At 35.2% G+C, this 72089-nt stretch overlaps 1 protein-coding gene across 2 annotated transcripts; it reads left to right on the plus strand.

The window, feature by feature from the left end:
• Positions 1–399: 399 nt before the first annotated feature.
• On the plus strand, positions 400–39737 carry LOC121329847 (B-cell lymphoma/leukemia 11B-like). Of its 2 annotated transcripts, XM_041275759.1 has the most exons (4): positions 400–1306; positions 10422–10796; positions 34742–36595; positions 38945–39737. In XM_041275759.1, exons 1-4 carry the CDS (start codon positions 1249–1251, stop codon positions 38965–38967), a joined length of 2310 nt encoding a protein of 769 aa, XP_041131693.1. In that variant the 5' UTR covers positions 400–1248; the 3' UTR covers positions 38968–39737. The 2 variants fall into 2 exon arrangements, with proteins under 2 accessions (XP_041131693.1, XP_041131692.1); XM_041275758.1 differs by lacking the exon at positions 38945–39737 and having other exon boundaries at positions 34742–36875.
• The last annotated feature ends 32352 nt before the right edge of the window (positions 39738–72089 follow it).

Genomic DNA, 72089 nt, shown 5'->3' on the forward strand with positions numbered 1-72089 from the left:
TCGCTAGTTAAGTAGCCTACTATCAAATGCTGAATAATTGGAATTCCACACTGCTGTAGTCATCGTAGTTGAGAATGGCCATGTGTTTTTAATTTGCAACAAATAACATTCACCGAATTTTAAAAAACGTTTATTGATCTGAAGGATTTGGTGCATCGATTTCATATCACGTTTATTACAACATTAATCGTTGTACATAGACACGTTTTCTTGTGTTCTCATAGTGCAACTGGCACACGGGCGCACGATGTCCGCTGGGTTTGGTTTTTTTTCCAACTCAAGTGATCCAATGTGAAAAGCCACCGCTAGTCGCCCCCAGTGCTCTTGCAGTCTCGCAGACTACACATTTTCTTTCTCACTGTAGACTTAACGTCACGTCCGCACTTGAACTTGAATTTTATCCCATTGTACAGAGGCAGCCCCAGCCACAGAGAGACAGAGAGCTCCGAGACGCAGGACTCCGCCATCTTCACAGTGAAAGAAAAAGATTTAAAAAAAAAAAAAAAAAGCCAGCAGGTCTTGTTTTATTTGGAAGGAGGTGGCAGTCAGTGTTCTTCCAGTGTCAGACAAGGGGAGCCAGTGCAAAGAGTTACACAGGCTAAAAGTCATTGGCATTCCACGCACTAGTAGTGCCAGTAGTAAGAGAAGAATAAAAAAAAGGTGTCCATCGCATTGCAAACTCAAGTGCGAGTGGACATTGGATTTTGTGATCAGAAACAAAAGTGCATTTTGCCTGCCAAACACCAAGTCCACAATTTGGGTGAAGAAAGGTACCCTGCGTACCTCAGCTCTCAAGCTCCAGGCATTTGCCTTTTTTTTTTTTTTTTGAGAAAGGTATAGTGCTGTAGTCCACAAGATACTGACAGTCACCGGCAATTGCGAAAAGGGATATTTTTGCGCTTTTGTACCTGGCTAGATTTACTGGTAAACCCTATTGCCAGTGACATTGAACGTTTTGGAGGGAAAAAAGACAATTTTCTTCACAATTTCTAGTTCTGTTCAACAAGGAAAGACTACTGTACTTATAAGTCACTGCCTGACACAAAGACAGTGCTCAGCTTTGATCCAGGGACCTCTACACAATCTGATTGCTCTGGTTTGCAACCCAAATAGTGGAGCAGTGCCAGTGTTGGGGAAGTCGCAGGAAAAGTTACTGAAGGAAAAAAAAAAAAAGAAGAAACGGGGGGAAAACCATCCGATCCTTCAGAGTACGAGTCTCCGGGCGATGCCAGTGTAAATGCCAGGGCAATGTCCCGTCGCAAGCAGGGAAATCCACAGCACTTGTCACAACGAGAAATAATTACATGTAAGTAGAATTGTCATTTTAATTTGAACACACTGAGCGTAGTTTTATGCATTTTACATAGCTTATATATATATATATATATATATATATATATATATATATATATATATATTATATACATACACACACACACACACACACACACACACACACACACACACACACACACACATATGGTTGCCTGTGAGTAACATTGCATTTTAACAGGTGATGGGACTGTTCTGTCGTCTATGTAGACACTATCCAGAAATAAAGCTATTAGACCACAAAGTTACTGATAGAGGCTACTGTAGCCTGCGCTACTGTAGTTGAGATTTAGTGAGTGATGAAGAATCTTACATTCTTTAAAAAGACGTGGCATGCATAACAGAAAACGATTAACATTCCATTTAGTTTGATGTTTTGATGAAGTAGACGTAGAAGATTTTTTTTTTAAGTAAACCGTTCTTAAAATGTATCTAAACTATAATATAGACTGCAGCCAAATACATTAAATCACGATGTAACATAAAACATAAGGAAAATACATAAATAAATGAGTACATAATAATAATAATAATAATAATAATAATAATAATAATAATAATAATAATAAATATTTTAAAAGAGTGCGTGTAAACCATTTTGATAAATGAAAACTAAACGGTATAGTAGTGCATGAGTGTTGTTAGGCCATTTCGTAGGTAAGATGAAAATAAAGGGAAGTGTATACTATTGTGTTACAATATAACCACAATATAACTATTTGAATAACAATTCAAATTCTCTTACAGTAAAGACAACAAGCTGAATAAAACTGTATTACTATACAGACAAAGAAGGAACTTTATTCAGTGATAAAACTACAATTATCTTCGGGTAAATACACCCCACAAGCCCCTAGGTTATGTGTGCTATTGCTAGCCTGTGAGCAAACTGTCTGCTTTATAATTTCTGATACAATTGTTTTTGTAAAAGGTTATGTATCTACCAATATTTCTGAAAATATTAACTACTTTGATAAAACAAGCCGTCTTCCACCAATGTGTTAGGTGTTGATAACTGGTAAGGATTGAAAAAAAACAAACAAAAAAAAAAACTTGCAAGTCTTAGGCGTGTCGAACAGGGCAGAGTCCTTGCGCGAGACGTTTGAAATCCGAATATTTATGTTTTATTTTGAAAGATCATTTAAATAAATAAATAAATATTATAGAGATTTCCCCTTCCATGACAAATCTACTGTTGCGAAACCCTTTCACCAACAACACAAGCAGCAGCTTCGTATTTTTTAGCGACCGTATGTATCTCTGTGACGTTATTTTTTCTGTGACTATTCGTCTATTCGTTTGTTTTTATTTGAAAACGTGAGCATATCTGCCAACAGTTATTGTTTTTGATCATAAAAAAACATATTATTTTGTTTGCATGAGAAATGGTAATTCTCTCTCTCTCTCTATCCCTCTCTCCATATTAATTATTGTATTTATGATCTATTATAAATGTATTATTAGTATTATTTTCACATGTTTATGTGATGTTACTGATTAAGTCATTTAAATGTGTTTTTGACAATTATACTCAGGAAAGGAAATGTGCTCACTTGTATATCATTGTAATATTTGTGCACTACTATACTCAGTCTTTTAAATACAGTTCCTGGGTTACAACAATTGTCAAGGAGATACATTTTAGTACGTCAAAAGGGCCAGTTCTTTTTGGGATACTACTAGGTACTGGGTACAATATAATTAACTATTATTTGAACACATATCGTGTATTATAATTATAATGCAACGTCTAAAGGTGTGTAGTTATAGAAATGTGACAACGCATAACCATCATTTGTAGAATTATCTCGCAAATGGTTTGTGATAGTGCATGCAGGGTAATGTATAAGGGGTGCAGCCAGGGTTGCACAATGAAAGTCAAAGGTAGCAAAGAGGAATGTGCAGGAAATGCAGTCATTTTAAGAGAAAACCTTTTATAGATAAATCATATATGGATAATTCTATATATCTATATATTATATATATATATAATATATATATACACACACACACACACACACACACACCACACAGACACACACACACACACACACATTTTATATTAAATTAATGACAAATCTCGACTTGAGCTTCCCTTATCGAATGTTTTTATATCTAAAAGGAACACAGCACCTGTTGTTTTAGTTGCATGCATTTGTTTATATTGTTACACTGATCATATTTTTGCAGCCTACTAGTGTTCCATACATTTGTGTTGAAACAGAAGCAAATAATTTAGTTTTAATATTATAGTCAATGACAATGAAAGTCAATTGGATATGACAAAACCTACAAAGCTATCTACAAAGCCATATCTAACAAGTTTGTTTAAAACAAAACAAAAACAAACAAACAAAAAAAAAAGTAATGTCTTATTTAGATAATTCAGGATGCAATTATTCAAATCTGTTTTATTTTGTTAGGACTGTATTTTGTTTTGTATCTGTTTATTACAAACTGAGTTTACATTTAATCTACTAAATGTAATTACTAGAAAGCTTGTAATTTTCCAAAACAGGCTTTTACATGCATATTAGTGTTATTAGTGTTTAATCAAACTGGGCATTTAGCATTCATCCAACTTTTATAAGGTGTTTATAGTTGAGCCTGTAAGGTATTTCATTGACCAATTACTTAATTCCTATTGTTACAGTAAAACAAATCGTTGATTTGCTTAAAAGGTTTACAGCAAATCACAATGTAACCAAGAGACATGTGTTTATAAAATATATTATTAATGTGCAACTGGTCAGCTTGTTTTTTCATACAAACCCCTTTGTTAAATATACTATTCAATAACCATTACATCTCTATGTAGAAAATCTAGTCTTTATCATCTTTTGTGAAAATAACAATGGAACTTACAGTTAAACATTTCTGGTTGAGAGTAGTATGTAATGATGATGATGATGATGATGATGATGATGATGTTGATGAGGATTACACCACCTTTTTCGAAATATTGAACATGCATGCAGTGTTATGAACTCTGTGTGTGTGTGTGTATGTGTGTGTGTGTGAGGGTGTGAGGGTGTGTTTGTGTGTGTGTGTGTGTGTGTGTGTGTGTGTTTTCGAACTAGGTATGATTTGATAGCCCACAATCTAAGGGTCAGACTGAAAAGGTGGCCAAATTCCACATCATAAATATCATCATTGCAGGTATTTTAAGCTGTATCTAGACATTTGTGAAGGAAAAAAGAAAGATCTAGATTCATGGAGAAGGAGAAATAGTCTATGGTTTTATATGTCAAAAGGGAAGCGATATGGGTAATCCAGTATAGTCATCTCAGGAAACATTTTGGCGGCATAGAGAAAAAGAAGAGTGAATCTTGAATAGATTATACTAGTTTAATAAATCTTGAATAGATTGTATTAGACTGGGGAGAAATTTCTAGGCAAAGGATGAAAAAATTTAGCTGCCATATTTCATTAAAACATTAGTCTAGATGTAGCCAGAAATTAATATTTTTTTTGTCTATTTCACTGCTTGTAGTTCAAACACACTTTGAAATGTTATAAAGTCCGATATAAAGTCCACAGGTAGTTTTCTATTTTGAAAACCGAGTTAGCTTAAAAAAACACAGTTATGTAGTTTATTCCTCCATCTGTTCGAACACTTGACTGTTTAAAACTATTCTTAAGATTAATTTTGTGCACCAATCATACAGCAGCCTACAACTTATTTTTGCGAATGGATCAGTTTATCATAAGAACTTAAGTACTGATCTGTATATATTACATGCATGTTTTTTTCATCATTCTAATTGATCATTTAGTGAATAAATAACACAAATTAATAAAAAAATTACTATGCAACACTAATTATTATACAAAAGCAAACAATATTTGTCAATGTTAAATATTGTGTAATAAAATTGCATTAAAAAAAGTTACAAAATATTATATATCCACTTAGGATTCAGACAATGACCCAGCTAGAACAATAAAGATCATATTAATATTTTGAATTACTATTCTTTTTTTTTTTTTTTTTGGGAGGGGGGGTTAATTAATTTCTTTTTTAGAGGTAAGCCTTTTAAGATGCAATGTAGGGTTTGCTTGATCGCTAATCCATGTTGAGTGTAATCTCCTATCTGCGTACATTATGCGACACATGTACAAATATTGTTACTGAACATAGGATGACTATTTTACTAATTCGAGAGCGGCAAATGAAAAACTGTTTTTATTTATATATTTATTTATTTTACTATTTTGCTCTTGGCATATAGTGTAATATTATTGGTAGAAGTTGTTTGATTGGTACAGGTTTTGTAATATAGAACAAAACTGCTGATAATGTATATGTGTACATTTTGGCTGACCAAATATATTTCCTTAAATGTAGACTACAGTACTATATGTACATCATTCTAATGGTGGTGTAAATTATATTTTTTATTTGTATCAAATATAACAGTAATGTAATTTCAATAGCCACATTTGAATACTTAAGCCCCTACCTACAGAACCATTATTTTAGCTATTTAATTTGACTCCCTGCGTAATTAAAATATTTTGGTTTGAAATAGAAAGTAACACAGTAATTACTGTTACTGTTCAAAGGTTAATGTCTTTCTGTATCTGGCTGATTGGTACAATCACTTGACAGAAGATTAATGTATTAAACAAAAGCTTTCTCTTGAAAAGGAAGAGATCTTATGCGTGCAAACAAATGGATTAACAGATGCAGTGCAGACTGATTTACACCTTGTGGAAATGAAGACATCATAGTTTCACATTTACAAACTTTTATTTTACAATTAGTTTTATTTTTCAGTTTAGCAATAGGTTACTGGAACAAGTCGTCCCTGATCTTTTGACCTAGGAAGTCAATGGTGTGCTTGTGTGTGTGTGTGTGTGGGGGGGGGGGGGGGGGGGGTGGGGGTGTCTTATATCAATTATGTCTTAATTTATATAAATACACTATTGGGGATGTGCGATAACCCTTACCTATGTTCTATACTTATCATACATGTTTTTAGTAAGGTTGATGTCATTTTTGTTTGTGTCCCTGTCTTCTCTATGAAGTTTATTTTTCTAGATCAACTTCTTTGTTGTAACTTCCTTTCCACACTTCACCTCGGTTGTTATTGCTATATCAGACCTGCTAGGGGGAGCTCTTAGTCTATGTGTAAGGTTGTAAGTGGAAGGAGGCGCATAAACATATTTCCTGAATCTTTGTTTTCATGGGGGTTGGGTACAGTAGTTTATTCAGATCTCTCATGCATGTCTTAGATCACATGATAAATAAAGATTAGAGTTGTTGCAGTTATTATATAGTCACTACTCAATACACACTATTGGCATACTGTATTTGAAACATCAGTATTATTACTAATTAAACATTTGATCATTATCACATAGATAACTATTTTTTAGTTAAAGAATTTACTTTTTGTGTCCAAAGTTGTATCGACCAACTTGTAACCACACCTCAGGAACTACGGTATTTCTAGAACCTCATGGGTACAAGTTTTTATGTTGTTTGACTTAGTTATTGATAACTTGTTAATTTCATATAGCTTGCTTGATTACTGTAGCAATACAAGTCAGATATACATTTGTGTATTATTTAAAAATATGCAGAGTATCAGATATGAAGAGAAAATGTGTTCAGCAGTGTGATATCGTACAGTAACGCATTGTACCAAATTTACAGAATGACCTACTCAGGATGGGGGTTATTGTAGCTTTTTGTGTTACGCTTTGTTTGCTGGTATTCAAATTTAAAAGGGAAAATTGCTGCATTTTGCCATTGCTAAACATTTTTCTCAAAACCTTACGACGATTTTTTTTTTTTTTCCATAAAATTTCTCTGGTATTTGTCTGTTGTAAAAATATAATTTTTAAAAAATCAAAAAATGTTCTAATACAATGCCATTTTTTGTAGCTGATATTGCTACATTTTAATAAAACAAAAACAATGTGTATTCAGCAAAAATACAGATAAAAGATTGAGGACATTATAAACCTTGTAATAGCCTAGTTTTCAAGATATGTTTTTGATTGAATTGCGTATCTCATTCGTATAAAAATGACATACATAATTTGTACATACTTTGTGTTATTGTGTATGCAATAAAAGCACCCTTATTTGTTTTATACACTGAGATTAAGAGGTTTGTATATTTTGGATCCTAGTGGACTTCTTAATCTTAATTTTAGGATGCCTGTTACAATAAGGAGACTATGAGCATGTACTATTGCACTGCGGCATATATATTGCATGTTATAATTGAATGCACCATTTAAGGAACCCAGGTACATTTGACTTATAGTCAGTACAATAAGGTTGTTGTGTAATAATCTTGCTGATTATTATCTTTTGGAGTTGACCACCTCCGTGAAATTCCATTGTTTGCGAGATTTATTTTACCGAGACGTGAATATTCTTTTTGCCTATTTATGTAATAAAGTAAAAAAAAAAATAAAAATAAAGGTTCAAGTGTTTGTGTATGTGCAAGTTACTGTAATCAATATTCATTGTCACCTCTGAATAGAATACACTGGATTGCTGTATCATTACAGCTTTTCGTTTGTTTGTTGACCACCTGAATCAGAAGGTTGTTGAAACAGTCTGTCAGGCTGGATTCCAAATTCAGCTCAGAGATGCAGTGAGTTTCCAGATCCTGATTTTACAGGGCAGGGGGTACTTTCATCAGTGACAGGATTGTATTTGCCCTCAGGTGACAGTGGGGAACTGGGAAATAAATGAAGATCCTTTGCTGCAAACTGTGGGTCTGGCTGCCAATCTTGAGCAGGCATTGGCATGCATTGGTTACTGGGTAGCTTGCAGCTATTGCAGCTACACCCTTCCCAGCAGTGAGCCACTATGGAGCAAAGAGAAGATCTAGTAAATTGATAGGGGACTTTTGAGGATTAAAAAAAATAAAATAAAGAAAAGTAAACGATAAGCATTGAGCTGATAGCTTCCGATTAGATTTTGCACTTGTTTTCAGCAACAGAGTGGATTCCTTCAACTCAGTTCACATGACTGTACATATTTTGGCTTGCAGTGTAATTCTGGATAGTACTGTAAATCCCATTAAAATGAAAATAAATCTGTGGTTGTGCTTTAGAGAGCCATGGGTTAGTTAGTCCTGTTTAAACGGTAGTTGCATTGCACTGGTTTGGCTGCAAGGTTTGTTGCCCAAGCATGTTTCTAGCAGCTTGAATGTTTCTATGCACCATTTGAATGTGTGGCCAGTTTGGCAGTGTTCGTAAGGTTGCATTTACAAAAAAAAAGGTTTTTAATATTATAGATTATAATCTTTGTATTATTTGTACTTTTTTTTTTATATTGTACATGTATAGTAATTACCCTATGTTCGTTTGATAGCCAGCTAAGAATAAAACTAATTGAAATAAAAAGCTCCTTGAGCTTCAAGTTGACCACTTTAGAGTTTGAATAATAATGTTTTGCTAGGGCAATGTCTGCAAAGCTGATTACCCCATAGGTACACAACCTCTGTATTTCTGTGTTAGAAATTACAAACAGGAAAATGCCATGGTGGCAAGTTTATTCACCTGCTTTCTGTATCTTTGCAGTACGGCAGTGTAGTTACTATGTATTCTAACTAAAATTCAATAAAATGTATAAAAATATTAATAATGCTAAAATAGTCTAAAACACAATGAAAGATATAACCAGACATTAATATATTTTACAGAGTCATCAGATCTACATAATTATTGTTGATTATTCATTCATTTCTGCATCTCTTTTACATAAAAGTCTGCTCATGGGGTGAGACCAATGCTGCCATTAACAGATTGTAAACAGCAATGATTTTCTTCATTGTTAGGCCAGGAGTACTAGTATAGTATTTCACTTGGATTACCTGATCCTATTCATGACATGTTCATAGAAAACATTCTAGAACAGGTTCACAAACATCTGTCTGTTATTTATTCATAAAAAAACAGACTTTAAATGAATGTTTTGTCAATAGGTTCCACCATAACCAATTCAATGCAGTTAACCCACTGAAATTCAGTATAGGAAATTACCTAAAATTAATTCAGCTCTTCTGAGGAACCTGTTTAACAAAGTGCTAAATTACATTTTGAGAACAACATATGGGATAAACACTGGTGCACCATTAAAATTAAAATCGAAAGCCTTCATGGCCAATGAGTTTGGGGGCTTGGGGCAAAGAGGCTCATGTTGATTTTCATTTCTGGTCATCAAGGTTCAACAATTCTGCATGTACAGAGTCCATTCTTTTTTGTAAACTTCAAGATAAAGATTTAAAAAAAAAACATTAAAACTCCTTGGAATTGAAATATATTATTTTAAATACTTGCTGAAGGTTCAAGAAAATTATGAGCCTTAATGTTACCTAGGTGACAGCATTGTATCAGGTAAAGTTATCCATTATACAGTCTGAGTAGGTGATTTGGGTTAGTTATAATTATATAGTGCGAGGAACATGCAAGGATTTTACAATGCCAGTTCTTTGCAGTGCATGATGGAAAAGACATAACCACATAGATATGCTTTTTACAGCATTGTTGGCATCCTTGGAGAGAACTAGGAAACTGACTTACCAAACTGTCTATTTAACCTTACTTGTGTTACGTGTAGAAACAAAAGGCCAGTGAAAACTCTGTAAAGGGTCCCTGGGCTTGTAATATATAAAAAATAAAGGCATCTTTGAAGTGTATTAGACAAGACAGGGTTCACTGTACTGGCTTGATGGCTTCCTGAACTGTATCTAGTAAGAGGAAATGTTAGCATGTGAAGACAGTTTCAAAGACAGAGCTACATCTTTGAAAACAAAACAAAACAACTGATGTTTTTTTTATTTTTTTAAATTTTTTTTACAAGTGTCTGAAACTACTTTTTGTGTCGAATAAAAGCTAAATAATAATAAAAAAAAAATTCTGACAAAAAAGTCACCTACAGAAATCAGGTGCTACATATGAATGCCAGCTCAAAATTAGTCTGGATTTTGTGGTTTCAGCTGTGTTGTTAGGGATTGCAATCTGTGTGACATGATAAACCACCTCACAGTTATGCACAGTATTCAAACCAATTTCTTTTTACTTGATTCTAAACTTGTATCCTTTTTTCCACCCTGAAGCTGAAGCTGACCATGTGGAAGCAAGGATCAACGATGCCGAAGCTCATACCGCAATGGACCCAAGTCCCGTTGGTACCGGTGGTGGGGTGGGAGACCATGACCTCCTGACCTGCGGACAGTGCCAGATGAATTTCCCTCTGGGGCACATCTTGGTTTTTATTGAGCACAAAAAAAAGCAGTGTAATGGCCTCATTAGTGGGCCAGGCTTTTATGAGAAGAGCCTGGACAGGGGCAGCCCCTCACCCCAACGCACTGAGCTCAGGAAAGTGGTGGAACCAGTAGAAATCGGCATCCAGGTCACACCTGAGGAGGAGGACGAAAGACTGTTGACTCCCACAAAAGGAATTTGCCCCAAGCAAGAAAACATCACAGCAGGTATGTCTTCCTTTGCTCCTCTTGACAGGAGTACTTAAAACATGGGAGAAAAAAAAATACTGAGAAACACAAGTAAAGTAACTGATCATCAGTTGACAAATCATGCATGGGACAAATGATCACATGGCTGTTCTGCCCTAGCAGTACATTTTGTACTGCTGTAGACATTTCAAAATGGAACCTGAATGTTTGTGACTTTATACTTAGCATACATTAGATTTCCTTGACAGTCTGTAAGGATTTGTTTATTTGATATTTTCCACCTGATGGCATGATGGATGTCATTGTAATTTGAATAAACTGCCTGATAGGGTTTAGTACTGGAATTTAAAAAAAACAAACAAAAAAAAAAACATTGTAGGCAAGCATGACTAGGTAAACTCACCCTACTTTCTAGGAGAAATCCAGCCTGAGCCATGTGCTTAAAAGGTGAAAAGCTCATTTAAATCCTAATACTTAAAAAAAAAAAAGGGGGGGGGGGGGGGGGGGGGGGGGGGGATTAAAAAGCCAGTTTTCATATTGAGGAGTGTAAAGGCATTTATAATAGGCCTGCAGCAGGGTAAACTTTAATAGTTATTATGAAAAGCAGTATAGTCAAAACCTTGATAAAGAACCTGCAGGGATCTTAAAAACGGTTCTTATAAAATACAATTTGGCACTGCACAAAACATACGTGAAAATGTGAAGGGACTGCTAATGGACCAGTTGATTTTCTTAAGGGCACATTCAGTCTTCAAAATCCTTGATTAAAGGGGTCATCTGTGGCTACATGTTTGTCTGATATCCTTAATAGTATGTAGCCTTTAAAAAGATCCTATTAACTATACTCAGTCCCTATGAAATGAATAGATACTGAATTCCTCTGAAATGAGTAAAGCATACACATTCAATATTTGGAAGACTGTCTAGTTTCCATTATGCAGTGCAAGACATATATTGAATATCTGATGATCTTTCTGTAACTTTAATGGTATCCAAATGTACTGTTTATATTAGTGTCACACATGCGGACGGTAGCGTATTGTGCATTCTGGAATGTGTTTTATTACTGTAGATTTAGCATATTATGATACAAGAATAGTGTACACTCTCAAGATACTTTTAGTGAAGCAAATTATTGTCTGCCACAACATGCTGTATGAAGAAGCCTGTTTAAATTAAAAATATGCGTTATAAACATCCGTTTTAATTAACCACACCCTAATAGCTGTGTTCTAGCATTATTGTTTTGCAATTACAATATGCTTCTTGGTAAGAGACTTCACATCATAAAGGTGTGTTTTATTGCATTGAAGTGATACTGTACAAAATTTGATTGTTACTGAGTGTGTTATGAACTATGAAAAAAGATTCTTTATTTTGCATGTGGTTTAAAATCAGAAAATATGGGCGCAATTTTAATATCCAGAGAGCTGTGGTCATTTATGCCACGATAAATGATCTTTCATGATCATTTATATTTTTAGGCTGCAGCGACAAAGTCAGCATGCTGTGAAAAGTTAGGTTCACAGCTATAACTCAGAAAGGTTAATACTCGAAACAAGAAAGAATAAAATACTTATGGGTCTTTTGAAATGCACACAGGTCTTCAGTTTGAGTAGCAGATTGTTTATATATAACATTTTCTTAGGCAAGGAAGTTTTGAAAAACAAGATGTAGAACTCAGACTTTTAATATATCTGCATTCTAAGCTGATTTCTTTGGGAACAGAGACTGTTAACCATGACGACCCACACGCAAAGTTGCAAAATAAGCCTGCGCTTAGGATGTGTTTATTTCAGAACAGTCAGAATGGGGCAGAATGTAATTTTTATGCCACAAAAGTTGGAGCAATAATAGCACTGGAAAGTTCACTAAGGGAGATGATGAAGTGATTTTTAATTTTTTTTTTAAGATTGTCAGATATATATTTATATATTTTATAAAGTTTGAATTAACTGGCCCAAAGTTCACCAGTATGTTTATCCTAACAGATACATTTTTGGTCCAGGAAAGCAGTACTTTATGCTTAATCAATATGAAAATCATGTGAGGCAGCTTATACCAAATTGAACCACCTAGAAGTTGCATCACTGCAGCCCTACTAGTGTCACACAACTGCAGAGTGTTACCAATTCTGTGGATCTTGAGTTGAGCATTCATTTTTAACAAACAGAACTTATGTAACAACATAATAATAAATATGGTATTCCAGGGCATTCATATAGGCAGTAGAGTCATATAATAGTGGCGATTCAGTGTTAATGTCCAGTATTTATGGACTTAAATGTATTCAACCTCCAAATACCATGATATATTAAAAAAAGGCAAGTTTGCTCTGGTTTATCAAACTGTGAAATTTGAAAAAATGTAAAGAATGTCTTTGTAAATCAGATTATGGCTATCAAAAGTTAATTTTATACCTGAGCAAATCTGTTCTGTTACTAAGGTAGTGTACAGCCAGAGATAATGATGGCAGAACATAAAACCAAAAGATTTAATCTATACAGGGAATGATGATCTAGCTGAATGTCAAACTGTGTATGCACTGAACTAAACATTCATTGTACGATACATATTCATAATTGCCTCACAGCAGGCTAAAATATTTTTTTATGTTAAATCTTTAACAACTCCATTTGCTCTCAACATGTATCTTAAAAACTCAGGATCCATTATAAAGATCGGCAAACATCCCTATTCTAAATGTATGGATACACTTCACTGATTTTTTTTTTTTTTTTTAAATGGAATAATCTGCCAATATGTCATATCAAAATGACTCACCAGCCCTGTATAGAAAATGCTTTGGAATAACAGTAACAACCTGTGGGTGTTGCTTTGTATTCACTTGATGGGTTTAAAGCTATTTTTTATAATCTGAGATTTAAACTTCCCAGAAATATGCCCGCTGTTGTGACAGGTTTCAAACTTGATAATTTCATTGACCTATTTTTCTTGCTCGGACAAGTCAATCACTGCTTGAAGGTCCACCACCTGCAGCTGATTGACAACCTATAAACCTATCCTACAGATATGGAGGGACTGGTCACAGGACCCTTCTGAATAGTGTTCCATGAAAACTGGTACAGTAGCTAGCTGTTTAGAATGTGATTTATACTCTGTACTCCAAATTTACAATAGAATAATAGGAATGTACACAGTCAAAGGAAAAGTACATATTTAGGATTTGATTCTACAGTGATTTTAAACTTTCTGGACACTTGTTTTTTTCCTGACGGGTGGGGGTTTGCACTGAAGGTGGTAGTCCCCTCTTTTAAAGAAATCTGTTGGTGGCCCCTGCTGTGTTACTTTCAAAGAGGTGGGTGTGACAATGGGGATTTAGTGTCTGGGTGAAAAGGAGGCCTAGTGGGAAATGCTGGGGATATCATGAAAACACAACATCAATAAAGGGACTTTCAACTCTTGCAGTGGTGTGTTGGTAGAGCAAACTCTTTTAATGAGGCAATGTTTCTGTTGTTGGGTAATAAAGGACTGAGATATAACCTTCCAAGCCAAGGTTCCATACAAAGAACCATGTTTCTACAACCTCATAGCAATGAACATTTCACAGGTGAATTGAGGGTTCAATTATTTAAGAGCAAAAGTGACAGCATGATAGTGTGCTGGAGTTGGGGAGTGACTAATATTAGTCCAGTCGTGTGAAACACAGAGTTAAAATTAATTCCAATTAAAACTTTTGTTAACTTATTGATCGGTTTATCATACTTTGGTGTATAATTAGTTTGATGGAAATAGTTTATAATATGGACACATTGTGCAATTTGTTCCTTTAACAGTGTATCTGTCCCTTGTGTTAGCCAGTTCAGATTGAAACAGACACCCATTCTTATTTGTTCACAATAGCATTTGTAAAAGTTAACAACCTTCAGTTGGTAGTGACTTGGTTAACAGAAAGGAACCTGTAAGGTTTCATTGCTCTCAAAATGTCTGGGGGCGGACTTTTGTTGTCACATAAAGATTGAAAGGGAAGTATCTGAGGCTGGATTTTGTTTACAACGCTGGCTAGACCTGGCACAGTTCCAGCATATCTTTTCCTAAGACGAGAGCCATCGTGACCCTTAGTGGCTTAGAGCAGAGGGAAGAATAGGCAGCTCTTTGTTATGGAATTGGTTCGTTTATTCACTTCTCCCTCATTCCAGCCCCTGTGTTACCGGCCAGTACTAATCAGCGCTACAAGTCTTGACTGAATAAAACTGCAATAATAATAATAATAATAATAATAATAATAATAATAATAATAATACTATATTTTTTAAAATAGAACATCCCTAGACATGTCTAGCAAATGAAATGTTCAACAACTATATATGTTACATTTGTTTTGGTTTATCTTTTAGTCAATTTAGATAAAAACAAGTACACTTTTACATTAAACATGTTGCGCATTTGAAAGTTGGAAAGTCATGTTCACGTTGAAGTATATCTTTACTTAATTAGTTAATTTTCACCATATAAAATATTATATTTGTTTTACAAGATTCTGTAAATCCTATTTCTGATGTTAGTCAGCACTGGAGTTTACTTTAACTTCAGCCTGCTGAGCTCTCATTTAAAAAGTCTTACTCTTTACAAGCCAGTTGAAGTTCTGGAGGAGATGTGGCACTTTGTTTTGACCACAACTTTCCGAATGATGCAGGTCATTCTACCCTTTATGTAACCATGGTTATAAAATGGTTACAATTTAAATTTACAGGAAAAACACACATTTTACATTAAACATGTGAACTCCTTTGTACCTTTAATTGTGTTACGTGTTTTATCTCTGCTACCATATTATTAAGTCATCAGTAACCTAAATGGAAAGTTAAGGCAGCCATTGTGTTTTAAAACTAATGTAGTGTAACAGGAGAAATAATGTATTCCTTATGTAAAGAGAAAATAATGTTTTTGTTTTTTTTTTGGTATATGCTTTTTCAATAAGCAACATTTTTAAATGCTTAAATTCCATTAACATTTAAAACATAAAAACAATGGTTAAATGTGGGCATATATTAAAGCATCTTTAAAAAACCAGAAATACTTGTAAATGTAAGCAGACAATAGACGCCAGTTTGCCAGAATATGTCACCCTCATTAAACTTCACAGTGAATTGCATGTTTTTGTTTTTAAATTACCATTTTTTGCCTGATTCTTAATCTCAGACCCCTTGAACTTTAAAAATAGATCCTGATGAAGTCATAATGATAAAGTTATTTATCATGTACCTTGAACTGGTTGTGATGAATACCCGCTATAAAACGTGTTTTGGATTCATAATTAACAATTATTCTGTACAAAATAAACAACTCGTTCTGATTTGTGTATGGGCTTCACAATTAACAATTATCCTGTGCAAAACAAATTACTGGTTATAATGTTAGGAAGATCTTGTGCTTGTTGCATTTTGGCTAGACAATTCAGAGCAAAACAGTTTATTCTCATTAGGTTTTTACTGAACTAAATATAAAACACATATACCCCCCCTCCCCTTCCATTTCGGTTCTGGATCACGTACCATCAACAATTTCCTGTTTTTATACTCTTTACAGTCCAAATAACAATTGGTTTTGGTTACAATTTGTAGTGTCAGTGTCAGCCGACTAGGGGGCGCTGTGCACGATTATGTTCGATGTTCCTGTTGACAGCCCCCCACTTACACAACTACCAGTAGTCGATAACAATTTTTATATTCTGGGACTTCCCATTTTGAAATGATGCCCTGATGAAATAAACACTTTCAAAATAATACAAACACAAAAGTAATAATGTAAATACATACATCTTTGAAGAAAGACTTGAGTGTAACTGAGATTGATACAGGATCAGTGACAGTTTTAAAAAGTGTGAGTCATATGGAATACACCCTTCTTAAGCTGTTGATTTGTATTGTAGTACATGTCAATGCCTGTGTATGTGAATCATTTTTCACTTTTCATATATTGCAACATTGCCCTAGGTTACACAATGTTGTTGTTTTATTGTTCTGTAAGAACTGAGTTAACTGAAAATGTGTTTGAAATCGAGTACAAAAATACTGCTGAAGAAGAATTGGACATGTGGTAGATTCATGTAAACACACTACATCAAAGACCATCCAAATATACACTTGGTTAATTCCCTGATTACTGCATGTAGGGTCTCAAATTTAGCAAACAATTCAGTATAAATATCTGTCCAAGTACTCTGTGATGTTCATATTGTGCTAATTTGTGTTGAAGATAAATATAGAAAAATAAATTGGCTTCAGGATATTTTGTTTAACTGCAAGATAGCCCAAATTTACACTTGGCTCCAAACATAGAAAAAACTGCCTGGCCAATTCTACTTCCTGTTTCTAAGGACCCTCTTCCTTACCTGTTTTTGAGTGCCTGCCCAGAAAGATTTGTTTTGTCAGGAAACTGTCTCCCATGCCAGCTTTCAGTTCCCATGCCAGCTTCATATTTGGAATGTAAACCTGAATGATGCTTTTGTGTTGAATGGGGGTTTCCTTTATGTGTGGATGCCTATCTAACACAACGTTGGAGTTCTTTTTTTATTATTATTATTTCACTGCTGAAAATATTAACTGGACGCTTATGACACCCTCCTTAATTTTGCTTTAAAATGTAAAAACCAAACTAGCAATCTTGTATTTCATTCAGTACTAAACAATGAGCTATTAAGTGAAATATATTTATCCACCAATATAGAAACCATAAAACTGATACCTTATGTTCAGTTTGAAATGATTTCAAAGTCCTAGATGTCTGATAGAGGTCCAGATGCAGAAAACCTGTTAGACTCATTAATAGGCCATAAAAAGGAACACTGCATCTATCTAGCTCTTAGCATCTTCAAATCCTTTTCATATTTTTGCTTTTTTTTTTTTTTTTGCTAATCACTTTGCAAGCACTCATTTAAATATTAAAATTTTCTTTAATCATCAAAGGCAATGCACCTCATGAATATTCATATCTTCTCCCCACCATCCCTTCCACTGTATTACAGGTTCATTACCTCGCTCTGAAGCCAAACAGTCATTACCGAGAGCCAGCTTTTTAATTACTGATGCCCAGCCATCATCACCTTACTAAGATTTTAAGTTTCATACAAAGATAAAATTCATTTCTCAAGTTTAAAATAACTCTGCATACGTGTTATACATTCATTCCGCTTTAGAAAGAAATAGAAAACCTATTCTCTGGATCGAGCTCTGAATGTTTGTCAGGAGGCTTGACGAAAGTTTCATTTGCATAATGACTTTGTAGTTCTGCATTAATAGAATTTGCATATGAAGCCGTGTTAATTACTCCTGATCAGGCTTTTTTGCATTCATGCATGGTAATTTTGTGCGACTTGCGAGAATTGATGTCTTGGCATTGGTGTTGTGCTGGGGAGGGGGAGGGAGAGGATAGCACATTTGTGTGTTTGTGCTGGCTTTTTTTCCATCCTCTGTTACTGCAACAATTATGTGTAATTACGAAAAGAAGGACATTTATTATATTGGTACATACGATGTGTATAATTGATCTAATGGTTCAGAATAGTACATAGAAAGACAAGCAAAAGTTACATAGAAATGCATTAGTTAATCATTTAGGTCACAGCAACTCATTACAATGCAGGTTGGCTCTAAATATAAAAATGATAATTCCTCCTGGAAATTTGTTGACACTCTCCAGAGTGTACATTCAAATATTGAATTGTTTCTAGTAAATCAAAAAAAAAACTTCCTACTAGGTATACATAAAATATTTAAATCTTAGAAATAAAAAAATAAAAATGGATACCTTAAGACTGTCTGTTAATTTTTTTTTTTTAAATACATTTTTTAACTGACTTTTGCTTTCACAAATGTTGTCTGGGGGACTGAAAGCCAACCACACACCTTGCACAACATTCACAATTAGATTAACCTCAGAGATCGAAAAAATTATGTTATATTTTGTAATCTTGACTTGTGGTACTATAACTCAAGGAGAATTTATAAGCTTAAATAACCTCCAATATGTTTAATTTTACATAACCCAGATATTAATGATGTCTTTGTTTGCAGGTTTAGAAACATGTTTCACGTTTATGCAATACTATAAATACATATTTAGTCATTGTTCTTTATTCAATTAACATTGGGTAAAATACTGTTCTATACCAGTTTATTTTTAAGCATTTCCCAGAAGATTAACTGCATTTAAATATCCCATGGGGACTATCTTATTTGTTTACAGTTTAATGTATACCCCATTTACAAAAGGCAGCAGTTCAGTATACTGTGTTGCTCAGGGCCCTTGGAGTTCAAGTATTTATTTACGGAATGTTGGCCCTCATTTGTGGTTTTGGCAGGAGCTTCACACAAGTATGAGTGTGTGTCTGTGTCTATGTGTGTCTGTGTGTGTGTGTGTGTGTGTGTGTGTGTGTGTGTGTGTGTGTGTGTGTGTGTGTGTGTGTGTTTATTTATTTTTTTATTTATTTTTAAACTGGTGGTCTCCCAGCCGTTTAACATAACTTTAACACAGTCCTTTTATCAACGTGGAGAGGCTGGATCCATTGCCAAAATAAAGATATCCACAGCAGGCAGACTTAAAGCTGCAGCGTGCTGCGGAAAAGCAGTTGCTACGATTTGGCAGAAGCACTTCTGGCAATTGGAAAGGCTTGCTGTATGTCAACTGTTGTGATAATTGCACTGCAAAAAGCATTTACAAGAAATGAAACAAAACATGAAATGTCTGTAACTCAACATATAAGGTTTTATGTTTTTATCTGTATCTCACTACACATGCTTTTAGCCTCAAATGCTTTGTTATTGGTCACCTTGTTCAATCTGAATGAATATTCTGCACAACTTTCAAAACAGTTTTAAGAAAGTGTCTTAACTGCATATTGCCGTTCTGACCAGTTTTACCCAAATCTTACTAACTACATTGTTTGTGGTCATCTCATTCAGAAAATGCTTGTGAATGATGTGCAGATTGATCACACATATATTTGGGTTGTGTGGATAGGGTATGAAGTTTGTAAAAAGAAAAACCCAAAACATATTGTTGGTTTACATAGTGAAAGTGTAACTGTGCCAGGTATTTCCAGTCATGCTTTTAATGTCCAGTTTGGAAATCACTATGATGTTAAGAGAGTTTCCAGAAACAGTGTAGAATGAGTTAAAATATCCCACAGAACAACGTCAAACAATCCACATGTGGGTTTATGATGGTCACATGGTGGTATTTTTTATATTTTCCTACCACAGCAGGGAATACAACTTGCCACTAATTTGGTAGCAAATGCTCCTACATTTTTGGCATGTGCTAATAATTTATTATTTAATAAATAAAGTGATAGCAATGCATTTTCCTACCTTTTTCTCACAGTGATCCTGGATTTATCTAGTTATGGGGAGACTTTAAATTGGGTGATCACTTTCTTGTCCTCTGAATTTGCTGCATTCATTATATTGTTGGTGTTAGTGGTGATGAATTTGCATAATTTGTATTTTTATAAAATTCTAACATGCACAGACCTTTTGGAAGTCTAGAGATAGCTTTTGTTTGTTTTTTGCACAATTTTTTCCGGGGGTCTGAAGTATTAAGTGGCATACAATTTAAGGAGCAAGGCATTGAATTTGCCTCTATAGTATTAATTATAATGCATTGCTAAAATATGTCATTAACTACACTTACAATACATATTTTTTATAGACACTGAAACCTATGTGAGGAACAGGTTTGTACTTGTTTAACATGAGTTGCTATGCCTTCTTGGAAACTAAAGGAATTAGTCAATATTGCTGTTTACTTTTTAATTCCAACTGTTTAATGAAGCCTTTCAGCAAAAAATATTTTGACAAAGGATGTTGCCATTTAGCAAGACAAATCACCACTTAACAAAATCACATTTTTCAGTCTGTTAACTGGGAGGGTTAAGGTTTGTACTGGAATAATTTAAAATACAATAGATTTAAAATGCAATTACAAAAGGGGTAAAGTTTTTTTTTTTTTTGTCTGATTAGATTTTAGTGGCCCATCAGACCAATAAGGACCCCAATTTCTTTTAATGTCGTCCCACTGTTAAAGTTGCAGGCTTGCTTTAAGAATGTGCTTTAAATAGTGACTAAGTACAAGGTTATTTGGGTAATGTTGTACTTTTTTTTTTTTTTTTTTTTTTTAACAAAAACAACCCTGTATTTGAAATGCATGCTTTCAATTTTTCTGGATGTTCAGCCTCGAAAAAGTGAATGCCAGCTCTCTGTGGATATGCAGACCTGTAATCATGGTCTCTTACAATAATTATTCTCGTCTGCTGGGTTCAGAAGATGTGTTCTATCAAAGCACAGGCTGCGTTTTCATGGAACATGTTGGCATGGCTATGATCTCCTTAGAGACAACATTATAAGTAGAGTTAACCCTCTAAGGCGAGTGCCATCGATATTTGTAAAAAAATGTTATGCAGCATACGATTCCCTTTTATTATCCCTTTTGTGGGAGGAGTTGAGTGTATGCAATATATATGCATAGTAGGTTACTGTACTGTGTTCAGTTTAAATTTCATTATTGATAGAATAATGTATCCTTTACATAACATATATCTTGAGTTGGTTTTCGACAGTAATGCATGAGTAGTGCATAAGGTTATTGGTCTGAACGTCATGGTTTCTGTCATTGTTTGGTTGAATGTCCATTCATTTTGAATTTATTATTTCTTCTCCGTTGTTCTGTGATTGTTTTAGCTAGAGTGACTATGGCAGCAGTTTGTTTTTAATTGAAGCTGTCGACCAGGCAGCATCATGACGAAGGAATGTGTCTATTTAGGCTGTTACTGGCTTAGTGGGTGAACCAATACATTGATACTCTTTTATTTGGGTGTGGTTAACTCCATTCTGAAAAAAAAAAAAATGGACTAAGGCATTTTTCTGTGGTAGCCTTGAATTGCCTAGAAATAGAAAATCATGCACAATAATGTTTTCAGGCAGTAATACCAGTAAGATGTATGAAAGTCATATTGGGTGTTTTTTCAACTTTTAAAATTCCATTTATCTTGTTTTTTTATGTAAAGGCATTGAAGCCAACTACTAGGCAGCCTTTCACTTTGAAACTCAATTCTGTAGACAACAATGGATCAGAGTCAAAGAAAACTCACAATGAATCAATGAATCTGATTACTGGACAAAAAAAAAAAAAAAAAAAACAACAACAACAACAACAAAAAACATACAGAAGATCAGAACCACAAGTAAAATACAGGGCTTAATAAGCCTGATTTGCTGATCATAGGAATGGGATTTGCCCGGTAGTTTTAGTTAAGCACCTCTGTTGTATGAACGAGGAGGTATTTAATACACCTAGCATAAGTTTAAGGTAATGATGAGATAAAAGGCATACCTTTAAGGAAACTGTAGGTTTTAAAGTTTTTAACAGTTACATTTTTCCACCCTTAATTATATAAAAGATGCAATTTTGTTCCAATTTTTAAACTGGTTATTTGACTGGTACAGCAAGACCACCCATGTTGCACCTTCACACTTTTAGTTAGTTGGACTGACAAGATAGTTTCTCCATTACATTCACTTGGTAGCAGTTTTAAATGAAGGCCATTATGTGGAACTGTTCTGTTGGCAGAACTGTGGCCATCTGCCTTATTTGAAACAGTATGAAATTAAAGGGACTAGTGCATTATTTTATTGTTGTCTAAACATTCTCGTTTGTTCTTGTATATAATCCGGTCTAACTCTATTTTACCGGTGTTATCATGTGAGTGATTTGAGCAATGTGCTTCAATGTTTATTTTTTTGTAGGTTTTAAGTTTAGTTTTAGATAAATGTATTGTAGCTATATTTTTCAGTATCACTAAATAATAAAGTAAACTGGCCATGTGTCAGCTTTACATGTTGCAGCATCAGTCAATTTAGCTTATGTTGTTCCTTGTGTATCACAAGGGAATTCATGATGCTACCAGTGCATGCATATATAAATAGGGCACGACATACAGAGCAACCATCTGCAGTCGTATGCAGAAAATCCATGAACAGGTGTGATTTAGAACATCGCAATTTAAAAAAAAAGCAACATGCATGTAGTATAAATGAAATGCATAAAGGATGTAACATGCTACAATTGGCAAATGCAGGCAGCAGTGGTTTTCACTGCACAAACAGTCTCTTTGTAATACTGTACATACAGTAAATCTTTAGATTATATTATAGTTTTACTTTTCGAGAAAAGGCATGTATAGTGCCCCGGCCTTCTATAGCTGATTTTAAAGGGGGTTGGATGTTTGGCACAGCTGGTGCTCATTATGATATATGCTATCAAAAAATGCACGTGCAATTAATTCAAATACAGCTCTCTATTCAGGGCCTTTGATGGTTTCCATTGATTTTGGAAGTATAGGATGTGGTAATTGGAGAACTGCTTACATGACAACAGTTAGACACATAATGATCAGTAAGTTGCCTTAAGTCTTTAAATGTATTACTTAAGCATTTATAGTTTTTTGTATTAAGGGTGGAGAATGACCTGCACACATTTTCGTAACATTTACAGATACTGATAATTGCGTTTATAATTGAGGGCATCATTCTATAGAATTTAATCTTTGCAGACAACAAAAAATATAAAACTACCTCTGTATCTTCTTTTAAACGTTTCAGTTGCATTTAAGGTTCCATCAACCAAACTCATTTTCCTGTAAAAAGGTTAACCTGCTATATGTAACCTGTCAGGCAAAACATATATTAAACAAGAGACAGAGAATATACAAACTAGCGTGCATAGAGTTTCTGCAGAAGCAATGATTTAAATTTGCTGAAATGAAATGAAAAGCTTAGCTAATGCAATCTTTGCAGTGCAGCTTTTCATCCTGCTGAAGCAATGCCAAGCATCATAGGTCTCACTGACAGAGCTGGTTCCAGTCATTTTTCATTTTCTTCATCCCCCTATAAGAATGTTCCAAGCCTTTACATATTTTGTGAGATGAAAAATTTCCTTTGTGATTTTTTTAGTTACAGCTTGAAAAACACCATATCAATGACAAAACAATCCCCAATTTACATATAGTAATGGGGAATGTAGTATTTTTGACAGTAAAACAAGATAACATTTTATAATGTACAGTAAGTATATAATATAATACCCTACTCCGGGCAGTAAATAAATATACTATTCTTCTAATGTATTTGGTTAAAATGCTCTCTGTTTGAGCGATTGAAAGATATACACTGTCTCTTTAAAGACTGAGTAGGTCTGTTATATTTTTAAAGTCCCTCTTCTGCTTTTAAAAAATGTACTGTTTCTTGCAAATCAAAACAGATTGGACTGGTTATACGAGAGTGCCTGGTTTCAGTTACACTGGAGCCAGACTTACTGTGTGCATGCCATACCCCCCACTACTACCACCCTTTGTTGGGTTTGCAGTCTGTGACATGCATTTGCCAGAATTACTTTCTGGAGTGGACTTAAAAAAAAAAAAAAAAAAAATATATATATATATATATATATATATATATATATATATATATATATATATATATATATACACACACACACACACACACACACACACACACACACACACACACACACACACACATATATATATATATATATATATATTCAGTACACAGTATATATACTGCATTTTTTTAGAGCAACTATTGTATTTCTCCTGTATTTATTTATTTTAAATGTACTCTGTATGTATCAGTCAGCTGAATGTACGTCTGCCCCAGATAAGTGCAGAGCCTGCTAATGTGTGCTTCTTGCAAGCCTCTTTCTTGGTGTTGCAAGTTGCTTATCTGCAACTGTGTTGTGAGTGTTAGGAGCATCTGATAAGACTTTTTACATTTTTTTTTTTTTTATAAAACTAAGACTTAAGGTGACGTGAAACCAAAAAGAAATACAAATGGCATTGTAAATGGGAAACTGAATTTGACCGCGTATTATCTTTAAGTGGCACAAAGGCACCCCTGTAGTATGTTAAACTTGCTTTAGGCTAGTTGCGAATGTTGTAGTTGTTTTTCCTCAATAGGTTTATACCTGTTGTGCAATTTCACTGTCAAAGCCTAACAAAAATGTAAGTCTTTAAAATGTGTGCATACGTAGTGGTCTTTCAGTTTTGTGCCAAGGTAATTGATGGGAGGTCAACAGGTGACTTTATTCCACACCGTTAGCCTCCGAAATCACACCTGCTGCTGGATTAAGTGGACATTGGAAGTGATTGGCCTCCAGCTACTTCTACACCACCTCCCAAAGTTTAGAGCCTACCCAGACAAAACAAATATGACTGCAGCTCCTTTGATAATCTGACCCATTTGTAATTGTGACAGGATGATTTCAAATTGAACATGGTTGATTTACAGCGTTCTGAAATATCTAGCATGGTTATATTTTGAAAAAGTGGATACATTTAGTGTCTGGTCATTTTATGCACATTTGAATACATTAATGTGCCAGACAGAACTAGTAAGATTAGTTTAGTCAATTTATCTCCAAAACTAAAAGTATTACCTTAAGCCAGTTTAACAATTACATAGTGTACAAGCTTACTTCCGTCACTGCACACAGGCTACACCAACCTCAGCAGGAAGCTGTGGTTCTCATAAAATGAGCCTTTAAAGACCATTGCACACTGGATCTGTTCCACCATATAGCATCCGTCATCCGAAGTCATGCATCGATCCATTGCACACTAGATGCGTTAATATCATACTTCAGAGCGCTGGGGTTCAGTGGAGGCTTTGTAGTAAATATACCTAGTTTCAGTATTTTAATAAAAAATAAGTAGAATTATGTTGTAATGCTCTAATTATTAAGTTTCTACTTGATGTATAGTAATGTTGTTATGCAATACATAATACAAATTTTAAAAAAAAATTAAAAACTTATATTAGACAACACAATTGTCATAGCATCAGCAACCGTATAACCAATATTTAATTTTTCAAACACTCGCTCCTGTAATAAATATATCTAAAAGTTGGGAAGCTAGCAATGAGCTACTGAAAATACTTAACAACAATGACCTTCTACTACTCTCTGTGTATGGAGCCAGAAATTCCATCACTTTCATGTACTGCCCCTCTTTTCTGACTGTTAAGCCCTAACCGCTCTTGCCCTGTCACGGTTCTTTCTCTGATATGTGTCTCCAGGTTAGGTCATTGTTTCTTTACTTCCTCGACTACAAGACTATAAGTAAAAAGTATATGCTTTTAATAACCTATACTGCACAACATCCACGTGTTTATGTATGCTATCAGTTCATAATTTGATGTTTTATAATACACATTGAGAATCTAGCCCATTGGGTGTTATTTACAATGTGGACACAAGCACTCTGCTTTCATTTTGTTTTCGACAAACATTGTTGTGAGTTCAGTTTCTAGTGAACTTGTTTTCATGCATTGTATAAAAGAGCAGGTAAAGTGAAAATCCATACTAAATATATATAAAGAAAGAGTTCTTCAATGTGAAATATGCAAACTAATATAATGTAGAAACAAATGGGATCCGTGCCGTCCCACCTGGTTCTAGAAGTATTGTTCCTGGTTTTATAATACCATTAAGTGATTTGCATGTAATTGTTGCCTTCGATCTAGTGTGAGTGAGAACATAGACATGTAAGGTTTGGAATTAGAGACTGCAGGGAGCTTTAGATTGTATGCTATAGATGGTAATGAACATCAAGCTAGAAATAGCAGGAAACATTAAGAAGTACAGAAAATGCACAGAAACGTTCAAGTACCACCTCACTTGTTCTAAATGAAAATCAGATGTATTGGAATTGTAAAACAGTACAATTATTTAAATTTTGCCAACAATAACAAACATTATTGGTCCAAATAACAGATTGTTGCAATCTTTAAAATACTCATGTTTTCTTTTTTTTTCTTCTTTTTTTTACTATAGAGGGTAATACTTATTTTTAACAGTACCATAAACTGGCACAGTACAGTCATTTGTGGTTTATCACAATTCATTTTCACCTTGAGCTTTCCTACAGTTTTTAGGTTTACCACAAGACTTTCCTCAGTCTTGAGGAAGTAGAAATTCACACTCTGAGTGTGCACAAGTAAAGAAGTATAAAAATGAAGAAATTGGTGTGTGGCTCTATGCACTGTACTGTACAGTAGACAATCAATTGATCACATTTCTCTAGCGGCAGAGTTTGGATAATTAACTTTTATCAGGTTTTAGATGTTCATGGAGATGGCTGTATGTTTTATCCATCTAGTTTACTGAACTTTTACTTGCATACAGGTTCAACGCCCAATCAAAACCATGTGTCTTAATACAACACAGGGTGGATAATCTGATTTAATAATATAAATGCCTCACTGAGAAACAGTTTGAGTTTGAGATTAAATAGTTATGAGAATGTGTGTATTGTAGGTTATATAAATGGATTGTGGACTGTTCAGGATCTGTTTTTACCATGACGTATTCTCCATATCAGCATGGTTGACATTACCTGCTTTAAAAAAATCATACCTGAGGCAGCTTTTAAAATTTCACTCAACTACAGTCAATTCAAAATGGTGACAATTGTCCAGTATTCTCTTCATCAGCCTTATTTTCCCTCTCACCAATTAAACAACTTCTACTCGTGCCAACATTCTCCACATATACAGATGCTTGCCATCCTTTAACCCTGACAAAATATCATAGACAATATCAAATTATATTTCATTTAAGAATTTTTCTAAGAATTTGTGGTTCAGTACATTATGAAACTAGAATGAAATTGGCTGTCATGGCAAAAAATGTCACAAAACCAGTAGAACACCAGTTAGCATCCATGTAATCTTACATTTAAAGCTTTTTCAGATTTGATGGGATGTATCTAAAGAGTTAAATGTGGAATTAGTTGTAGTTATTTTGCAGGAAGAAAATGACATGCAACAAAAAACATTGAAAAATCACCTTAGGCTACTACTCTATTTTCTAGAGACACACAGAAATGATCAGAGGCAAGGCATTGTCTATTTGGTTTGACATACATAGTTCAGAAAGTGGTGCATTTTACCTCAGTGTGAGATAAATGATTCAGAATCACTTAGCAGTTACAGAGATGCATCCCAAAGCTAGGTTGTGATTGCTTCTTATAATTATTTTTTCCTCTGTTCTTTTTCACTAACTATTATGCATAACAGATTCACTCTAGTAGTTCAGTAATAAAAAATAAAAAAAAGCTACAGAAGACATTTGTCTTGTTTTGAGCAGTGAAAAAAAAGTGTTATAATATGATCGTTCTGCTCTTCTGACATTAATCGCAAACTGTCTGGCTATTGGCACTTCCTCTCTAATTGAACATTGAGAGGTAAACCTGTTTCTGAAGCAATGCAGTGCAGCCTACCATAATAGCGATGATTTAATTTAGCTATTTAACCTGTAATTCCAGCAATATTTATTGAAGAGCGAGGGGAGAAAATTGGGCCATTAGGAGCTGACGATGAATACATTGAGATGAAAATGAACACTCCTAACTGGTAGTTGACCTTCGCATTTTGTAGCAGTTTTTATTACGCAGGCCACAGTAATTACTGCAAATTGAATCATAGTGAAAACTGAAATCAGTCCATAATGAGCAGTTTTATTCGTTATTGCACTGCTAGCTCTGAAGTATGGCGTTGGTGATCTCTGCAAAAGGGCTTTTGTATATTGCTAGAAGCTGGTTAGTACTGTACTAGAAATGAATGGCATGTTATCCCAGTGCATTTTGCACTGGTGAAACAATACCCCCTATCCTATACTGCACCTCCAAAATGTACATGTGCTTTTGAAGAAGGCTACTGGCTGTCCTCTTCACTCTCAGTCAACAACCAGCAAATTTATTTGTAACCGTTGTCATTTAACAGCATATGGCACATCCGGTAAGGAAAGATGCAAATTGAGGGAGTCTGACTTTAATTTAGGGAGAGACTGAGACATGAGTCTTTTGAAGATAATACATCAGTGTTCTGGAGAGTAACAGCAGGGTGCTCCACTGTACAGAATGTGTGAAACCGCCCACAAGATGAGCTATACTAAAGCTTATATTACTAGGATTTAAGATTATAGCCAAGGCACAGATATCCTACATCAGATATTTGATTTGAATCCAGTGATGGTGGAACTGAATAAGGTAAAACACTTCGATTTGTCAGAAATTATAGCATATTAAAAAGATCCTCTGAACTAAGGTTTGGATTCCAATATTAATGTTCAATTAAGGAGCAGGGTACTTTAAGCAATGTGACTGTTTTGTGCACACTGGAGTCAATGTGCAAGCAGTATACAGTTTTTGGTTTCACCTTTGAGATACTGGCTTTGTATTCAGTAAACTGCTGTTTTATGATGTTCTACTGCAGGTCAAGTTTTCTTACGGGTAACACTCAGAATGAACCCTTTTGTGGCTAGTGACCAGTGACCTTCAACTTGACCTAATATAGCTGTCATATTTGCTGTTATGTGATTTTTTTTCCTTTTCATAACACCGCACATGTTGAAATATTTCTTCAAAATTGAGTGCACGCCTGAGTCCTTTGATTTTCTCTGTTTCCGTAATTTGGTATACAGTTATATTCTATGATTCCCTCAGTCATCTGTGATTATTAGTTAGTATAAATTAACCATTCTGTGCCATGTTTCAGAAACTATTAATTATACATATTTCATATACTTCTTTACACCCACTACTCATTTTCCACATATTTATAAGATATGATAAAGACTTGATTTTGAAACATTTGTTAAAGAATTATGCTAGTTTTTTTTTTTTTTTCCCCCCAGTATTGTTACAAACATTCGATACTGTTAAAGGCGCTGTTGCAGTTTAGGACCCCAGAGAGGGTCTGTTTTTGTGAACAAAAACACTCATGTCTAGTTTAGTACTGCAATGACCGAATCTATGGGGATCCATTTCATTTAGACAGGGCTGAGAATCCCACAATCTAGTTAAGAAGAGCTGTTAGAAAACGACTTACTTGTTTAAATTAGGATGTCGCGTTTATGGCTATTGAGCAGTGAGGGTTTCGTTTCAGCAGAAGTTTTTGTAGCCAGTAACTAAGTTTGCACATGAGATTTTACAGGAAAGGATAACTGATTAAAAAAATAAATAAATTAAAAGAAACCTTTATTGTTAGACAATCATATTTAAAAATTTTACATTTTGAGGATATCTGTTTGTGCTCGGTGGGAAGCATTGACTTTAATAGTAGATATTGCAATGAGTGTGTGACAGACTCCCATTAGAACGCGAGTGCTACCGTGCTATTTTTTTTTTCTTTTCTCTGTAAGCCGTCCAAGAGATTTCCTGCCAAGGCAGTGTATGAACGAAAGCCAAACAAAACACAGGCGCCCTTCCAGCCCAACGAGGCACGCTTCCACTAATAGAGAGAGAAAGGCTTCCAGACCTAACACGGTACTTACAGGAAAGAAAAATTCTTTACGCTAGATAAGTCTAAATGAAGTCTCTATAGTAAAACGAATGTCAGCAAATGAGCACCTCATTAAAAGATCCAATATCCATTTTCTGAGATTTTAAATGACACTTTATTGTAAGGAAAAAGGGTTTTCCCAAAATATATTATATATGGTATATACAGTATATATATATATATATATATATATATATATATATATATTTTTGGGGGGGGGGGGGGCGGCTTTGTCAAAAAATGGATGTGCGTGAACCTTTTGTTCACACAAAATTGAGTTCTCTTATCGCAGACCTCCTACTTTTCTCTATGTCAAAGTACCCTTCATTTTTCTGAGGAACAAAAACAAAATCCCCATGATATGTCCATTGTATGATGCATTTACATTGCCTACATTTTTTACATGAAAAAGAATTAACAATTATTAAAATTCTAACATCGAGCCCTAAATATCACTACTAACCTGCTGCTACAGTTCTACTCTAAAAGGTATTGGAACTGATGTTAATTAATAAATACTGGTAATGAAACATAACAATAAATCAATAAAAAAAAATGTATGGGGTAATAATGTATATTCAGACTGTACAGTAAACACTGGGCAGGTACAGTATTTTGTTAAGCTTTATAAATCATAAGATGGTTATTATGAATAATATCTTGTTAATTGAATCAAACCTTCCATGTTGTGAAAGCACACCATGGATGACACAGCCACTGTTGAGTTTGCAATTTCCTTAATCCTGGCAGTTGTGCACATGTTGTCTTTGAATTTTTCTTTGCTAAAATATCAGGTAATTTGAGTGAAACTTGGATTACTGTTTTTTTTTTTTTTTACAGCATGTGAACCACTTTACTGAGAAATTAAGACCTGATGATTAAAAAAAAAAAACAGAACAATTGTCCATAAAGGAACTGCCTTTATGGAATATCAGACTGGAACACTAATGTTTTATGATGTTTGAGTAGCCTTTAGAAAAAAAACACCGCTTTTTATTTTTTTGCATGTTTACACATACATCCGTTGCCCGTTCCTGTAATGTGTGTCTGTGGGTGCGTGTGTGTTATGCGCAGAGAGCTTCACACTGTCACGCTGAGCAGAAAAGCATCCGCTGCAGCAAAAGAAGTGCCACGGGTTTTTCTCTTTTTTTTCATATGGAAATGTGAAATAATGGGGTGATTAAATAGAGCTGTATATTAAAGTACAGCTGACATTAGAATTAGCATAATGTGCTCTCGCCTAAGGCTGGATACTTTATTTACCATCTGCGTTGGACTGAATTCCCCCCGGGAGGGCAGACGCTGAACACTTCTCAATAAACTCACGCCCGAGTCCCTTTATCATGAGGAGAAATACCATTTTAAGCAGTACGCATTGATTTGTCTTAATTGCGGGGCAGAAATGAACATTCAGACCCCAATGACTTGTGAGCTGTGTGAGAAGTTTAGTTTGCAGAATAACTTCACACCCAATCAGTAGAACCTTGAGAAAAAAATGGAAAGTTGGAAAATTGTTGTAGTGTTTAGTAGTCTTTGGGATTAAAGCATTGAGGGATGCTGTCACCCTCAATTTGAATTGTATAGTGATACGCTCTGTACAGTGCACCAAAAGTAGTAAGGCATAGTGAATGGATACACCGGAAAAATCCTTTTGTTTCCTATACATTACTCTACTTTTTGTGTTATTTAGCCTTGATAGTATTTTACAGATTTTTAAATCATAGAAAATCAGATGTGAAAACAGTGCACAGTGACAATGGTGTACTCTGCTTTTTTTTTTTTTTTTTACAGTTTATACTTTAAAGCTTTCATAATTTTTAATAAGGATTTTGAATTCTGCAAAAATAATTGTGAAATTGCTATCCCTGTGAATGTGGTGAGTAACCTTGACTTAAGCCACCTTGCTGGCTCTGATGATATGCAGACAGTGTTCATTCCAAGTGTAACAAATGTTGGCTTGGTTGGTTTGCTTTCTTTTAAGATGTGATTTTTAGTTTTTAATGTGCAATGACTAAATGAGCCTCTTGCTTTCGATCATTTTTTATTCGAAGGGGTTTCTATTGTTACGAGATCCGACCAAGTTTTTGTCCTGCTTTTCAACAGTGCAGAGCAGGTGCTCTTCTCATAGGAAGGTCCTGGAGATGAAACATCTTTTAAGGAAACTGACTTCCATTTGTAACTGAACAAATAAAAACTTTAGAAAATGTGAGTCGGCATTAAAACTTTAATTCCACATGCCACACTTGTTATGAGACTGCCTTTGGGAAGCAAACCATACTGTACTCTGCATGTTATAATGAGGTATGTGATATAATGACCGTGATTCTAATAGGATGTAATGTTGCTGGAAGCCAAGTTAGGTAGTTGCTTTATGGCAGAAAGGGTGTTCTATTAGTGGTTTATAATTAGAGTAGACTGTATTTCTTCTTTTAGATCATTTACACTTTTATTTCATACTAAATTAATGACATTAAAGATGCAGAAATATTGAATGTACTTTGTTCCTTAAATATGCCCTCGTGATTCAGTGTTTTGTGCTTGTGAAAAAGCTGATTAATTTTAAATATGGTAGCTTGAATCAATATTGCAATTAAAGACCATTTAATTACTTGTGTTTAGGGTAGGGCAGTTCTGCAAGCTGTCAGATAAAAATATTCCTGCAAGGATGGTGTTATTTTGATTTTATGCACATGGCACTATGAGAAGCAAATACAGTATGACTGTATGGGATGCAATAGAAGTAAGATACGAAGATAAGTAGTTTATTGAATAGTAATAGCAAGGGATTTGTAAGGTAATTATCATCCACGCTCCTCCTTTCTTCTTTTTCTCTGTCTACTCAAAGGGCATCCGCTTTTAATGCTTAGTGTGGTAATAAAGCTTGCTTCACAATTTAAACACCTCTCTGAGGATTAAAAGCAGTGTGTACTGCTACACTTGGTTTTTGTTTGGAATGGAAAGGGGAGAGTTATACTATCCTGATACCTGATTTCTCGTGGCCAGGAGTAGGCCAGCGCAGTACGCTTTCATTTTATAGATACACGAGACAAACGAGTGCACAGTTATCATTTTGATTGTGTTTTTATAACTCCCCAAAGATCACTGGACAACATTCCTTCCTACTGTATACATTGTATATCACTGCCTGTTTGTAGTGCTGCTTAATGAGTCCCTTTTGCATTATAGAACCTGGATAACACAGAACAGCAGCATCAATCAGTCATGTGTAGTTAAAGCTACACAATACTACATTACAATTTATATAATTAATCATTGATATAATACTCTGTTCCAGGTGGTAGGTATTATGGAAGACGTTTCATATTTCATAAGTTATTAAAGATATTTATATGGACTACATGGACAAAACAGTAGACAATGTAGTAATATATTATGAAATAAATGTATAATTATGACTATGATTTGTATTATTAAAATCAGTTCTGCTACATTTCCACTTTGTGTGTGTGTGTGTGTGTGTGTGTGTGTGTGTGTGTGTGTGTGTGTATATATATATATATATATATATATATATATATATATATATATGTATGTAGATGCACTGTACTTTGGGATATTAATGAAATTCATAAAATACTGTATTCAAGGTGGTCAGCAACCTCCTATTTACAAAATTTAATTCCAAAAAAGTCAATCATTTAATGACCCATAATTGTTATCCAAAAATTAGAAAACATTATTCTTTAGGCTAAGGTCTTCTTCACAACTGAATGAACCAGAAGTAACACTAAACTGAGTGTCAGAAGATAACTTGTATTTCAGTGCTGTGTGATGCCATACAAAGTTGCAGCAATCGTATGTTTGGATACTTACCAAGATTCACTGCAAACACAGCAAAACAACATGTATGTTGTGGTGAAGAACGGAGAAAAGGCATATGAAATAAAATAGTTGGTACCACCTGATCTGCTCAGTTTGATGATGAAAATATCAAAGAGAGAAATACTTTTAAAACACATTTGAAAATTACATTCTGCTACACTCCCACTCAAATTAAATACAATTAAATATAACATAGAATTGTGCTATACATTCTTTTTTATGTTGTTAGTATTTTTGTAAAGTGGGGGGCTGGATGGGGTTATGTACAGTAGGGGTGGTTTGGTTATTATAATTACTTTCATTGGGCATTGCCAATTTGGTTGTAAAGAGAACAGTTAAACACTATTCCAATCATGTATGCAATAGTGTTATTTATATAACTAGGTAACAAATTACAGTATGTATTATGTACTATCCAAAGATACACTCTGCACCTTTCATTGAGTCTTAACAGTTATGTATACACATCAGTATTATTCAGGAAGTGCCCCAACTTTGTATCCACAAAATTAACTGATAAATGAGTGATATTTATCAGTAACATTTTTAATAAGTAAATACTAAAACCACTGCTCTATGTACAGTAGCATTTTTTATTTACAAATGTGTTTTTCTCTGTAATGTGGTAAATCAATAAAAAGTGATTCACATTATTTCTAAATGAAGAAAATTAACACAGTTTTTATATGAAAGTGATTTAATACACAATAATTGACATTCTTTTCAATTTCATTACAGGTAGAGATGAACCTTCAAGCTATATTTGCACAACTTGCAAGCAGCCCTTTAACAGCGCCTGGTTCCTTCTCCAGCATGCTCAGAACACACATGGAATTCGCATCTACCTGGAGACAAATCCCTCCAGCAGTTCCTTGACTCCAAGGATCACCATTCCTCCACCAATGGGATCTGAACCTGTACCCAATTCCCCTCTAACCAGTTTCCTTGGAGACAGCAACCCCTTCCATCTTCTTCGAATGACAGGACCTGTGCTTCGAGAGCCGCCAAGCTTTCTGGAAAGCCGTCTTCCGAACACTCCCCCTTTTGTCAGCCCTCCACCCCGCCATCATTTGGACCCACACCGCCTGGAACACCTTAGTGCCGAGGAAATGGGCTTGATCTCCCAACATCCCAGTGCCTTCGAAAGAGTTATGCGCCTGACACCAATGGCAATAGAGTCCCAATCGATGGATTTTTCCAGACGACTCAGAGAACTTGCAGGAAACAGCAGTTCCACCCCACCCCTTTCGCCAAGCCGCACTACCCCTATGCACCGCCTACTCAACCCATTCCAACCTAGCCCAAAATCACCTTTCATGAGCACCCCTCCACTGCCACCAATGGCCCCTAACCATACCACATCTCCTCAGCCCCAGTTAAAAAGTAAGTCCTGTGAATTCTGTGGAAAGACTTTCAAGTTTCAGAGTAACCTTGTTGTACACCGGCGAAGTCACACAGGAGAAAAGCCCTACAAGTGCCAGCTCTGTGACCATGCCTGCTCCCAAGCCAGCAAACTCAAGAGACACATGAAGACGCACATGCATAAGTCTGGCTCAATGACAGGAAGGTCTGATGATGGACTCTCTACCACTAGTTCTCCTGAGCCCAGCACCAGCGAAATCACTGGTGAGGGGATCAAACACAGAGAGTTCAGAAATGAAAGTGAAGCTTCTGTGGGGCAGGACAATGAGGAGGAAGAGGAGGAGGAGGAAGAAGAAGAGCTGGAAAATGAGAGCAGACCTGAGTCAAGCTATAGCATGGACTCTGAGTTCTATCGCAATAGGGAAAATGGATCAAAGCCCCCACCAGATGAAAAGTCCTTTTCTCTAAGCAAGATCGTGGAAAATGTGAGTTTAAGCACTATACAACAGTACAATGACTTGTTAGAAGACAATCGTAAAAGAGGCCCCTTCTCCAAAAGGTGTTCTGACGGCCAGCGAGACACAGGGGATTCAAACTCAGTGGCAGGGGAGATACATCATGTGGAAGAAAGGACTGTGAATGGTAGAAACTTTGGATCAGGTGACTCTTTCTCAGGTCTGTTTCCTCGAAAGCCGACCCCTATCACAAGCCCCAGCTTGTCCAACTCATCAGCGAAGAGAATAAAGATAGAGAAGGACCTGGAATTGCCACCAGCGCCTCTGATCCCCTCAGAGAACGTATACTCCCAGTGGCTAGTAGGTTATGCAGCTTCAAGGCACTTCATTAAGGACCCGTTCCTCGGATTCACAGATTCCAGACAATCTCCCTTCGCCACATCATCCGAGCACTCGTCAGAGAATGGCAGTCTGCGTTTCTCTACACCACCTGGAGACATGCTAGATGGGGGTCTCTCAGGGCGCAGCGGGACAGCGAGTGGTGGCAGCACCCCTCACCTGGGAGGTGGGCCCAGGCCAGGCAGGCCCAGCTCCAAGGAGAGCCGGAGGAGCGACACCTGCGAGTACTGCGGCAAGATCTTCAAGAACTGCAGCAACCTGACAGTCCATCGACGCAGTCACACGGGAGAGCGACCCTACAAGTGTGATCTGTGTAACTACGCCTGCGCCCAGAGTAGCAAGCTCACCCGCCACATGAAGACGCACGGCCAGCTTGGTAAGGAAGTGTACCGCTGCGACATTTGCCAAATGCCCTTCAGCGTGTACAGTACCCTTGAGAAACACATGAAAAAATGGCATGGAGAACATTTGATGACAAACGAAGTAAAAATTGAACAAGCAGAGAGAAGCTAAACCCCCCTCGATATCCTCCTCTCCACTTCTTGAAGGGAATCAAGAAGCTAGCTGGATATTGTTTTTTATGTTTGTTTTTTTTTTTTGTTTTGTTTTGTTTTGTCAACTGCCAACTGAGAAAAAATTAAAGCCGGTCTAAACTGCCTCACTTGGCATTTAGTTTTTTAAACTATCTATCTGAGGGTGATTTTAAGCAGTAAAGTATACATGGAGCCTTTTAACTGTGCAATAATTTCTGTATTTATTGGATTTTTGTAATAATATTGGCATGTGCAGGTACATTTTTTTTTTTTTTTTGTTTATTTTTTTTATTGTTCATATTATTATTATTTTTATTACTTACTGGGTTGTCTTTTTATGTTTCACCCAGTGGAAATCCTGAGATTTTTTTTTTTTGAGCGAAATAGAAAATCCTTGTTACTTTTAATAACATTTTTGGGCCGCTGCTTCTAGCAAATTGTACATTTAAGCTACACATATGTAATTTCTGAATATTATCTACATATTTTTTACAAGTGAAACAGAAGCTACATTTTACAAAAAAAAGAGCAGACAACAATCCTATAAAGTTGTAGCATCCTACTATTTGTAACAATGGTATTGTATATGTAGCACTGACAGTAAAAATGGTAGGGGGAGTTTTATTTTTATTTCTATTAAATAGCAGGGTTTCCAGAAAAAAAAAAAAGCCTAAATTAATAAAAGAAAAACACTGTAAAAACTTACAGGCAGCTGCTTTTAGGTACAAAGTACCAGAGGAAAAAATGATATTAGTAGGATTTTGCTTGTTATATATTGATTAATAGTCATAGTAGATATAATTCTAACAGTTTATACATTGCATTTAAATTAAATCCCATTTAAAGTAAGTTGGATCTATTAGCCGAATCTTGGAATGTCTGTAATGTTTCACATGACCATTTGGCATTAATTAAAACACCTCAGTTGGAACAGTTAAGAAAGATAGATACGCTGATTATAAATCTGCATGAAAGCTCCATAGCTCAGTAAAAAGGTGCCAGTAAGGCCTTTTTTCTTGGCCCATGGCTGGCTATTAAATAAACATTTGATGTTTCCGTACCCTTACACTTTAAACTTGGCTAGGCTTTAACATTTATTTCAAGCCTGCCATTTTTGCTACAGAAAGAAAGTTCTGTAGGAACCAAAGGTCCAGGTTGCCTCATCAAGTACAGTGCTATAGTACAGCGCAGTAGTCTAGCTATCATTATTTTCTGTGAGGGGCATATTGTTAGTTATAGTTTTCCAGACGTTTCATTTTTCATGCCAGCCATGAGCCAAAAAATAGCCATTTTTAGTGGTTCACTTATTCAAAATAATTAGGAAGAATAGTTTAGTGCAGCATGTGGATTTTCCAAGTCCACTCTTTGTAATTTTTATGAATTCTCGCTTCTCACACTGTTGAAACTGCAAGCACCTATTAAAACTCATGGCTTGACATATCATTTTATATCTGGTCATTCTGTTGAGCAGCAAAAATCTCAGAAAATATGTAAGTTATATCATACAAGGCAATTCCTGGTTTAAACTATCATCTTAATGCATATCTGATATAACTGTTTTAGTACAATGAAGACAATGTGTGTGTGTGTGTGTGTGTGTGTGTGTGTGTGTGTGTGTGTGTGTGTGTGTGTATATATATATATATATATATATATAGTATCTATATATTTGTATTTGTCCAAACTCTAACAAATGATTGTTTTCAATGGATACCACAGCTTATATTGTTCTAGTTTTGGAATAGGGGTGGGTAATTTTGTCAGAATAACTTTAATAGCTTTATTCAGTGATGTCACCTAATTAACCAGATAAACCACACACCTAATTTATGGCATTTGTTTAATCAAGCATAATCTGTAATAGTAGGTTAAGATGATCTTCAGTTACAAATTTCGGTGAAGAGCCCCTATAAAGGAATTGATTTTTAGACACACATGTGTAACAAATGAGTGCTCTGTACAGACTCGGCCTACAGAGGCTGCGTGTATGCTTTTGAAATATATATGGTAAAATAGTGCCACTCTGAAAAAGATTATGAAGCTCACTTATCTGGTTAAGTAGGTTAGAACCCACTGAATCGAGTCAATGCCAGTTATCCAGACCAGTTAATCTCACAGTAGAAGTACCTGAAAATCTCATTGAAACACCTACTTTAAAATAAGACTATTTTTTTCTTCTTTTTTTCATATAGGACTTCCCATGATGTGTAGTTGAACATTCTAAGGAGTAGCAACTTTATCACATAACGAATGCACAGCAGAATTTGAGTTTTGAAAAAAAAAAATATTGTCAGTAAGCACCGTCTTGCCTAGTGCACCACACTGCATTATTTTAAATAATGCGTTTTCCCAATCCTGTCAACTTTTTGAATTGATGATCATTTACAAAATAATTGAAATAAATTGTTTCTCTTAAGTTGACCCGCACTTTATAATTTGTTATTACAACAACGGCTTCTGAACAAGAAATTACAGTTAATAGATCTATTGGCCTTGTAAAAGGGTCAAAGTACAAGGGAGCATCTGAGATTCAAGTGTCAGTGTTGCTAAGCATGGCATTCACAATACTGGCACTATAAAATTTAAAATTAATTATTGGAACAGTTTTTGTGCTGCCTTTCAATTTGACGTGAGTGTGCCTTGAATACTGATCTTCCTATCTGATGTCTCTTGATACTTTTGTGAAGCAAAAGGATTGAGAAAAAAAAATAAATTAAATGACATAATTCTAGTTTTCATGAATCAGAATATCAGGCAAGATATGATAAAAGAAAAAAACTTACAAATAATTACAAGTACCCAGCAGTTGATTTATATATATATATATATATATATATATATATATATATATATATATATATATATATATATATATCTTCACTTCAGGACAAGACTGCATCCCTCAGTAGAAAACGCCGGAGTGAATTGTAATACCACAGATAGTCAAGGAAGAGACTGGACAAAAATCAGGAACAACAGAAACTTTAAAAAAAAATAATTTAGTGCACTCTCTTAAAATACGTTTACAGTATTGAAACAAGTACAAGGGTAACAAAAAAAAACGACTGTATATGTGTGTTTTGAACGATCAAGTATTTTTTTTCTGAGTTTGCTTATAAAGTTTCTCTGAATGCCATTGTGGCAATGTGTATCTTGTTTTTTTGGTGACGGGATTTTAGTAAATATATGAAAATATATATTTCAATTTTTCTTGTTTACTGTAAAAGTATACCAGTATTTGTAATATTGGAGAATGCCTGGGCATTTTACAAAAACAGAAAAAAAAAAAAAAAAAAAAAAAACTAAAAACTTTTTTATTTTTTATTTTCCAGTTAAATTGAAATGGTGGGTCTATTAAAATGTTTTTTGTCACTGTAACTGTAGTCTTGAGTTTTAGTAAAACTTTTATTCTGCCTTGGGTGTAAAAAAAAATCCAGAATTGTAAACAAAATGGGGGTGGGGGTGGGGGGTGCAATGGGCAAGGTGACCAGCTACACAATGTAGAAAAATCCCTATTAGAAAATATTGCGTATTGTTATTGCTTTGCAGGAAATTAATCATATTCCTGAACTGTACTTATTTTTCTTCTTATGGAATGGATATTCTTAATGGCTGGTTTAAAATACTTGTGTAGGCACTTGCTGTCTTTTTACTGGAGCTTGTATTTTTTAAATTGTATGCTCATCCTTTGTGAAAAGGTATTCAAAGTACCTTTACTCATTTTTGGGTAGTTAATTGAAAAGAAAAAAAACAATTATAACAAGCTGCCATAATATATTTTTTTAATTTGGCAGGATAAAATATTGCAAAAGTAATAATAATAATAATAATAATAATAATAAATAATAATAATAATAATAATAATAATAATAATAATAATAATTTGTATGCTTAAATGAATCCTATTGTACAGATGGGTTAAAAAGGTTGTTTGACAGCCTTTTGGCTACAAAAAAAAATAATGCAAAAGTAAATGTTTTGTTTACTAGTATTTTGGTTGTAAATATTTTTTATGATTGCCCTGTTTTTGGTTGTGTTCTGACAGGTACTGGAAGCAACTTTTGCTTTTTGGGCCTACCCTTAACCTTTCTAGGTGTAAAAGACAGACCTGAGTTTAAAGCCACCTGCCCCAAATACAGAGCACAAAGCTGGTATGCTCTTCTCTATAGTTATTAATATCACATCATGATCAACAGTCAAAACTAGTGGGCTGTGTATGTAGATTCCAGTTAAAACAGGAAAACAAGGACCTGGGAATTTGCTATGCACTGTTGCAACAGTTATTTGTACCCATTAAACCTTAAATTTGTACCCATGGTGGCACTTAATGCTTCATAATCTGACCATAATTTAAATTTACATCAATTCTCTGCAAAAAAAAAAGAAAAAAAAAAGAAAAAGAAATCGCTAAGATTTACAATTTCTGTGCATTAATTTGCGGTGGCCCAATTTGACTGTATTTTTAAAAATCAAATTGTTGATCATTGTTACAAGCTGCTTCCTGTAGACAATGCTTTTTGCCAGACACTGAGAATTTAAGTATCAACATTAAGCAGAAGCAACCAGTTACTTCTGGTTGCTTGTGCCTGTTAAACTTTATAACTGCCCTGTAATGCTTGGGTAGGTCCTAGCATTAGAAACTCTCACCTCCTAGTCAGAACGAGACAACTTTGGTATGCAGGTCTTGCCAGTCCTTTGAATAAAAGTGCTTTGCTGCTGTTCACTCCTTATTTGACATTCCATTATTTTTCTTAATGTTTGTATTTAATAATTATACAGGGTTGGGATAAAAATCTGTACCTTTTGATATGTCCTAGTGTTCGAGGGGTGGGGGGTGGGGGGGTATGAGTAGGGATGTTATGCATACTGTGTGTGATGTCACTTTATTTAAATACATGAACTGATTCTATAGGCTTGTGTTGTCTATGATGTCATTTCAAGCCGCAGACATGTTCTGAGGCCAGTTCAGCCTATTTTCAGTCAATATAGTAAACGTCATATAAGGACTCCAACTGGTATTTGTGGAATCTCTTTCTTTATTCAATTTCAATGAAAACAGCAAAAAATAAATTCACATTACTTACACCAACTGTCCTCATTCCATTCTAACACCATTTATTGATACTAATATATTTCTGCTCTCATAATTTTTTCAACTCTGTTTTTTTTGACAGCATCTGGATTTTGTCCTTGAAAATAAGCTCTGAATATTGTCACAATATGAACTTAAAAGGTAATGCGCAAAGTGCTACCATTTTATTTTCCACCTGTGTGACCAATGACCATGTGTGAGGTTTGATTTCCTCCTGCAGTATGAGTTTCATTTAGGTCAGTGTTGGCACCCTATTTGAAATGTAGTTTCAATCCTCACAATGCTTTCCAAAATGGCCCTTTTCACATCTGGTCACACATTTGGTATCTCAAAATTCACTTCAAACCCTAAAGCTTTATTGTTTAATATTTTGTAGGCAAAATCTGGTCACAATCTTGTTGACACCCATCCTTTATTTAGAACAAATTTGCACAGATCGATAAAATAATTTGCAGAGCTTATATATATATATATATATATATATATATATATATATATATATATATACATATATATATATATATATATATATATATATATATATATATATATAGATAGATAGATAGATAGATAGATAGATAGATAGATAGATAGATAGATAGATAGATAGATAGATAGGTATATTCTGCTTGAATTATATTGTTGAATAATTATATATTTTAGGACAACATTCAGTAGCAAACCTGTAATAATTATTCTGCATTATTTTATTTGGTTATATTGACAGATTTTGCTTTGCTCTGGATGTGTATCTGTGCCTTTTAAAGCTTAAACCCTAAGTAATATGGAAACTGCAGGTGTCTCCACTTACCTCTCTCAACTGAGTAGCAGTTATTGCAGTCTCTCACTACACTACAATCATTAAACCATTAATACAAGTGTACTTCCTGTCATTTCAAAGCCAACCATGAAAGGTGCACACAGGAGTCACATCTTAGCTCTTATTAACACTTGGAAACACTTGCTAGACAACAACTGGAAACGTGTTGCATAAAGTACCAATGATTTCATTGACTGATAAAGTAGTAATCATCTTGGTGTGCACACTTTTAACACACTGGTTAATGTTACTATCATGGTTTATGCAACTCAATTTGAGAAGCGTTCAGTTAACTTGACATAATCCAACTCCTATATTAAGCGAAAGTAAAATCAAAATGAATACACGAAGAAATAGGTTTGTTAGATTGATTGGCATTTTGTAATTCCTACTTGCATGTTCCAGTCTACAGGTACTAACCACTCACTAGAATTAAACATTCTGCAGAGCTCTTTGTAACCTTTTTCTTTATCAGGAAATGAAATTCACTGTAATCGCCATCATTTTACAAGGCTGCTTGAAACCCAATCACTGATGCAAGGACAGCAATTTTAACTCCTTTGATAAAAATTAAATACAACCCTTTTTAAGTTTGTATGTATCCTGTAATGTTTTAATGTTTGGCTTTCTCCCACTAAAAGTGTTACATATATAAATACATAAGAAAGGAGTCAGATGTGCATGCATTTTAAACTGCAGAATACACTTGTGCTTTGTGGCACAACAGTTAAGAGCTTGCATTTAGAAATGTATTGCTTATGGAAAGTAACATTTTCAGGATATTTACACATATGGGTTTCAGTCGGGCACAATTTTTTTAAAACCTGGAATGACTCCTGGGTGGAAAGGTAAGCAGCAGTTATCTATAGGTGCATACCGGCCTGCTGGATTTTCAAACTAGATTGGGCTCAAGGGGCCACACATTCAGACCCATTTACAGTACTGTTTGATCAGATATGCAATCACTTCAATATTTTCACCCAAACATGATCAGACGCCATAAGGTACTTTCCCAAAAGTTGTGCTGAAGTTAGATACTTCTGGTTCAATAATTTACACTTTCTAAACCATTAGTGCTGCAAAAAGGTACTTTACTGGCATGATTCTTGTCTTCGATCATAGGAAACCTGAAAACGAAATTAGGCCAGAGCCCACAATTAGTCTTGGCTAGACCAAATTCAATCGTTCTGTTGATAAGTCTTGATTTGGCATCAGTAGAAAGGAGATTCTGTAATTAACCATATCCTCGACTACCCTTCTCTTTGAAGTGCCCTGCAGGGAGGATTATCTCAGCATGGCGAGAAAAAAAAAACTGACAGGCATCTCCTCTATGCATTCCACTGAAACTCACAGACTAGTTAAATGGCACTGGAAGCTTAGCTGTGGGGAAGTCTTGTTTCAGCTAGACTGCTATTATGAAAAAGATTCACAGGCATGAAAAGAGGGATCCATGAGAATACAAAATGCATGACATCCCTACAGTCTTGTTTTAGCCCTTCGTTTAACATGTTTCTATTGTCCCAGCACATGCAAACACACACGGAAGCTGTTACTTTGCACATGTAGGTTTACATGAAGCTGTTACTTTGCATATGTAGGTTTAGATGAAATTACAGCTATCAAAAGGTCGAAGGTCAGGCTTTCATCCTTTGTCATGCTTTGTGTGATCACAGACAATTCAATATTCTCAGTTAATGGTGCTCTCATTGTTTTTACAACTGCAAAGCAAAACCTTTGCATTTGCAAAGTGACATTTTTTTATTTTTTATAATAATTCTTGAAATCACATATTTTTTGCCTTATGCTTTGAACTATTTATTATTCTTGATATGTGTATTTGGTTTAAACAACAGAGCTGCTTTATACTTTTTTTTTGTTTGTTTTTGTTTTTAATTATTGAGATGACCGCCGGTCGTTTCATTGTGGCTTTTTGAATATGTTTTTCTCTTGTTCTCGCTTTATTTCATTTTGTACGTCACATAGTTTGGTTTATAGTTTGGTTTACCAGTGTCTGTCCTTTTTATTTTTATAATCTTTACAAAAAAACCTCCAATGTGTTTATTTCTAGTTTCCAGCGCTACAAAAATAAATTGGACATTAAACTTTCTGATCAAACTTAGCCAGCCTTGTCTATTTCTTAAAAGCTCCATCTATAGACATGCAAGCATTGACAGTTTCTCCTCCAGACATTGCTTTGTGAAGAAGTTATTCTTATTATATGTTTTTAAAGCTTCAGCATAACCCTTATCGCATTTCATCTTAGACACAAGGTCATGGATTACAAATACACATTTCCATGATCTAGGGGCACTTATTATCCCACGCAGGTTATCATTTATTTTTGTATTTACATGTCATTTAAAAAATGTAATTTAAATGTGTTTAATAATCATTTCTACAAACCAAGCAAATAAAGCTTTTGTTAAAAAAAAATACACTGTTGACTAAATTTGCAGTATACATTAAAAGTTTAATTTTGAAAAAAATCACTTAAACCTTTCTTAAACCTTAAACATATTTGAGTGATTAGAGTCAGGAAGAAAAAAAAAAATCTCATAACAACATGAGAAGCACAATAAGAAGGTGATTGAAAAATAAGAAAGGTACAGTGCTTAAATGTTATTCAAGGACTGTAGGATACAATGAAGATGCAATTTGAATACTTGAAAGTCAAAGGTCTTAGAGGAAGTACAAGTAGAAATTATCTGAGAAGGATACTTGCTTAATCATATAATCTGACACATCTCAAGTAATAATTAAGATAGTCTTGCCAATAGACAAGAAGGTGTACAAGACCATAAATGAGAGGCAGTAATATAGTTCACGAAGACCCTGCAGAACGAAAGGCTGCATCAGTGCACCTACAGCAAATAGATATGTTAAGAGGGGACTGCACTTAATTAAAGTAACAGAATGAAAGAATCAATGGGCACACTCATTGAGGGTGTCATAGCAAATCGGGATTCCCAAGACCATTATTATAATTAATATCATTATTGTTATGCAGTCATGTCCTTATCCTATCGATTTGGTATGGTTGTGCCACGTGCATTATTATAAGTGGTCAAAACCCATTCTTTCTGTAAAGGTCCCGCAATTGTCCTGATGGTTAATCTGAGGGACAGCCTAGTTCACACAACTGTGTGCATCCGTGAATGCATTGATGCATGTCAAGAGTCAGTTCCAGATTTTTTAAGAATGTGACATAACGTTCAAGTCAGATCTTCTTGCTTAACTGGGAATGATTTTTCAGTATTAACTGTCTTGCTACACTACTAACTGCTGGTTTGGAGCTGTTGTGTTACCTCTCCTTGTGGGTGAGAGGGAAATGAAAAGACACACAGACACACACACAGACACACTGCACAAAAACACACAGCATTTCATCATCCTTGTTTTATTTCATGAATACACGCAGAACCCTATTAATGAGAAGCCAATGTTTTTTGCTTTAAATAGGGCCTTAAAAAAGGCTGCTGGTACTTTTTTTTTTCTCTTGACAACTACAAACAGCTGCCATCAATCAAACCCCTTATTTATATATATTTTTTTTTAAAAAGTAACAAAAGGCTAAGTTCTTTAAAACTGCACTCTGATGATATACAACTGTTCCTGATGTGCACAGTGCCTTTTTGATATTCAGATTTGCCTGCCTATACAGAGCATTATGACACATTTGGATGATCGCATTGTGGGATTAAGAGGCTGCCTTGTCATTTTCAACAACAATACCATGATTTAGGATTGCTATTTCATGCACAGTTCCTCGCATTAATGCAGGGACTGAAGATTTACATAAATCTTTGTCTTAAGATGAAAGAAAGGTTTGAGACAATGAAGTTAAGCTTTAGAAATGGAAAAAGTGCAATAGGGAGAAAGTTTTATTCTAAATTATCCACTGCATTGTAGATACAACGATGCATTACACCTTTTTTTCATCCTGTCATAGGAAAAAAATAAGAATTAGCTAGAAGTGTTGAAAAACAATAGAAAATGCTAGCTTAGTAATTCATTTTATTACAGTACTTTGCGTTTAGCAGCCATTTTCAAAACGGATCTACATTGTTGTGCCTACTTTCCCTTGATTGGATGTATCCTATGGGATTGTGAATCTTTTTATATTAAGAGATCAAGAGATCATATCTGAATTCTGCTATTAAAGGCAACATAAGACGAGTGGTAAGAACATGATTTAATTTAATATTGCCTATTTTAAAATGAAAACTTATTCAAGCACTGAATAAGCCTAATGAAAGTTTCATAGCAATTCACACTTTACTATTATCCTTGTTTTTTTTTTTTTTATCATATATTCACCTTATACAGCACACTTAATAGGAGGTTCCTTCCAGTACCGTCAGGCTAAACAGCTTTTTTTGATAACTTATTTAAAAAGCCATTAATCTGTCTGTTGTGTTTTTTGAAGTTTTTTAAAATCTACATTCTAAAAACCTAAAAGTGTAATAAAATAATCAATTGACCTATGTAGCGAATATCCTATCTTGAACCACTGAAAAGGTTATTTACATATTTCAATATTATAATCGGTCTGTAATAGATCATTCAGGTTTGACAGGTTTGCAGCTGATAAAAAAAAAAAAAAAGAAAGCCTCTTTCCTCTGTGTTACATCGCTCTGGGATGTTTTGTTGCTTTCTGTTATGATCAGCTCCCAGGGTCTGGAGTCCTCAGGAACATGACATTGTAATCTTGGCCATGTTTTATTTATGGACCCTACTGTAGGAGATAACGGCTGTTTTAACAAACAAAGATGATTGCTTTAGGGTCTGCTCGCTCGTCCTGAGGTAATTAAGACAAAGTTGCTCCCGCGGTTGGGGGTGGGATTTATGCAACCGGGAAGCTATTATTTCCTTAAATAAAAAAATAAAAAAAGATTTTCTGGAGCCAAGTCAAAAAGGTCTGAATCAAAAGATCCTTTGTCATATTTTATCAGTGCTTGAACATACAGCTCTTTCATGTGTTAGTAATGAATCTACTAAAAGGAAAAAAGCACCATTATCCAGTGAGAAATCAAATATTAGGGTTATTAAAATAAACAAAAAAATTAGGTGTCTATGTAGATAATATTTGTGTTAATATGTTTTGTTAGGCAAAATCATTTAATTTGTCTGGCAAAATCACTAACCAATGATACATTTTATTAGCAACTTAATATTTTCACATATTATATCAGGCATATTAATTAACACATTACAGTTACTGTATTTTGGACCTGGTGCTGGTTCTGGGGAGGGGGGTGGGGGGGGCGACCCCCGGGGCCCGGGTGGCTGCCCGGGGGGGGGGCCCGGTGGGACGGGGACGCCCAGACCCGCCCGCCTGCCCTGCCACACACACACACACACACATTTTAGCTGTAGTACTGAAGCAACAATACACCATACTTCTAACAAGAGAGAGATGAGTTCAGGCACTTTGTAATCATGGCACATTTTGTACAGCAGCACTCTTCATAACTAAAGCCTCCGTCCACTTGTCTGTCATAACTTGGATGGCAGGACATCAGCAGCCTCAGGTTTCCCCACAGTCATGTTAGTGCCATCCAGCTTGGAGTGCAGGGACCTATTTTCTTCCTGTGCTGCTAAGGGGGACACTCCAGTCAGCTTCAAGCCCCCTAGTGAGAAAACAAATTGGTCTCTGTTCCTATTCACATTAATTGATGTTCTATTAGTACCAGATGGCCTTGATAGGCACAACCCTGTCTTACAGAAAATACATACAAATGCCAATCACTGTTAATTTTCCCTTTAGTCTAAGAAGATCTTCTCAGTTAGGCAATGCTGGATTAGCCGATAGCTATCTCCTTGAAATATTAGATTGAATATTTGGCCTCCAGCGAAGAGTTTGTCAAGGTACAATATTAAAAGTGGCCACACACAATAAGATTTCACATAGAACAAACCTAACTGGGTTTCAGACAGTGCAAGCTTTTTCCTTTATAATGAACAGAACCTCTTTTTCTAAGTTTCCAGATCCGGTTTTCTTTTCATTTTGACACATGTCGATGCTAATTTTCTAAACTGGTTTTAAAGATGCAATTAGACCAATCAGACAGAGTAACACAGTAGTACTTAGATATTCAACAGCACCGCATTTTCACTTCAGAACTCTACTGGAGATCTAATTAAAACATTTCTCCTGTAAGGTTAAGCATTTAGTTTGCTCACTGATGCCTTTTTCATAAACACGTGTCAACACTTGGTTTGACACACATGGTTTCATTTGCTGGTATTTTATTGAGGAATGAGTCAGTGTCCAGGAGAGTCTTCTGTGGACCTGGGTTAAAATAATGGCATGTAACCAAATTGTAAGTTTTGATCACCATGACACTGTGTTTTTAGAGAAATTAAAGTGGTTTATCTAATACTATAATGGACCTCAAAAAGAATCCAATATAAAGAAAGCCTTAGTATTGTGGTCATTATGGCCTAAAGGAACACCACAGTCAATTTATTTTTGGGTTGCATCTAACATTACATATCCTAAAAACTGTTTTAAAATAAATTTGCAATTAATTAATCCCTTTGTCTCAATTTTAGTCTTCTGTAATTACCCAGTGTTAGCCTGAGGTGAAGGTCTGTACACCATTACCTTCCCTATAGCAGCTCTGGACAGAAGTGTCTGGAGCTGGGAGTGACAGCTAAGATAAAACACAGCTATTGCCTTCCAGTATAGTCTCCTAGTGAAGTGACCTTTTGTCTTTAAGGTTTAGTTTAGAAGTCAGCACAATTCAGCTGGGTTTTTCTCTTTGTTTTTTTTTTCTTGTAATATAAAAAGTAAATAAATAATTACGGCTGATATATTTTTCTTTAACATTTTATTTAAGTGTGTTTCTAATACGATTCTTGCTTAGAAAACACTACCACTTAACAGAAGACATAGCAAGTACCTTAAAGGGAAAGGAAAATGGTTTGCAATCTCTATGGTCCTGCTATGCTGCATACTGACCTCAGAATAAGACATTTACCTAATGCTTGACTTTAATTGACTGCAAGACAATTGTCTCTGAGCTGATTTGCATCAAGCCCTAGGTTCTTCAACGGACTGAGATGCCAATACATTAAAAATCATAATGCATGGGTAATGTTCAGCTCTTCGCAATAAAACATTGCATGTACTTTCTAGAAATGAGATACAACAGCAACACTGGAATATTTAGCTTTCTCCTTGGGGAATGCATTACTAGATCAATTCATATAACACAAGACTGACACTTTTTCTAAAGTGAACAGATTTCAAGTGAGTCCAGCACATAGATTTTTCTTGAGTGAAGAGTAAAGTGGTTACTGTTTTGGACACACCTCCCATCCTTCAGTGCTAGCCTCATTGCACAGACTGAGATACCAGTTGTGGAGGAGGCTATGAATGTGCTTGTTTTGTCTGCTGCTGTAATCTTGGCAGTGCATGTTGTAGTAAGGGGCCACCTTAGGTCAGAGTTAAATTATATGTCCCACTGCCGAGAAAGAAAGATTGTTTGAAGAGGCTGTATTTTAAATCCAAGAGATTTCACACAATCATGGTTTTATCAGCTCACAGTGACAGACATTGCCACTGATGTCCAGTATATAATAGGATAGTCCCAAAAGAATAAAAAAGGAGTTATTCATGAAATATTAAATTAAATTAAAAGGGTGAAAATCACTCAAAAGTTTTTTTTTTTTTTTTACCTCCAGAAAGATGAAACATGGCAGCTGCTCCTGCTGATGCCGTTCAGTTGTGTGGGACAGCTGCGTGTTCACAGGGTCTCTTTTTCTGTAATGCCTATTTGGGCCAGATAATAATAACAGCTTAGCTTTGGGTTTGCTGTGGCACTCTTGCTAAATGCCGACCCATAAATTATGTTATGCTGTCTTTAGAGGAGAGCAGCTTTCTACATTTCCACTTGATGTAGCAGCCCAGCTGCAGGGTGTAATGACTGCCAACATTCTCCACATTGCGTTGGTATAATCAGAAGCATAGCTGTAAGGATGGGAAGAGCAGATTGATTACCTCCTGCAATTTGTAAGGCTATTAAAAAAAAAAAGATAATAATAATAATAATAATAATAATAATAATAAATAATAATAATAATAATAATAATAAATTAAACAATCTATAGATTATTTTGCAACACTATGTGGATAAATAATTATTTTACTGAACCAGTGGAGACTTTGCATCTTCCCTCCTTAACAAAGTATAGCTTAGACCAACACTTCTCAAACTGGGGGAACGGACTGTATCCTGGGGAGGCATGAGAAGGTTCAGGTAATTTTTTAATTATTTTTATTTATTAATTTATTTATTTTAATTACAGCACATCTCTTAACCTAGGCTATATCGTATAATGGGCGGATACTTTACTTGGGCTTTATTGGCTAGTTTGATTGGATCACCAATAACATTTCCACCAATCAGAGGGATGCATACAGTACTCGTAGCAATCCCGCCCTCTGTCAAACTTGTATACAGAACAGATTAAAGAAGCGCTAGACGAGAGAAATAATGTGTCAGATATCAAAGTGGATGTGAGAATGGCAGTGATGAAGCCAATTTGTTTGAAAACATTAAAAGTACACCGGACATTTCCAACAATGGATTTGAAAAATGTGGAATTGATCATGCGATCAAAAACCCAGAGGCAGTGTAAACTGCCTGCTAGTAGGCCTGTTCTTTTTTATGTTAAACATTTTTGTGTTCTTTTTTAGAAGGGTTTAATTAACAGTCAAAATGTCGGTAACAAAATGGTTGATTGTTATTGTCAATACGTTGCAGATACGACTATTAATGCAATCATCGTGCAGGTAATGCAAAGTCCATAAACAAAACAAAATGTTAAACCGCTTTGCACCGTATAAAACTGAACTGTTTTTGCCAGTGTTTACTAGTATATTAACCAGTTTGAAATGATTTCAAAGCTAAGAAAAGCATTTTCGTTTCGGCTTTGTTGTTAAAGATTTCACACATGGCAATACTACCCAACAATTACTGCATGGTAGTACTGTGAATGTTCTGAACCATAGAAAAAAATAAATAAATACCAGATAAAATTTCCCATTATTCGGTATATATTGACTTAAAACAAATCTTTATGCTGACACCTCCAGGCATGTCAAAGTTTGTAGATGGGGCTGTGCATCTGACTGGTGCCTTTTAAGCTTGCATATTTGCGTACCATAAGTACCAGAAGTACCACAGACAAGGGAAAGGGGGGCACGGCCCAAAAAGTTTGAGAACAGCTGGCTTAGACCATGACCCCACAGTAGGGTTTTTGTGTTCGAACCTTGAACCTTGGGGATGATAATGGAGAGGTGGTGTGTGTTGAAACAAAAATGATGACCATAGGTAAGGTTGAAAGATTGCAGGTATGTTAATAAAAAAAAGGTCCTACAGCAGCATGCTACCAACTTACTTCATAATCACAATAATTGTATGTAAAACAAGTCTTATACTAGATTTTGTTTAAAAAGTCTTGTACCAATATTTTAGTACACTTATGTAAATGGCATGGCTGCACATTTGCGGATTTGACTGTACTTGTGTGGTATGAGTCACTTGTTACAAATGATACCTCTGGTTTCTGGATGAAATTGTATCCTTTTAATGATGTCTGAAAGAGATGGCAAAGTGCCTGAGATGTAACAAGTAATACAAATAAAATTTGTCAGTGAAATCTTGCAACTGTCTTCGGGGGGCTGTCAATTGGCAGGTGTCACAATTCAGAAACATTGCTCCTGTAAATTAATGTGTCTCCTGCTAGAAAAAAAAAAACAAAACAAAACAAAAAAAAAAAGTCTATAATGGACATTTGGTCCTCGTAGGCACAAAGGGGTTAAGACAGTCATGATAAAAGCTGGTCTGACCTGTTCCAAAGGTTTACAAAGCCTGTGGTGCCAGCCTCCTTGCCTGAGGGGCAAACTGATCTGAAACCTTAGATCTCTCATTTTGAATTGAAAAGGCCTGGCATTGCTTTTGTTTTTGTCTTCAACCTATGGTCATTGCCAAAACTCCCAGGCTCCGAGCTTGAACCTCCCTTCTACAACCTCACCTCTTTTCTCTGTACAGCCTGAGAAATAAAAAGAAGAGTCCTTTTACATTTTAATGTGACCTTAGACGAGGCTTTGGAAAAAAAGGACCTCTGCTACATCTGATTACACTTGAGCTTGGTTCAAGCTAATAGCATTGAGCTGTTCACCTCCCCCTTTCAATGCCAAATTAGATGATAAAAGGACCCTGACTTGAAAAGAGAACAAAAAGGCAGCGTATGGGGGCAGAGCAACGTCTCCCAATCTCATGATCAGTAGATGATAAGCAAAATGTTTCCCTCACTGAACATTATATTACACACCAGTCCGTATATATATATATATATATATATATATATATATATATATATATATATATATATATATATATATATATTTATTTTTTTTATATATATATATATTTTAATTTTTTTTTAATATAGAATCTGTTGCTTTTATTGTCTGAGTTAGTAACAATTTTTTCATTTGCTTGCATATGTGTTGGGAAGATAAGTTGACCTTTTGCAAATCTTGCGTTTAGAACAAAGAGTGAATGCTCTATTTCAATAAAAGTTAGCAGAGGGGACTTGAAGGACTGAAAAAAAAAAAAAAAAAAAAAGGTGCTTTGGTATTTGTACATGCTCACTATACAATTGCAGTTTCCCTGGTGTAACAAAAGTGTTTTCATTATTACTGCTACAATACATTACTGTACTTTTTTTTCATTATTACCACTGCAATACATTACAAAACAAACATTTAACAAAGGCTCAGGTTTAACAAAAGATTTATCCTCCTAGAAACTGTATTTACAGTATGTGCCTATTGTAATTGGTATTATGTTGTTTCTTTTTTATGAATTCCATAATAATCACAATATGTAAAGTGTATATAATCTGAACAGTTATAGAGGATAAATAGAACAAAAAATAACACTTATGCTTAAAAGATTCAAATACCTGTAAACCACCACATCTTGACATCAATGTCCCACAATCCTTTGCTCAGTTACAGCTTTGCTAGTCAACAGCATGGGTGTTACTAGTGTCAGACTTCTTGTGCATTTTTTTTTTTCATTGTATTTTATTCAGGTAAAAAAGAGACTTCCCACAATAAATTAAACAATTAAAATAAATAACCCGTAAACAATAATAATCAAATAATATTCAAAACTTCCCGGTCTGATGTCACCACCAAGCCATCCATGTGTGTGTGTGTTTTTTTTTTTTTGTGTAAAAAACAATAAAATAAAAAAATAAATGAGAAAAAGAAAATCGACCAAGGGCTGGACAAGGAAAAAGGCCCTGAAAAGGAAGAAGGGGAGGTGCGGCTGTCCCCAAAGAAAGACGAAGAATCCCGAGCCTCCAGCACCACAGGGAGAAACCCCGCTGTCTCCAGTGCTAGCGTTGCCACGGCTGGAATACTCTGCACCCCCGCCAACTACATTAAAGGAGAGCTGCAGGGAGTTGAGGGAGACATAGGACTGGCTGGTGGACAGTGAAGGGAGCATGAAAGTGGGACGGCCCATTGGTGACCAACTTGCTGTGGGCAACAGAGGGGAAGAAGTGGGAAGCCTGGGGGCAGAAACATCGGCCAGCATCCCTCCTAGACATCGCAGCCATGGTATTTGACTATAATCTCGTCCCATCGTGATAGCAACGCCTATCCCACCTCCACAGGTATTAAGCATGTCCACACTAGCGCCCAAAAAAGGCGGGCTGCACCAGTCCCCAGCAACTGAACGAAAGCTGCACCGGTCTCAAGTGTTAGAGGAGACCACTGCTGCTCCTGCTTCCACCACCATGGGAAGACTACCTGCTGCTCCTGCCTCCACCACCAGGGGGAGACTACCGGCTGCTCACCCGGGGTGCCTGGGGGTCTTTCAATGATGTGGCTGTTGTGACTGCCGGAGCGTCCCATGTTGAGGGGAGCATTACTCTGACAAATTTGCCTTTGCTGGAGGAGCCAGCCTTGTCGCTGCCAGCATTTCAGCTGCCAGCATTGCCTCTGGTAGCGTTTCTGCTGCCAGGATTGCGCCGGCTGGAGCAGCCAGCCTTGACGCTGTCAGCATTTCCGCTGCTAGTGTTGCCACTGGCAGCATTTCTGCTGCCAAATTTGCCTTTGCTAGAGGAAACCAGCCTTGCCAATGTCAGCATTGCTGCTGACAACATTGTTAATGGAGGAAGGCCTCACATCGTGGCCGCCAGGGGCCAGGAACTCCTTTGGGTCTTTAAGGAGGGATGTGGCCTTTGAGACCACGTGTGCTGAGCACAAGGGGGGCATATGTGACAGGGTACACCTCGCCCCTGTGTTTATATGGATTTTGTGTTTGTGGCATATTATTATTAGTATTTACATGTATGAATGTTTGGTGTGCACGGGTGTTTTAGGTCGCAGGGAAGGAGTAATAACCTTCCCTGCCAAATCACCTCATCTGCCGACTGTGCCTGGGCCTGTTCAGAGGAGGAACGTGAAAAGTGAGAACTGAAAAATACTGAAAGAAACAACTGCTACCAAGCTGATCGCTAAGACTGTTTTTTGGCAAATTACTGTACGTACACACTTGCTTCTGCAAAATGTTTTATTTTTGTTCAAATGATCTATAATTATGTCATAAAACCAAACAAGCTGTGAAGCCGGTGCCTTGTGCTGGGATTGTTGCTTTCATCGTGTTGCTGGTTTAATTATAAGATACTTGGTAACTGGTCTATTATTATGCTGTGTCTTCTAGTTTTGTTTTAGATTGTAAACCGCCACACTGGGAATCATTATTTTACTAACTTTAAAGATAAGGCTCATTTTTTTTCAAATACAGCCTATTTAAAAAAAAAAAAAAAAACTTTTAGTTACATTTTCTCAACCAATAGAAAATGTATGTTAAATATTACATACATCAATGAGACAGCCATGGTGTTACTTTCTTTATTAATGAAACATCCTGTAGATCACATCAAAAACAGTTTCTCATGTGCAAAGATGTTGTCAAGGTTTTTTTTTTTTTTTTAATCTTGTTTCATACTTCATTTGTTATAAATGGGACCCTGTTGCAGATATAATAGCTTTACAGCAAAACATTTTAATAAGTAGTTGCTGCATGGCATACTTGTCATTTTGATAATCGAATATAGATAGATCTTATCTGATTCCACTTCACCATAGAAATGGAAAACCAGATGTCTAAAGGCCCTTACTCAGCATTTACGTATGGCAAATGTTATTTAAGTGTCCTATTTTTATTGAATAAAAAAAATGAAAAAGCTTAATGTTAACTACTGTATGGCTTAAGACTTATTTGGGCAGACTGATATCACCAGTCGAGATAATGAACTCTGTGATAGAGGTACCATTTCTTCTCAATTATAAACTTAAACAGATTATATATTTATAGTGCCAGTAGTGTGAAAATATTGACATGTGGGAACCTCATTAATTAAGAGATATAAAGAGAAAAGCTTACTGACTTATTAAAATGTGTTATAGACTTAAGTTACTGAAGTGTAATATTACATCAGACTTTAGCTCTTTGACCATTTAAAAAAAAGCTTTTGGAAAAACAGCAAAAAGTGAAAAATAAACTGTGTGACAGTTTGTTACAGTTTTCCACGGGGCTCCAAAACGTAAAGGTTTGCGTCCATTTTGCTACAGTCCTTAGTGATGGATACATCCTGTTACTTAAAGAATGTGACACACTGAGGACCGCTATTATTAATAAGAGGCTGCTTTGTAAGAGTTACGATTTTCAGAGCTGTGTACTCTGTGTATCTACTTGATGATCATACACCTGTCTGTTTTGTCTGGTTTCTTTGCTTCAGCAACCAGAATTATATTTGGCATGGCTGAAAATGTTCTCATGCCCTTAGCAGCTCTCTGCAGACGGAGGTATAATGCAATTTTGACCTTTGGGTGGATTGGTGCCAAGCATCATCATGATTTAGACATTGGATAATTAAAATAAGCTAGCAGAAAAAAGAAAAAGAAATACTGTACACGAATAACCATTTCTCCCATGAGCCTTGTTGTGCAAATTTTTTGCACTGCTTGTTTTAGTATTTCATAAAATGAAACTAAAAAGAAAAAGACATGCTACATGCACAACTAACCCCAAAATAATTCAAGAGCTCCCAGACAGGTTTTGATGTAGAAACTAGGGAAGTTTAAAGGGGTGGGAGTAGACCATAAGGGTCTCCATACAGCCCAGTCTTTTGTGTGTGGAGGCTGAGATCTTTTATCATCATTTCACCTGCGATATGACAGATGGGTAGAAGGGGGTTGCACAAGCGTTAATTGCTCTTTTTTCTTTGTATTCTTGTGGTCCTTAGGTTCAGAAGCCTTGCTCTAATTAAAGTGCTTTGAGAACAAGAACTGGGCATCTGCTCTGTGCCATTTTCATTTTGAATCAGAATATGGAGTGTGTGTATGTGTGTTGGGGGGGGGGGGGGGGGGGGGGGGGGATAGCCAATTATTTTGTCTATTAAAAAAAGAAGATTTTGCAAGTAATCATTACCATTTCTATATGTATGTGCATTTGTTGGGGAAGGATTTCTCCTTGATCGTACAGCATATAATATAGAAAACATCTCCCATCAGTATATCTATATTGTTAACTCATTCTATTTTACTAAATATGAACATGCTCAGTGAAGCAATGTAAGGATATTAAACACACTCATTTGGATTACAGATGTGGTTGTAAATGACAAATAACCCCTGCTTTCATTTTCTATATGCATTAGAAGGTCCTAATTGAAAACTTACTGTACAAATGACTTCTTGTTTTTGATACACAGGTGTGTTGATTAGTTTGAAATTGAAAATGAAATCCTACAGAACGAGGTAGCACTTTGACCCTATCCACACTATGCCTTTAAACTATGCTTGAAAGTGATAAATAAGATTAGCATCTACACTACGTTATGTTTAATACCATACTTGAGAACCGGACTTGAAATCACCTCAGGGGGTTATAAATTAAATCACATCAGGTAGTGCGGTTTGTCAGAAGTCTGGGCGCTGCAATACCAAACTACATTTTTTATGTATCCTCCAATATCCCAGAATGCTTTCTGATATGCTTTGACGCATGTACATTACAAATATTGTGCTCAAAACAGGCACCTGAAGTAGACTATCAATACCGCTGTACTGTGTACAATTTCTGTGGCTTGTTATAAAATGGTGGAACAAGGAGCAACGTGATGCCAAAATCAAGGTACACTGATATCTGGATCGATGAAAATCAGTCAAGTAGAACTTCAGAGTTCAAAACAAAACTCACGCATTATGATAAAATGTACCTTGTGTTTTTAAGAAACAAAGCAATAACGTTCATGATAAGAAGCGTTATGTCTTCCGTCGGCAATAGCTACGTATTTGCCGAGTTGTAAACATAAAATACATCTATAAATGTTGTGTAAATCATTTTAGACAGTAATTATAATAACAGTTTATAGAAATAAGTTCCTAATAGGTGTATCCTACATTTACAGAATGTAATAAGCATTTCCACATGGGATACATTTACTGCTAGCAATGCTGAATTGAGCTTGGTCTCTTTAAATAAATATTTGCTTCTGTTTTTGTCATGGACATGCAAGAAGCTGATGGCTTTGAAGAGAGGGAGTACAATTTTATAAGATGTGCAGCCTAGAAAAACAATGTCCTATTGTCTGAGTTGGATCAAAAGCAGATCCTTTAACAGAAATTAGATTTCAATACATGTTTGTTCTCGTCTCCCATTAAAATGTCTTTTAAAATTCAATTCATGTACAACGTGTGTAAAACCACAAGGACTTCAGATCAAAGTTAATGATGATTAGTAAACTATTTAAGTACAAATGGGTTAAACAGATTTACTTTTTTTTATTAACATAGTTAGAAAAAGCAGTTTTTGGTAGTTATTAAGTCAGAAAATGCATTTCGGAATTTATTTCTGACAAGAATAGTTTTTTTTTTTTTTGGTTTTTTTTAATTTACCTACAATGCCTCGTTGTGTTGTATACATTTTTTTTGTTTAAATAAATAAAGCCTTTTTTAAAGTGTTATGATACACAATGGGAGTTATTATGAGAGATTTTCTTTAAAACTTTAGAACATCAGAACATGCCAAGTATGTGATGTATTTCTAGTGAGTCCACCAAACGGTTATTCATAATTACAAGATAGGTACTTACTGAACCATTCCCTACCCCCGTCTCTGTCCTCCATTCCCCATCATTAAAATCTAACAACCCCTGTTTACTTACACAGGTTTGGCAATCATTGAACTGTGGAGCCGTTAACTTCTGTAAGCAGAATATAATAATATACAGCACACAACACTCACATTCACTGATGGAAAACCTACATAAGGCATTTATAAAAAAACCTTTAATTACTTAATATTACTATTAAAGTGTCATTAAATGTTTTTGTAATAAACTGTTATTTCTTAATAATAACTATTATGACCTTTAATAACTTCTTTATAGACATTTTATAAACATCTCTAAACAGGTATGTGCTAAACAGTGCCTAAGAAATCCTAAAGTATATGTGTGTAATGGTTTTTAACTAAAATACATCTACTTTGCATTATTCAATGCTGAATATAAACTGGATTCACCTCATGCATGACCCATCACATCAAGTTATCATGAGTTTTCCCTGGAGCTACAGTGCCTTGCTTTTAAATTCCCAAGCTGACCTGTATGAAATTGAAGAATTTTTAGTTAACTCTGGCCTCCAAAACGTGTCTAAATGTTTCACCTAACTGCTTTTGAAAATGGATAACCAACATGAAATAAAATGAAGGGTACAAACTTTTGTCAAAAACCCTATATTAATCATATGTTTTGTAGTTTAGCAATATGCTACAGAATTTCTCACAAATGACTGATATACCGGACTTATGCTTGTAGCTATGTATGGAGGTGCCAAGGACATCTATAAGAGTTAAGAAACCTTAAATCACCTAGCATAAACCTCATTCTTAAAATAGCAGAATTGAGTGTCTCGTTGCCCTGGGCGCATTTCTGAGCTTTGAGTAATAATCTTTGTATCACAATCAAGCTTTTATATAATGATTAACTGAAGGCCAAGCTTATGTAAAGATGCACTCTTCTAAACCCAATTTTTGATACCAAATCCATTGCTGAGTTGCTAAGAGGGATACAGACCTTGTGTGAAAACGAAATGTGATTCGTTACATTCTCAGTCTTCTGATTGAAAGTGAAAGAAGGGTTAGATTTTATTAGAATATTAAAAGCTCATTAACATGCTATCCTTGTGCTTTAGTATGCTCTTATTTTAACCCTTTGAATTCCATTTTTATGAGAACAGTGTTTACTGTTGCAAATCTTTGTTTGCTATGCGTCCTTTGACTCCCTTTTCAGGCAGCAAACTAGATTTCATATGGATCATGGACTTGTTAAGAGTTGGGTTTAAACCTTTGGGTCCTATGTTGGACTGGGTCAAACATTACAATTTTCCCTTTCCATTGTCGGACCCATCTGACATCATCAAAAAGACGTCAAGTACTCGTCTCTATACTTTTTTTCTCTGTAAAAAGCCTAGAGAACCTTTCAATGGCTGAGTGAGACCATTAGGTGCCAAGAGAAGCCGAAAAAAAAGAAATGGGGCGGACCTGAGCGATACACAGTCTTTGCACCACAGAGATAACATGGACATAAACAAACAAGATAGCTGCTTCCGCATCCAGTGCTCAAAGAATATCCCAGACATTTGCCAAGCTTTTTGAGATGTTATAGTAAGAAAAGAATGACTTGGATTGCATTATTGAGGAGTTTGGTTATAGAACGAGTGATAAGGAGATGATTTATCAGTATGCACGACTATGATGAGGTGTGTGATAAATACACTGAACAAGGGGTGGGGCGTGGCTAGAGATGCAGTACCGAGTGTCCTTTTTGATATGCATTGTCTTTTAAACCTGTTTTACTTTGAATAAAATTACTTTTAAACAGTGTGTGTGAAAATAAATTGGACCTGACACACTTGACAGGTGCTGAATAAACCACTACACAATAATGCCCATGCTGTGCTATGAACAGTTTCCTTACTGTCTGTCCAACAGTTGTATTTTTACACCAATCTATATTTTACCATTCAGTCTTGGGGCAATTCATGAGTGTGATACATTACTTTCAGGAAAATAAATTTCATAGTATGACTATTAGAAATGAAATTTTTTGCTAAAAATATGATTTGAACCAGCTTGTCAAAATATGAGACCTAACATTATAGCTATCTGTCTCTGTGTATGTATGTATTTTAATGATCCTTTGGGGGTTTTAATTTCTCAAAAGCAAACATTTGGTGGTTAGTTCACAGTTGCCTTCAGAAAGAGGAAAAACAAAGCAAGATGACCATTTAAAGTTAATACTGGAACAGTAACTAACATTGACAGGCATGTGGGTGTGAGCCTGCTGGCACTAGAGCCAATATGCAACATATGGTTTAACAAGGCCTTCCTAATGGGAATTAATTCAATGGATGAAAGTTCAAAATAAAAGTGAGAAGAAATGTGATGCAGCTACTGCTATAATTTAACTATAATTTCATATGTTGATTAAAAATGTTTTAACTGTTTTTTAAATTAACTTTTTTTATGATTGAGGGTTATAATTATGGATAAGTTACATAATTTATTTGTAAAGTGTTCAGCTTAGCCCCAACTGGACAGAAGTTTACATCACAAAACTACCACACAATCTGGCACAATTGACAGCCTTTACTTGAGAGAGGACAAGGACTAGCAAGGATTTTCACGCTGAAGTCAAAATTGAGGGGAAGCTCTCATTAGCACAATGCCTGTGCTATTTCCCCCTGCTACTTATTTTAAATAACAGTTATTCTAAATACAGCAAACTCAAACCAACCCATCTACGGTATATAAGCAGATAACCAGTGTATTAAAAACTTCTCTACCCATTTCTCAAGCAAGCTAAAGAAAAGAAAGTTAACAATAACTTACTATCTAATTATTGGTTGATTTCTAAAGTGAACTCTACTATACATATTTCAAAACAGTGCTGGTAGCCGGCTATATTTTTGCCACTTTATTGTAGACGTGTTTGTTTGACTCTGGTTTAATATCAGTGCCTAGAACTAAGCAGCATTCTTTTGGTGACCAAGCGTTTTCTTGTATAGCACCCAGGCTGTGGAATGACCTTCTGAAGGTCACAGGGACAGTGATACTGTAAGAATTTTTTAATCTAAACTGAAAACCCACTTTTGTACTTTGGCTTTTATTGTCTGACCTGTTATGTGTTGTTGTATGTAGTTATTGTTTTTCTTGTTTTATTGAACATTATGTCATTGTTTAAATTGCTTTTTTATTCTCGTGAAGCACCTTGAGATGTGCACATGAAAGGCATTATATAAAATAAAGATTATTATTATTATTATTATTATTATATTATTATTATTATTATTATTATTATTATATATCTCCATGCTGACATGATGAAAGTCCGAAAATATTAAATATTTCAATGAAACCCACAACCAGTGAGATTTTCCACTAAGTTTAATGCAATGAGCAGCAGAAAACACTCACAGTATGGGTTTTTAGGTTCTATGTATTTAAATGGATTGTAGTATTTAGTAGGAAATGTCCCATCTCAATGGGCAGAGCATCACTAATAATAATAAAGAAATCACCTGGACAGGTGCTGCAATGCCCTCACACAAGTGTACTTTTCATGCTAGTACTAGTAGCCTCTTATTAGCGGTTATACAGCGCTAAGCCGCCGTTCTATAAATTGTAAGTGTAAATGCGGTATGAGAGACTTTAATACAAATTGTGAGTTTGAACAAACCCTTAACAGCAATGATATTTGTCAATGTTCGATCACTATTGATCTTGGCTAGACTCAAACCAGTGACCTATAGTAGAGATAAAAGACTCCAAGTATATCCTATCCTGCCTCTTTACGTGCTTTCACTTCTTAGATGCAGCATCTCTGGATCTCCCTAGTTCAGCTGTTAGATCATTAGATGTTTATTAATCTTGATGAGCTACATATAAGTTCATGCTGACAAATGTTAGACAGTGCATGATTACCTTGTCTCTGTTGGACCTATATCAAATGTGTATTATTTTCAGGGGGTGGGAGTGGGGTAGTTATGGACCAGAATGATGTAAAACAAATACCCCAGGATGAAACAAGCTGTATACAGGGTAATTGTACAAAATATTCACAAAACACTGCAAAAAATATGGCTACTAGTAGAAAAAATAAATATTGGCAAGCCTGATTATGTAGCAATGTATTTTATTTGGCTAATGTATTTAATGTAAATTTAATGTAAATTGCAGGACGATTTCATTGTAAGTGGAAGTATTACATATTTTATTATGGCTAGAACACATTATTTAATAACCATGGCAAACCTGTGTTCTGTAGTGAGAAAAAATGTTGAGATTATTTGTATCAGAAAATATATTGTGCAGTGGTACTGGTTTCATACAAAATATGTTAAATTGTTATTTGTATAGACTACACTGCTAACAACATTTTAAATGTAAAACTGGTAACAAAACTGTCACACATTAACCCAAATATAGTTACAAACCAAACCAATTGTACTGGTTTATGATTACACACACACACGCGCACACACACACACACACACACACACACACACACACACACACACACACACACACACACACACACACACACGAGATAAAGGAAAAAGTTAGAAAATATAAAAATAAAAGATTTTACAGAACTTAAACAAATTCAGCTTCGCTGTGGGAAGGAGCAGTTGATTTAGTTTTCTCAGTAGTTTATTGATAGTTTTATAGTTACAGTATTTTTAAATTATTGTATCAATCTCCGCCATTTCCTCTGCACTTATGAAATATCGACCTATATTGGTTAACACATAGGTCTTCACATAGACGTATGATTATAAAACATTATAATCAAGCTATTAAGTGCTTAAATAAAGTTTGAATCACCCACAATGAAAAAGCTTGCTGCAGGGTTTAAAGATGATGTCTGGCACTGTTTATTAAGAGCTTTGAACACATGTATTGATAATGGGACAAAATCATACCGTATGAGTTCTTAGCAGGCTAAATGTTCAAAACAGATGACTGAATACACATGTCCTAACACATTGTCACCTTATTTAAGTTTTATTAAAAGCATAATTTAACCACACATTGAGATACGTTTTTAAATCTGTAAGGAATCCACTGTGTAGTGATCTACATCACCTAGAACTAAAGTCATGTTCTGGTACATGCCTCCATTAATTTACACAGACAAATAAAAGATGGTGGGCATTGCCTGGTTCTGTTTAACAGGCATTCTTTAAAATGAACAAGAACCGAGGGGGTGCATTTGCATGTTACCCCCTGTGACACCTTGGCCTTAATTTAAAAAAACAAGTTTATGGTTCTGCCATATTCATAGATTATATTTACTATCGGACCTCCACAGTTCAGATTTCATCCTGGTCCCTGTGTTCCTCTACTTACTACAGAGTTGTGTATCCAGTAATTTTCAAATCTAATAGTAGATTTAGACCCCCCCCCCCCCCCCCCCATATATATATATATATATATATATATATATATATATATATATATATATGTGTGTGTGTGTGTGTGTGTGTGTGTGTGTGTGTGTGTGTGTGTGTGTGTGCTTATCATATATCTTAATTTGGCTGTAGTCTTCATCACATTGACATAAATGTCTACACTTGAATGTGCTTCCAGTGCCTCGGGTCCCACCAATTTCTATCAGCTCAATGCATACCGGTATTCAAACAAAACAAGCACCTTTCCCCTAGATTACTTATATGAAAATGATTTAGCATTATCCATCATTTATGTGCTTTACATTTGTGAAAAAAAAAAAAAAAAAAAAAAAAAAAAAAAACTGTATGGGATTTACATTGTTATTTATTTTCTAACTCCTGAATTTTAGAAGAAATACAATGATGCCAACGGCCAAAATGTTTGTATAAACTTCAAAATGTAGACACATTAACTACATATATAGTAGTTCCACTTAATACTAACTATGTGATTGAAGATAGTATACATATCAAATAATGTAACACAAGTGTTATTCCAGGATTGACACACTTATAGTATTGACATCACTCTTAAACTGTATCTAAGTTGGGTACAGAATATCTGAGAAAGCAAAATATAAACTTAGAGGTATAACAAACGTTTTTATTTTATTTCACCTACAGTATACCCTATTACCTCATAAGAAAGAAAACATCAACATCTATTCAAATCTGAGAATAAGTACTGAGAAAAAATGTGAAGAAAAGGTGATTGATGCCCATGAAGGGACAACTCTCTAATGGAGCCAGCCTGACAGTGATTGCAAAAGCCCATTTAACGACTGATGTTTTGTTATGATTGGGCTTGTCATTCTTCCTTTACTGATTAAAATTTTAAAAAATCCTTTGTAAAAAAAAAAGTGCTTTTGCGAAAGCGATGGGTGCATATTATTTTGTCAATTGCCTGGCAATCATGGCATGCTGATGAGCAGCCAATTTTATGGCTGTTGGAAGTTTGTTAAAGTGTACATTTCTTAAGTATCTTTATGTTCATTGGCAAAAAGTCAACTCAAATGAAGAAAAAAGTAAAGAAAAAACAACTGAATACAACTGAATACCCATATGTTGCCAGATAAAACGCGTGCTATGATCCACTAGAACACAGAATGATAAGTGTAAAATGCAGATTTTAATTTGAGTCACTGTATATTTTAATCTTTCAAAGAGGGATAAAAAAGTTTGAAATTTATATAATTATTCGAGATGTGCATGAAGCTGAAGACTGAATCCTGAAAAGTAAACTCTAACAAATTGTGGTGTATTCATACAGACCATTGACGGGGCAGGAAGAGGATTTTTTTAAATTTAAACAGAAAGTGGCAAAATACAAATGATAATTTGTGTAATTATGTTGCAAATGTAAAGGGACTATAGTACAGGGAAGAAGTGGAAGACAGCCTCCGGTAGCTAGGGGGAGCAACTGCCGTGAAGAGACTGTCAGTAGTGGTGCTGGGTGGATATATATCCTCAGCGCACTAAGAGACTGATGGTGTCCACACTGACCTGTCCTATTGTCTATTGCTATGTTGCAGGAATAAAGTTAATTTGGATTTGAGTATTGACCTCTCCAGTGTCTTTATTCATTATCACCACAACATCAGGGTGTAACACACACCCATATATTATCACTATTCAATGAGGAGCAAATTAGAGAGCAATCATAAAATGTTGCAAATTAAATGTTACTACTATTCAGTGATGAGTGAATTAGGTAGCAACAAAAACTGTCAGCTCCTGGTACAGATTTAAAAAAAAAAAAAAATGTACTTACTCATAGATGAATAGGGCTTAATTGCTTTTACAAGCACATTGTTTATAAATAGATTATACTGTACTGAAGTTAGAGGCAGATGCTCGTGGTCAGAGTTGAGACTTAGAGACCAAGATGTGTAATGCCTTATTCAGGAGAACTACTAGATAACTACAAAACAAGTATTCCTTCACATGTTGCAGGGCCCTGATTTTAGCTTGTTGATCAAATAATTGTAAAGGTGATTAAGTATGACTCCTAATTAAAGATCAGTGGGGTGTCTTTTAAAGTGATTTGTTTAATTGATTAGTGAGCAGACTATGTCTATAAACTGCATTGAACAATGTCTCTGCACTGTACGTCATATCGATCATCTCTTTATGTTTTAAACACACATTTTCTTAAGCAGACAGTACAAACGAATCCTCTACTGGTCTTTTAAATAGAAGGTCAGCTTTTTCAGGCTGGCCCCAAGGAGAATGATGTAATTTAAGTTTATTTATTTGACTAATGATTATTTGAAAAAAAAAAAAAAAAAAAAAAAAAAACGTGAAATGAAAAAGTAGAATTTGAATTCAGTACTTAAAGAAAAAATATGTCAACACATTACGTTATAATATACCTTTCTAATCAAGCTCTAAGCCTTCAAAAGAAAAAAAAAAAAAAGCTTTTTATTTATTCACCCTTCGAATCATATGCACTATAGTAGCATTTAGAGGGTTGAAGCAACACGGCAAATTTTTTATTTCCTTTTTTAAATGAACCTTTGACATAGATACTATACATAAAGCAAAAAAGCTTTGATCCAAAATGATTTTGGAGCCACATTGTATATTTTTCATCCTATAATAAAACCTTTGTACGGTCTGTGCGGTTTCATCATGTGCAAAAGGAGTGGAATAAAAGAAGGCTGATCTAATATTCCAGTGTTACTACTGAAATTGGCCCCAGATTACATAAGGTTCAGGCAGATTCAGTCATAAGATTTAAGTCTCATCATTCTCCCTTTCATAACCATGCCAACTACATAGGGGACTTTTAAATACCTTTTTTTTTTTTTTTTTTTTTTCAAACTGGGACCTTCAAGCATACTGATAATACAGAATCAACTTAACAAGTTAATCAGTTTTCAGAAGATGACTGATTCTGGAAACAATTGGAACAGTATAACAATAGCAAGAAATGTCTTGTTCTTAATAGTTGATTGCTAGTTTTATACCATTTAAATTATTCTGACAGTACTAAACAGTTTGTAATACTTGTAAATTTAAAAACACTGTTCTGAATCAATTGCTAATCGTACATACAAACAAGTTTTTTTTTTTTTGTTCACATCACTTCCCTAATTCCACAAACACATGAAATAATTACTATTTTTATAAATAGTAAATAAACGTTTTAATTTAATGGCTAACTGTTCATTGCTTGAATGTACGCTGACTAAAAGGTGAGAAAGCTATGCCACAGTGGCGTGAGAACTGGGCTACCATTTGCATGCTGTGTTTCTTGTTGCCCTGAACTCTGTGGTATGTAGTATGAGGGACTAAAAAAGGCCGGACACCCATGACAAAGAAATGGAACCTCTTTAGCCTTTTTTTGTGCTGTAGTCTAGGTTCCTTGCTGCGGGATTATTTTACATAGGCCTGTGTTTTAGCTGACAAGGGGCCTGAGTTTCCATCAAAAAGCCAGGCAGCAGATGTCAGGCCTTAGAATTTTTTCACAGAAGATGACCTTGCTGGGTCAGGGCCTATACAACCTGACTCAGCCTCAAGCTGTGTTGAAACAGTGGCTGTGGAAAGAGTTTCCCTGGGCAGGTCGGCGTATGCAACCAACTATCCAACCCTGAGATTTCAAATTTTAAAGAGCTCTAAAGTACCCTGTTATATTTTTTATGCAAAAGTGATGAATAGCAATCAGCTCTCAAATTGAAAGCCTCTAATATTCTTACAACTACTAACACTTGTTAAATCAGTTTGAATTCCTAAGCAATAATGACCGCCCGTACATATTTCTATCAGTGGGAAGAATAATTAACAATTATTATAACCCTGCATAACTGTATTTTCCAATCACAAGAAAATACACCTGTTATCCCTAAAATTACCTATTGGCCCATCAGAGGCTTTGTTTGCAGTATAGTGAAATAATATAATACACTTTATCGATGCACTGTATATGAAATAACCTTTTAGGACATCTGCCATTTTAAATTAAATCTGTGTGTGAAGGTGCCAGGGGTTCATAATTAATTTCAACAATATTTAACAGTGTGAATGATAAGCTGATTTTCCCAAGTTAAAATGAGCCATTGCCTTATACTGGAAGGTGTATAATGGTTTCCAATACCATTACATTCGCCTTGACTAGGTTTTATTGATTAATTGCCAGACTGGGTAATACCCTTAAAAGCGATATCTAGGTGACATGGGTACAGTTCCTCAATTTACAGTTTCACAGTATGTAGCTCCCTTGGGAAGTGTCATTGTACTTGGACTGGGAGTCAAACACGTTTCTGGAGAAAGAGGAGGTAGAAGTTGAAGTTTCTCATCTCAGTCAATGGGTGAACAACAGTATCCCAATGGACTTCCCTCTACTGAGGTGAGTGTTCTCTGCTGGCCCCAGAGTAGGTATTGACAGGCAATAGCTGCAGGGAAGCTTGCAACTACTAAGGTCCTAGTATATCCCAGGATCTGCCATAGGCAACAGAGCACTTATGAGGGGATTAGTTGGGCAAATAAGCAAGAGGTTAAAACATAAAAAGAACACAGAAATTAAAATAGGTGTAAAAGATCCTTTATGAAATGAGTGGCAATTGATTGTTTAAAAATATATATATATATATATATATATATATATATATATATATATATATATATATATATATATATATATATATATATATATGTGTGTGTGTGTGTATTGCTTGTGAAATAATTGGTTTTAACCACATTATCACAGGCAGCAGGCAGCACAATTACGACAAGGAAAGAAACTGGTTGATTTGTTCAGTACATCTCCAGTTCTTGAACCTTTAATCGAATCAGACCTAACCAAATTGCATCTCATGTTTCTCCCTCTGTAATGAGTGTATAACGGTAATTTATTAAAAATCCTACTGCCAATAGTATCTGCAGACAGAAGATGCCAATGCTTCCTAATTATATTATTAATTTCCAGACTTTGTGTAGTATAAGTAGTGTAACAAATGATAGTGTTCGTTATCTTTACCTAGATGAGGGAGCTCATTAATAGTTTTGTGCCAAACCTGAGAGAGAGCATTATCTAATCAGGCTGTTTGATAGTTTCTAGATAGAAATTGATTGTACATCTTCTGTACAACAAATTCAAAATCTCAGAGTAGTATATAGATTTCCCTCAGTGAAACTGACTCGTGTATCTAGAAGATTGGCGGGACTAGTGTTATAATCTAAATTAAATTTAATGGAAGGAATCTAGCCATTAAGATGGTTAACAAAGGCTTCCAACTCGATAGACGTACCAGACCAGATGATAAAGATATCATCAATGTAGTGTATACACAATGTAATGTAATTAAGAGAATGGTTTCCTGTGTATATGTAATGCTGTACTAGAAACCCCATGAAAAGTTGGCATAATTTGGGGCAAATGAAACACCCATAGTCGTGCCCTGTATCTGTCTTGTTCATATAAAAGTGAGAACAATCTATATCATATCCAATAGGAAATCTGTAGATGGGGTCTGTGAATCAGATCTCTTATCTAAATAAAATCTCAATGCCTGTAAACCATCTGCATGCAGAATATTAGTGTATAGACTAACAACATCAAGTGTGGCTAAAGTTATATTTCCATTATCCAATATATATTTGAAAGGTGGTCAATAAAATCACCTGTGTCCCTAATATATGAGGGTAACTAGTACAAGTGGTCTAAATTTGATTAATCTACACAGAAACACAACAGAGAAACATACAGAATATATTATTCTAAGATAAGTAATAAGTAAAAAAAAAGAAAAAGAAAAAGAAACAGGAATATATATTCTAATCCAAGGCTATCGTTGTAGCATGGCCAGTTCCTGCTGTAGATGAGTACCCTGTTACATCAAAAAATTTGAGCCCCTACTGTGCATTGTTTGACTTAGACATTTTTGTATAATTTTTTCATAACACAGTTGTTTTTGTATACCATTTTTTTAAAAATAATATCTCTGTTTTTAAGATATCTTGAAAGAAAACTCCCTTTAACAGCAATTACCGCATAACGTAATATTTCTTAATGTTTGTCATTTAAGGTTTAACTTAAGTGTTTTATTACAGTACATGTCTGAGTGATACATGCAGAGGGTACAAAGCGTTCAGTATTTTCAGCTTCCCTGTTTATGGTGAATTTGTTATATTTTATTCGGTATACATTTGAAAAGTATTTATTCATTGGCACTCAAATTGTCTCAATTTTTAAAATGGTTACACCCTGCTGCACATATGAGTACCTGCATTTTGTTAAGAATTTCACCTCACATAAAACATGTCTGTCAGTCTGGGATGTGTTCTGTTATCTCATATTCTACATTTTCCGTTAAATAGCAATTGGCAATCATTAGCATGTGACCCCTGATAATAATATGGCAAACATCAATGGGATAAGAAATATGTCTGCAAGGTTTTGTTTGATTACTTTAGACAATAATGTAGTTCATTTCTGTTCCAACTTAAAAGCTTGTTTTATATTCTGCAAAGCTTTTGTTGTTGGCTGAGTAACTGCAAATGGAATATATTCTTATTGTAACAAGAAAAAAAAAAAAAAAATTCCCTGACCTTTTATTAATTAAAAAAACAAATATGGAGAGAGAAAATAATTCCTTACATGTGTTGTGTGATCCTTTGACTATTGCCACATATTAAGAGTTTTAAATGAATAACTTAATGCTGGCTGGAAGGAAGCAGTCAAATCTTCTTTTGTGTTTATTAAAACAAGATATAAGAGATCCAGGCTTTGTGGGGAGGTATGTTATAGGAAATCAAAACAGTAGCAGATTTACTTTTGAATCCCCCCCCCCCCCCCCCCCCCCCCCCCCCCCCTCAAAAAAAAAAATTTCACTCAAACAATTAGGGCTTTCTACCAAAAGATAAAATTAGGCACATATTCCCAATAGTACTCAAGATTGAGATTTTACAAATTTTAAAGATGCTGGTTTTCATTCATTCAAGCTTAACTATTTTTTGAAAAATAGATTGTATAGTTATTGTGTTGGTCTTAATTTAATATGTTTTGAATGAATACACACTGTATTCATTAACATATTGAATGTAGAGATAGAGAAGTTATAAGGAACTGCCAATAATATGCATCAGCATCAACTGAGGAGTAAACCACTGTCTTTAGGGTCTGAAATCAATGTTCTATTGGCTGTGTACAAGAGACAGGCTTTTATAACAGCCACATACAATAGTAGTAAACTCAGATATCTGAGGTTGCACCATCTATGTTTTAATGATGTCTTAATACCTGCAACATATAATTTTTTTAAATAAATACAAGGAAACAATTACTGGACACTTTTTTTCTTACAGTAAAAAGGGGAAAAAAAAGTTCTTGAATGAGATTAGACCACCTGGAAACTCATCCAATCAGTCCTGACAGGGGTACTAACCTGAAAGTACGTCAGATATAATCATTTTAGAGGAATAGCTCCCTCAACAAATGAAACAGTAAAGTTTAGCCAACTTTGAAGTCCCTGCCCTCTCAGCTCTGGAAGTTGGTACATAACTTAAAGCGGAGACATCTTGGCCAGACAAATAGCAGCATACACAATTTAGCTAAGCTTAAAAAGAAAATTAAATTAGACTAAAAGAAAGACAAGTGATTGTCTGCACTACGTTGCTGCACAGCAATTTATTCCTAGGGTTGTGTAGATGACTCAAGCCAGCAGTCAGAGAGCTGGCAATGCTATCAACTTTTCTGGGTGGCTGTCAGTCAAAGGCTGTACCCACTGTGGAGTGTGCCCCTTTCTGCATTAACACCCTGCTGGGATAATTATTTTTTATCCAACTTATTCTTCATGCCATCAAGGAGGCCTG

This window comes from Polyodon spathula, chromosome 17 (assembly GCF_017654505.1).
Source record: "Polyodon spathula isolate WHYD16114869_AA chromosome 17, ASM1765450v1, whole genome shotgun sequence".
Taxonomy (NCBI): domain Eukaryota; kingdom Metazoa; phylum Chordata; class Actinopteri; order Acipenseriformes; family Polyodontidae; genus Polyodon; species Polyodon spathula.

Excerpts from the sequence above, each read along its gene's own strand:
- LOC121329847 (XM_041275758.1), top strand. The coding sequence starts at position 1,249 with ATGTCCCGTCGCAAGCAGGGAAATCCACAGCACTTGTCACAACGAGAA. Across the intron at positions 1,307-10,421 it reads ACAACGAGAAATAATTACAT|CTGAAGCTGACCATGTGGAA; the intron begins GTAAGTAGAATT and ends TCCACCCTGAAG. Across the intron at positions 10,797-34,741 it reads GCAAGAAAACATCACAGCAG|GTAGAGATGAACCTTCAAGC; the intron begins GTATGTCTTCCT and ends ATTTCATTACAG.